Here is a 72,089-nt window from a genome sequence, read left to right on the forward strand (position 1 = left end):
CAGAAGAAGTTTGCGATGCAATTTAAGAAGGTATTTTATTTTCCTTGTATCCCTTGCATATCCAAATAACGCTACATGGTTTATAGTTTTTGAAGATGCAAGGCATTCTAAGGTGCTCAGTATCCTATAGAGCCTAGGTGTCAGGGTGAAGTGAGGCACGCAATTAACTGAAGCAATGGACACTCATAAATATAAAAATTTGAATGTCTTCCCAAATTTTGTCACATGTTATCCAATGAATATTTTACAAGCGGTAGAATTACAAGAAAACAACTCAACAGTTTACTAGTAAATGCAAATGTCTGTCATGTTTTTTAACCTTTAATTTAATCCGCAATTATATATTTGGTGTTAGAGTAGATGCCCTGTAAGCCAATTGTTGGCTAGGGAATTTATTGACTCAGTTGTAATAAACAATATTTATTTTAATATAATTTATTATTTTAATGGTTTCGTTTTACTTTATCTGTATACCCATGCAATCAGCATAGATAAAGTCCTTGATTATGCTTTAATAAAAATGAATCGTAATTCGATGTTGAACTCATTTGTAAACACTGAATATTCTAAATTCGTTCCTAGTCGATTCAGCCACCTAAAATAAGGATAAAGGTCGCTTGAGCTCGAGACTAGCATCTGTGATATTGTGTACTGCGTTTCTTGGTAAGGGCATAGAGATGTCCAAACATGCAGATGGATAGTCATATGATGATTATACCGAACAACCCTCCCTCGGAATTTCCAAGTGGTTATCATTCATCGAGATGATAAGTCCGTGGTTATAATTGTACACCATTAGTCCTTACGACCCGGGACAACACTGAGGCTCTATATTCTAGGGCTGTGCTTTGACTCGTTTACCGGCTCCAGGAGAGTCATCAGGTGGCGAGGTTGGGTACAGTTACGACACATATAGGAGCCAGTGCATTGTAGTCGGGGATTCACCGCTCACCTGCGGGTGTGGATATCCTATGTTATCTGATGAAATTATAGTGCGTGGAATCTTTGGCCAGAGTATGAGATGTACATTGGAGAAGGAGTTCTCCAATGGTATATGCGATGCCACTATTTATATTTATCACATAGTTATCGAATTATTATGCAACCCTCGATGAGCCAATGGTTGCAGATTCGATCGGGATATATGAGATGAAGGGACCGTACTGTACGCTAATCATTAATCGACTGGTTCTTGCAGGCACTATCAGTGATACCTAGGGAATCATGGGGCTATGCTACTAGACGCTCTTACCATGATTCGATGGGTTTAATCAGAAATATAATTTCTGACATTCTCATGATCAATTGTTGATACATAGGATGGGGCGGATTAGGGTAAGCCCGAATAAAGGATTATGTCCTGAATCACAAAGAGTTGTGAACCTACGGCTAGCTGTATCCCTGAACCATTGATGGTCACACAAAAACTGGATTATTTGTTCTCGTTGAGAGAATAAATTCAAGAAGTTGAATTTATATTATGATATAGTAAATTCATGGAGTTGAATTTATAATAATTAAATTTTGAGAAAATAAATTCAAGGAGTCGAATTTCTGAGATAGTAAATTCAAGAAGTTTAATTTATTAAATTTGGAGAGAACGAATTCAAGGAGTTGAATTTATAAAATTTAAGGATTTAATTTATTACACTCAAAAGTTGAGTTTATTCAATATTAAATTAAATATAGTGGGAAGTATGTTTAATATACTTGTAGGAGTACAAGTCCAACATACTAAATAATTAAAGTTCTTAATGGACTTTGATTAATTGATTAAACTAGTTGTACTAGCTCAATTAATTAATTAAGCCCATTAATGTTAATTATGGTTATTGGGTCATGGATTTTATTTTAAAATTTTGACCTAAAATCATAGTCTCCACTCATTTGGATTTTGCCATTTTTCGAGAATCACCAAAGTTGGATATATAATAAGAATCTTTTATTAACTTAATTAATCTAATTAATTAAGTAAAAGAATGATTAGTATGGAAAAAGAATTTTTCTCATTCCAAAAGAGATTGGCATGCATTCGGTGGTTTCTTTTGGGCATTGAAAAGGCATCCGAAAGATTATTGTCAAAGAGATACTTTCGGCTCTTCAAAGAAAAAAATTTTATGCTCTCAAAAGGTTTTTGAACCATTTTGTTTTTCCTTGCTCTCAAATACAAAATCTTCTACACTTTCTAGTGCAAGTTAGAAGAGGAACATATATTCCAGTCGTGGACCTGATTAGGAGATCGAAGAACTTTCGCAGGGATTTACAACAAGAGCTACGTCAGCTAATAACGGAGTAGTTGGTGTCAAGTGAAATTAATCACCAAAGGTATAATTTACTAAACAACCTATGTATGTTTAATTATTAAAACTATACGAGTGCTCAAACAAAATAAAATTTTAAAAGTTCGGGTGCGTTTTGGGCACGAGAAAACCGAGATCCAACATTTGAGACTCACTTATAGCTTTTAAAGTGCACCAAGGCACATGATTCATTGTTACAGCACACACCATGTTGCACGGCTATGCTTCATCTGCGATTAGACGTAGGACCTATGTTGGATCCCGGTTATCTACACGCCAAACGCAGCGGAAGTTTTAATTTTTTTTTTTTATTTATTTTGACAATCAAAATATATTTTGATTTGGGCGCTCGTATGATTTTAACAAAAACATTCATAGGGTGTTAGAATTATACCTTTAGTGAATTAAATCACTTGGCTCCAACTAATCCGGTATGAACGCATTAGCTCTTGATAAATCCCTACGAACTTTTTTCGATTCTTCTAATTAGATCCACGACTAGAAGATTTGTTCCTCTTCCAAATAGCACTAAAATATTTGGAAGAAGTTTCAACGTTGGAGATTAAAATCGAGAGACGGCTCAACTATCTTTTTCTTGAAAAGTTGGCAAAAGAATTTGGAGGATTTTGAATTGTGATTGCCGAGAATCACAATTAGAATTGTGATATGAGATTCTCGAAAATCCCAATTCTAATTGGAGGCTACCTTTTATTTTTATTTATATATTAAAAACAAAACTTTTAACCTAAATTTCACAATTATGGATTTAGATTCCTTAATTAAATCCAATGGGCTTTGTTAATTAAATGGACTAGTCAAACTAGTTTATTAATTATATTAAAGTCCATTAATAACTTTAATCATTTAATATGTTGGACTTGTAAAATTTATTATAAATTCAACATTTGAATTTATTATTAAAATTATAAATTCAACTCCTTGAATTTTATCACATCCAAAATTTAATATTTAATAAACCCAACTTTTGAGTTTAATAAATTAAATTATCAAATTTTATAAATTCAACTCCTTGAATTTATTCTCTCCAAATTTCATAAATTCAACTTCTTGAATTTACTATATTTTCTCAAAATTTAATTATCATAAATTCAACTCCTTGAATTTACTATATTATAATATAAATTCAACTCCTTGAATTTATTTTCTCAACGGGAACAAACGATCAAGTGCTTGTGTGACCCTCAATGGTTTAGGGATACAGCTAGCCGTGGGTTCACAACTCTTTGTGATTCAGGACATAATCCTTTATCCGGGCTTACCCTAGTTAGCCCCATTCTTTTCATCAACACCTTGATCAAGAATGTCAGAACTCATTTATGATTGCACCCATCGGATCATGGTAAGAGCGTCTAGTAGCATCGCCCCATGATCCCCTAGGTATCACTGATAGTGCCTGCAAGAACCAGTCGATTATGATTAACGTACAGTACGGTCCCTTCATCTCATATATCCCGATCGAATTTGCAACCATTGGTTCATCGAGGGTTGCATAATAATTCGATAACTATGTGATAACTATAATAATGGCATCACGTGTACTATTGGAGAACTCCTTCTCCAACGTACATCTCATACTCTGGCCAGAGATTCCATGCACTATTATTTCATCAGATCACATAGGATATCCACACCCGTAGGTGAGCGGTGAATCCCCGACTACAATGCACTGACTCCTATATGTATCGCAACTGTACCCAACCTCGCCACCTGATGACTCTCCTGGAGCCGGTAAACGAGACAAAGCACAGCCCTAGCATATAGAGCCTCAGTGTTGTCCCGGGTCGTAACGACTAATGGTGTACAATCATAACCACGGACTTATCCTCTCGATTAATGATAACCACTTGGAAAGTCCGAGGGAGGGTTGTTCGGTATAATCATCATATGACTACCCATCTGTATGTTTGGACATCTCTATGCCCCTTACCAAGAAACGCAGTACACAACATCACAGATGCTAGTCTCGAGCTCAAGCGACCTTTATCCATGTTTTAGGCGGCTGAATCGACTAGGAACGAATTTAGAATATGCAGTGTTTTTACAAATGAGTTTCAACATCGAATTACGATTCATTTGTATTAAAGCATAATCAAGGACTTTATCTATGCTGTTTGCATGGGTATACAGATAAAGTATAACGAAACCATTAAAAGTTAAATTATATTAAAATAAAGATTGTTTATTTCACTTGAGTCAATAAATTTCCTAGCCAACCGTTGGCTTGCAGGGCATCTACTCTAACAACCTACACCTCACTGCTCCTTTTGTCTAAGCACGAGTCTTGTGGGTTTTTAGTATTTAAAATTTAGCTGTAAACTGGTGGTTTTTATCTAAAAGGGAATTATTTTAATTTATGATGATAAATGACGTTTATGTGAGCAAATGATCTAATTTATTGCATAAATTTTGATTCTGATTCATTATTAAAAAACAAGCAATCTCAGTGCGGTCACATCTATTTATACATCAAGGAAAATTGTAGTTTTGACGCAAAAAGTACGTAAAGTTGGATGTTGATTTGTTAATGCACTGCCTTATCGACAACTCTTCAAAATATCTCTGAATTTGAAAAAGAATATGCCGATGGGAAGAAAGAAGTAATGGCAATAAATCTGTCAGGCCTTAAATTAGATCAGGTCATCCTAAAAAAGTTATTCATGAGTTTATTCAAAGTTGTGTTGCAGTAACTTAGCTTTTACTATTTCTTCCGTTCCTGATAAACGTCGGTTATATACAGATATCATGAGTTTCTGCGGAATTTTGTTTTTGAGTGATGCGAGCACAGAAACAGTACTATAGCATATTGAGATGATCTTAACATGTTCTTATGTAGAGATCGATGGTCTATAAGTCTTGTTTATTCCTTTAATTGCATTTTGTTTTGTTAATGCTACTATCTGCCTCGATCGATCAAGAAAATGCACATAATACAAATTTAATGAGTGTCTTATGATTCTCGTTTTGTTAGTAGTCAGATTCTTAACTTTCTAGATTTGATAGTTTTGATGCATTCACTACTTGCAACTTAACTTGTTTGAGAATTAGAGCTGTCCAAAATTCTAACGTCTCAAAAAATTAAAGGTCAACATGAACCACATGTTAGAGTAGATGTCCTGTAAGTCAACTATTGGATAGAGAATTTATTGACTCAGATTTAGTAAACACTCTTTATTTTAATATAATTCATTATTTCATGGTTTTTTATTTCTTTATCTGTATACCCATATTATCCAACATAGATAAAGACATTGATTATACTTTAATACAAACGAATCATAATTCGATGTTGAAACTCATTTGTAAACATTGTATGATCTAAATTCGTTCCTAGTCGATTCAGCCGCCTAAAACATGGAAAAAGTTCTCTTGAGCTCAAGACCAGCATCTGTGATGTTGTGTACCGCATTTCTTTGTAAGGGCATAGAGATGTCCAAACATGCAGACGTGTAATTATATCCTTACGACCCGGGACAACACTGAGGCTCTATTTGCTAGGGTTGTGCTTTGACTCGTTTACCGACTCCAAGAGAGTCATCAGATGGTGAGATTGGGTATAGTTGCGACACATGTAGGAGCCAGTGCATTGTAGTCTGGAATTCACCACTCACCTACGAGTATGGATACCCTAGTCCCTATGTGATATGATGAAATAATAGTGCGGGGAATCTCTGGCCAGAGTATGAAATGTACGTTAGAGAATGAGTTCTCCAATAGTATATGTGATGCCACTATTTATATGTATCACGTAGTTATCGAGTTCTTATGCAACTCTCGATGAACCAATGGTTGCAGATTCGATCGTGATATATGAGATGAAGGGACCGTACTGTACGTTAATCATAACCGACTGGTTCTTGCACGCACTATCAGTGATACCTAGGGAATCATGGTGCGATGCTACTAGACTCTCTTACCATGATTCGAGGGGTTTAATCAGAAATATGATTTCTGACATTCTCATGATCAATTGTTGATACATAGAATATGGCAAATTATGGTACGTCTGAATAAATGATTATGTCCTTAATCATAAAGAGGTGTGAAAACACGGCTAGCTGTATCCCTGAACCATTGAGGGTCACACAAGTACTGGATTATTTTGTTCACGTTGAGAGAATAAATTCAAGTAGTTGAATTTATATAAAATTATGATATAAGTAAATTCAAGGAGTTGAATTTATGATAATTAAATTTTGAGAAAAAAAATTCAAGAAGTTGAATTTATGAGATAGTAAATTCAAGAAATTGAATTTATGAATTTATAAAATTTTGAGAGAATAAATTCAAGGAATTGAATTTATAAAATTTGAAAATTTAAATTATTAAACTCAAAAGTTGAGTTTATTAAATATTAAATTTAGGAGGTGATATGTGTATTAGATTTAGGGTTAGAATTAATTAATTCATAATTTTCGAAAAACCCTAGCCTCCAAGCCAAGGGATTTTTTGAAAAACGCCTCTTCCCACTGTTCTTGTGTTCTTCCATCTCAACGAAAAATATCTTCTAAATTTCTAGTGCAATTTAGAAGATGAACAGTCAATCTAGTCGTGGAGTAGATTAGGAGATTTAAGAAAGAAGATTTGAAGAACGTACGTGGGATTTACAACAAGAGCTACGTTTGCTTATGAGTGAAATTTCACTAAAGGTAAAAACTAAACATCCTATGTATGTTTTGATCGTAATACCATACGAGTGCTCAAAACAAAGAAAATTTTAAATGTCAAAATAAAATAAAAATTTTAAAACTTTCGCTGCGTTTGGGCACGAGAAAACCGAGATCTAATACCACATGCATGTAAGTTATCAAATTTCTTATATATTTTAATTTATTTATTTTTAACGCATTATTGCCTAATTTTAAAATGAATATATATATGTTTAATTCTTGGTTCATTAAGATTCCATGATATAAGACTTTCAACAGTATTTTACACTCGAACGAGGAACGGAGACCGGGGACAATTAAGGAAAAATATTTTTATTAAATAATTATTTTTAATTATTTAGTATATGGTGTTCATAAGGGTGATTTTCGAAAATGAGCCTTGTTAAGGTATTTTTACTCGACAAGTCGTATTTTAAACCGATATTCAATTTTTAACAAAAGGTGGATGACTTTTTAAGGGTTCGGTCAATGTTTTTAAAAAGTACCTAAACAAAATATTTTATGGGAGTGTTTTTGGGCTTAATGGAACTATTTTAATATTTAATAGGCCTAAAATCCTACTTAATCTCACTATTTTTTATTAAGGGCCCATTATACTAATTATATTATACGCAACCTACCTTCAAAACACTAAACACTCCACCCCTTCAATTCGGCCGCCCCTTCTCCAACCTTCAGCTTCATATTTTTGAAAAGTTCAGCAGCAATCCCCTCGAATTCTCCCAGGGTTTTTCAAAGGATCTATTCCCCATCCCTCTGGTCCCCGTTCTAAGCGATTGTATCAGGTTTCGAGCGTAAAAACGCAAAGGCATGCCTATATCTCGTTTCTTTACATCACTCACATCAATATACGTTGTTTGTATGTTTTTGCATGAGAAGCATTCGATCTATCATGTAGTGTAAGTTTTATATGATTTTTGTCATGAAATACGCACATCCTTTGCATGTAACACACGTTTTGTTGTTCCTGTATAAGGGGATGCCGATTTGAGATGCTAGGGGTCTGAAAATCAAAGTGCTAGAGTCGAGAATCGGTTGAACCATGGTGAGAGCCGATCGAGTCTAGGGATTTTTATTTGGTGCTTGGGTTCGTTTGGGCCTTTGGAAGGGTATCGGCTGTAGAGGAGTTGAACCAAGCCACGGTGCAGTTCATAAGGGGTCTGAGACGTTGTCCAAAATTGCTCAATCTTGGCTGGTCACGAGCTAGGAGTCGTTAGAGGTGCAATAGTCGGGTAGGGTCGAGTGGTGGCTTTTCTCGGGTGAGTCACGTTCGGCTGATTGCATTGGCAGTAGGCGTGATTAAGGTCGGTCCAGTAGGGTGTCCTCGGCTTGATTTTGGTCCTAGGTAAGGTTGGTTCAAGGCCCCGTTGGTTTGGTCTAGGATCGAGATTTAGGAGGATAGGTGCACTAGGGTTAGGCTCGCTTTTGTGCATAAAAATCCAGCAACTTTAAGGTGCTGTTATAGAGTCTTAAGTGGTCTGGTCTAGGTGGTTTAAGGGCTTCTAGGGTATGGTTAAGGCTTGGTTTATGTTTGGAAATATTTGGTTGAGTTGCGGGTTAATTCGGATTAAAACCGAGACCCCGGTCCAAGTTTAAAACGAATTATAGAAGTTTTTGCATGGGCTCGAGTTTATATTTAGGAAATGAATATAAATTTGTTTTGAGGTGTTTTAAGGAGTTTGGTTGGATTCGGGTCGAAATTTTGAGATCCAGGGGATAAAATGGTCAATTAGGGTTTCCAGGGGCAAAATAATCATTTTTCACCTGAGTCAATTTAGCATTCTTGGCAGTGCCCTGATCAAAAAATTGCATGTTTTAAATGTATATGTTGCCACAAACATGATTTTTTATGGAAATATGAAAAATACGTTGTATGCTTGATTTTAAGAAAATTTACGTATATACATGATTTTTATAAGTGATGAATATGACGACATGTTTTGAAGGCTGGGAGTTGTTTGTGACTAATACGAACACGACAACGAACATGTAAGGCCAAAGCTCAGTTGTAATGCCCGAGAATTTTGTTATGGTAATCTGAAATGATTTGTTGATAAATTGATGTGATTATAGACGAAATGGATCGGACCGAAAAAGCCGGAAAGAAGATTGGAATTATGTGCGAGGATGAGCCCTCGCGCATATGCGCGACCCAGCCGGGCGCATATACGCGAGGTAGGCAGAGAACCTCGCGTATATGTGCAACAGGACCCGCGCATATGCGCGAGATTGGCAGAGAACCTCGCGCATATGCGCTGGGTGAGGGCGCGCATATGCGCGAGCTGTCGAGAGACACGCGCCAAGATATAATGTCTCGCGCATATGCGCCGAGGAGGGTCTCGCATATGTGCGAGACGTGCAATGCATACATGAAGCCACTTGCCCTTTACCATCCAATATAATGTGTATATGATTCATTTCTTTCAACCAGCAGCAAGGAAAGAAACAAAGAAAGCAAGGGAAAGCTTCAGAATCTTGAAATCATAGATTTGCGATTTTTGCAAAATCCAACCGTCTGATTTTTAATCCGATTTCAGTACTGTGTTCCTATCAACAAGAGCTTCAATTGGACGTAAGTTTTACAACGTTTTGTTATAATTTGAAAATATGATATTGAAGAAATCAGACATGATTCATATATGGTATTCTTATGATATTAGACATCATATAATCGAAACCGGATTTAAAAACAGATACCGTATGAAATTGTTATGATTTTCAGAATGGATTTGATTGAGATTTGATATCAGAATTGTATTGTTATTGATTATGAGTTGTGAGAATTGATATCTGATTGATATTGTATTGCTTGGTATATTGAGATTGTGCCGTTATGCCGTTGAAACAGAATTAGATTGAGTTTGATTATATCTGGTAATGAGTGGAATATACGTTGATATTTTATTCCTCGAATATGCCATTCCAGATTTATATCGAAGGTTTCGAAGACAGGTCAGAGCCGAACCCCAACGAAAGAAAGGTATAAATCAATGTTGAACCGGGAAGATACGACTCGAGTTTGATTTGACTTGAGTTTCCCAAAACCACATACTTTACTTTATTGCATTGATATTTGCAATTTATGAGATTGATATGCTTAGTCTATTGATTTATAGTAGAGCATATATTGAGTCATGGGCTGATGTGCCTAGTCATTGGCTGAGGTGCCAAGTCTCTGGCTGATGTGCCAAGACACTGGATGTTGGTTTATATCGATGTTTGCTTAGGAGCGAATCAGCTTCTATCGCTGAGATTCGGTATATTGTGCCAATGTTCAGGAACCGGAATCCCTAGATTAGAGATGAGTCGAGTCTAAGATGACGAGTCCAGAGTTTATTTATAGTTTTATATCGATTCATGTCTTTCAGATTTGATACATGTTATTGATATTTGTTTCAAGCTTTTATATCTGTTTATATGATTGCATGTATACATTGTTTATATTGGGATGTATTCTCACCGGAGTTATCCGTCTGTTGTTGTATTTGTATGTGTGCATAACAACAGGTGTGACAGGATCAGGGTCACGAGAGGATGAGAGATTCAAGATTAGCGTGGAGATCCGGACTTAGAATAAATTGATTTTCAGTACTTGATGTAGTGGCTGAACTTTAGTTTGAGATAAACATATGTTGTACAATACTTGTACTTTATTGTCGATTTGTATATCAGATGGATTTCATTATGTATTTAAAAAAAATTTAGACCCAGATTAATTAAATGATCCTAATAATGATTAAGAAAATGAATTAGGTTCGGGTCCCCACAGCAGGTGGTGTCAGAGCAGTAGGTTACTTTAGACTGAGATAGAAGATAGTGAGGGAGGTAGAATGAATTTTCTTCCTTGCTTTTGAGTGCTATCATGTTTTACTGCTTTGAAATACATGTTTACTTGATTATCTGATTTGATTGGAAACATGTGTTATTGAGAATGAATCAGAACTGATTCTTGATCAGCAGTAAGATGATCAGAGGAGGACTGAAACAGGTTTGTTGTATCTGGTTACTAACCCTTTTGATAATCAGATATGCCTCCTCGAAGAGTCCCAGAACAGGGTAGTACCTCAGCTAATCCGATGGATGTTACAGCAACACCGACGGAAACGTTACTGAAGAGATTTCAGTCATTCAAACCGCCGACTTTGAAGGGTACAGAGAATTCTGTTAAGTGCGAGATTTGGCTTGATGATATAGAGATGCTGTTTGATTCATTGGATTACACAGATGAACGCCGAGTCCACCAATTGCATGACGCTGCAAAGAAATGGTGGATCACGACCAAGAAAGCATTGGAGCATCGAGGTACGACTATTACTTGGAACATTTTTAAAATGAGTTTTATCAAAGATTCTTCCCAGTGTCAGACAGGAAAGACAAGGGGGCAGAGTTTGCAAATTTGAGACAGGGTCAATTGAATATAGAAGAGTATGTGGTCAAGTTCTCTACTTTGTTACGATTTGCTCCGCATGTTGCCGAGAATGACGAAGCTGTTGTTGATCAGTTCATCAATGGGCTGAATCCTGAGATCTTTACATTGGTGAAAACCGGGCGACAGAATAACTTTGCTGACACCCTGAATAGAGCAAAAGGAGCTGAAGCGGGCCTGATTAGGCAGAAAGGAGCTTCGTATGTTCCTCCAGTACCGAGACAGCAACAAACTTCTACTCCATCCCAGCAAGCCCTTCCCAGATTTGAGAGTGGCAGTAGCAGTGGTGGGAAGAAAGATTTCTTGAAAGCCCGAGGAAAACAGTTCAAGAAGTCAGGGAGCAGTTCATCTAGTTCCGGTGGTTCCCGACAGAGCGAGAGTAGTATAGGGGTCTATTGCAGAACTTGCGGAGGGAGACATCCCGCAGAGCAATGCCAAGGAATATTTGGTAGTTGCCACATCTGCAGACAGCAGGGACATTTTGCGAGAGTATGTCCACAAAGAAGTTCTCAAAGATCCCAAGAAGCAGAATCATCTGGATCAGTGGCTCAGACTGATAGACGATCATCAGCTGTTCACTCCTTCCAGCCACCACCGACTACTCCTCAGTCACAGCAGAGGCCAGGAGGAAGCCAGACGGTTAGCCAGCCTCCGAGACAGCAGGACAGAGTATTTGCTTTGACTGAAGAACAGGCACATGAAGCACCAAATGATGTTGTTGCAGGTAACTGTTCCTTATGTAGTTATCCTGCTTACGTATTTATTGATACGGGTGCGTCCCATACATTTATTTCTGAGCGATTTGCATTGATTCATGCGTTTCCTGTTGAGTCATTATCTGCTGTAGTATCTGCCTCTTCTCCTTTGGGGACATGTTTGATTTCAGTGAATTCTGTGAAACATTGTGTACTACAGTATGACGGTAATGAGATTGAGTTAGACTGTATTGTACTTGGATTGTTTGATTTTGATTGCATTATTGGTATCGATATGCTGACCAAGTACAGAGCTACCGTTGATTGTTTCCATAAGATTGTGAGATTCAGACCTGAGATGGCTGATGAATGAAAATTTTACGGTAAGGGTTATAGATCGAGAATTTCTTTGATATCTGCTATGTCTATGACTCGATTATTACAGAAAAGAGCAGAGGCCTTCCTTGTGTATTGAGTTGACGTACTGAAATCGAGCCCATCATTGGCGGATTTGCCAGTGGTATGTGAGTTTGCTGATGTTTTCCCAGATGAGATTCCGGGTTTGCCTCCGATTCGAGAGATAGACTTCAGCATTGAATTGGTACTAGGTACAGTTCCGATTTCTAGAGCTCCGTACAGAATGGCACCGATTGAATTGAAAGAGTTGAAAGAGCAGTTAGAAGATTTGCTGGCCAAGGGTTACATCAGACCGAGTGTTTCTCTTTGGGGTGCTCCAGTACTATTTGTAAGAAAGAAGGACGGGTCAATGAGACTTTGTATTGACTACCGACAACTGAACAAGGCTACGGTAAAGAACAAATACCCTTTGCCTCGTATTGATGATTTATTTGATCAGTTGCAGGGTTCTTCTGTTTATTCCAAGATCGACTTGAGATCTGGATATTATCAGCTGAGAGTCAGAGATTCTGATATCTCAAAGACAGCTTTCAGAACTAGGTATGGCCATTATGAGTTTATTGTCATGCCGTTTGGGTTGACTAATGCTCAAGCTGTATTTATGGGTCTGATGAACCGTGTGTTTCAGAAATACCTTGATGAATTTGTGATTATTTTCATTGATAAGATTTTGATTTATTCGAAGAATATGATTGATCATGCTGAGCATCTGATAACCGTATTGACAATTTTGAGGGCTGAGAAATTATATGCAAAACTGTCCAAATGTGAGTTTTGGCTGAGACAGGTGATATTTCTAGGGCATATTATATCTGGAAACGGTATTTCTGTTGATCCTAGCAAGGTTGAGGCCGTGATCAGTTGGCCTAGACCGACATCTGTGCCTGAGATACGTAGTTTTATGGGTTTAGCAGGCTATTACCGTCAATTCATTAAAGATTTTTCGAGTATTGCTAAGCCTATTACGCAGCTGACTCAGAAGAATGCTCCATTTGTTTGGTCAGAAGACTGTGAGTCCAGTTTTCTTGAATTGAAGAAGAGATTGACCAGTGCTCCTGTATTGACGATTCCATCAGGTACTGGTGATTTTGTTGTTTATTGTGATGCTTCTCACAGAGGATTGGGTTGTGTTTTGATGCAGCGAGGACATGTCATTGCTTATGCCTCGAGACACTTGAAGCCACATGAGTCTTGCTACCCAATTCATGATCTTGAATTGGCAGTCATTGTATTTGAACTGAAGATATGGCGACACTATCTATACAGTGAGAAGTTTGAGATTTATTCTGATCACAAGAGTCTGAAATATCTGTTTTCACAGTCCGAATTGAATATGAGACAACGAAGATGGCTTGATTTGCTGAAAGATTTTGATTGTGAAATCAAGTACTATCCAGGAAAATCCAATGCAGCAGCTGATACACTAAGTCGAAAAGTATGTTCTCTATCCTTATCGACGATTGGTGTTCCAAATTTGATTGAATACTGCTATTTGTCTGGATTAGTATTTGAAACAGATTGTAAGACATTGAGATTATATGCTGTTCAAGTCGAACCAGAGCTGATTTTGAGAATTAAAGCGGCTCAGAAAGTTGATCAGAATGTTCAGAACTCGATATCAATGTTCAAAGCAGGGCATTGGTCGGAGTATCAGGTACGTGATAGTGTACTGTATGTGAATAATCGTCTTGTTGTGCCAGATGTTTCAGATTTCAAACGACAGATATTGTCAGAAGCGCGCAGTAGTCGATTCAGTATTCATCCTGGTGGCAGAAAGATGTACAATGATTTGAAAAGATAGTTTTGGTGGAAACAAATGAAGGCAAATATTGTAGAGTTTGTATCAAAATGTCCGGACTTAGAATAGATTGATTTTGAGTACTTGATGTAGTGGCTGAACTTTAGTTTGAGATAAACATATGTTGTACAATACTTGTACTTTATTGTCGATTTGTATATCAGATGGATTTCATTATGTATTTAAAAAAAAATTTAGACCCAATTAATTAAATGATCCTAATAATGATTAAGAATATGAATTAGGTTCGGATCCCCACATCAATGGATGGATAAAACTGTCGTTAATCTCCCCACTGCTGGGTTTCACTGTTATACGTAGATGGATCCATCGATTAGAGCTGTTACGAAAGTCACAACTAATGATCTGAATTCAAAAAAAGAAAATGAACACGTATATGTTGATATGAAGAATCATGTTTTGGATACGTTACGCTTTGACACGATATGTTTAAGTTCATGCTTTTAAGATCATGAAATGTATCTTAATTACAGTACTTTTCACTGTTGCATGTTATGTATATGTACTTGTTATAACGTTGCAGGTATGTTGAGTCTTTAGACTCACTAATTGTGAATGATGCAGGTGAGCAAGATGATGTCGAGACTGGAGGCACTAGAGACTTAGTAGGCTGAGCTGGGGGTGCACGTGAAAACCCGAGTACCTTGCATTTCTTCCGCATATTATGATTATGAGACATGGTTTAAGAAATATTTTTAAATTATTTTGAATCTTGGTTTACGTTGTTGAGTTGTCAGACTTTTGGTATTTATGCTCGAATTTCTCTTTTAAAACGGAAGACTAATAGATTGATTACATTTTAAGATTTTGTGTATCTGTAGTTATTTTTTAGTCAGTGGTTGGAATTATGTGCGAGGATGAGCCCTCGCGCATATGCCCCACCCAGCCGGGTGCATATGCGCGAGGTAGGCAGAGAACCTCGCGCATATGCGCAACAGGACCCGCGCATATGCGCGAGATTGGCAGAGAACCTCGCGTATATGCGCCGGGTGAGGGCACTCATATGCGCGAGCTGCCGAGAGACACGCGCTATCCAATCAGTCTCAACTAAGGGTTAACAACTATAGAGCAAGTGTTTAAACCATATCTCTAGTCCAAGTCCGTAGCCACCACTCTAATCTCGATCTTTCTTCACCTCTGTGACCCTGAACCTGTCCCACCTGTTGCCATGCACACATACAAACACGACAACAGCCGGACAACTCCGGTGAGAATAAAATCCCAGTATAAACAATGTATCAATGCAATCATATAACACATATATAAAAGCATAAACAAACATTAACACATGTATCTAATCTGACTACATGAATCAATACCAATCTGTATTTAAATCAATGACTCGTTATCTCATCTCAACTTATTTCTAATCTAGGGATCCCGATCTAATTTAAACTTTGGCATGCTGTATCGAATGTCTACAATAGAAGTCGATCTACATCTAAGCTCATCGATACACCGTAAGTCTAGAGTCTTAGATGTTCTGTCAAAGACTCGGCGGTTCTGCCCTAGCTAGGCTGATCTGCCCTAGACTCGGACTCTTGCTATGCTATAAATTCAATAGACTAAACATATCAATCTGATAATTTGCAAATATCAATGCAATAAAATAAAGTATGTGATTTTGGGAAACTCAAGTCAAACCTAACTCGAGTTGTGCAATCCCGAATCAACATTTATTTATACCTTTTATTTTGTCGCTCTGATACAATCGAAGTCTCGACTCAAAGCCTGTCAATGTTCAATCTGGCAATGACAATATCAATATACTGTATCAATATTCTATTCAAATCAAAACATCCTCGTCTTATCAAATTCTGACGGTACAACAGTACAATCTTGCGATACCGGTGATACCACACCAGTATATACTAATTCCAATAACTTATAATCAACCACCGTACGAATCTGACATCACATCTCAGTCAATTTAACTCTGAAATTCCTAACAATTCCATAATCAATCTGTTTCTTAATCTGACTTCGATTCTATGATGTCTACTATATCAAGAACACTATATATGAATCGTATCTGATTCTGGACATAGCATAATTTCAAATCTTAACAAAACGTAACAAAGCTTACGTCCTGCTGTAGCTGTCGTTGCTAGGAACACGGTGCCGTACTCAGATTCAAATTTGGACAGACGGATTGATCGCAAATCGAAATGAACGTAATTCCCATGCCAAGGAAACGTGGCAATTTTTCAATTTGCATGTCTCGCGCATATGCGCGACATTACTGGCGCATATGCGCGGGACCTACTGGTCTCGGCCTTGGCAGCTCGCGCATATGTGCGACATTACTGGCGCATATGCACGATGTCTTTTGGACCTCACTTGCATAGGCTCGCGCATATGCGCAACATCTTCCGCGCATATGCGCGAGGTCTTCTGCCTGTTTGGCGCATGTGCGCGCATCCGGTAGCGCATGTGCGCCAATGCTACTGTCCTCGCACATCAATTTTCACACGCGATCTCATTTCGTGTCTCGGTTAGCCCTTTCATAATTATCTCGATTAAAAATCAATAATCGTATTTTAACACGGTATAGAATCTCGGGCATTACACAGATTGACTAAATCCACATGCTTTATTCCATACAGAATGACGTACCGACTTGACCAGATGGCAGAGATATATGTCAGAGAGGTAGTCAGATTGCATGGTATGCCGAAGTCGATCGTATCAGATCGTGATCCACGATTCACTTCACACTTTTGGCACAGTTTGCAGCAGGCTTTAGATACGACATTGCACCTGAGCACTGCATATCATCCTCAGACAGACGGACAGTCAGAGCGGACTATCAGACCTTAGAGAATATGCTAAGAGCTGCAGTGCTAGACTTTGGCACTAGTTGGCAAGATTCACTATCACTTTGTGAATTCTCGTACAACAACAGCTATCAGACGAGCATCAAGATGGCACCGTTTAAAGCGTTATATGGCAAGAAGTTCATATCTCCTCTGTATTGGGATGATATATCTGAGGTACCAGAACTTGGGCCTGATATGATTCGTGAAATGACTGAGAAGGTGAAGATAATTCAGAAGAGAATGAAGACGGCACAGGATAGACAAGCCAAGTATGAGAACATCAGACGTAGACCGTTAGTATTTGAACAGGGAGACAGAGTATTTTTGAAGATTTCTCCTTTCAGAGGCGTTGTTAGATTTGGCAAACGTGGAAAGTTGTCTCCTATATACATCGGTCCGTACGAAATTCTTGAGAAGATTAGCGATCGAGCATATCGACTTGCTCTTCCTCCTTCTTTATATGGGATACATGACGTTTTTCATGTATCGATGCTGCGTAGATACATGCCTGATGCTTCTCATGTCATTCAGCCTGACGAGGCCGAGCTTGACGATACACTGAGTTATTTTGAGCAACCATTACAGATTCTTGATCGAAAGGAAAAACAGCTCAGGACGAAGACTATTCCGCTAGTGAAAGTCCAGTGGAGTCGTCATGGCACTGAAGAAGCGACTTGGGAGACAGAATCAGAGATGAGACAGAAATATCCCGAGCTATTTTCATGACGTGAGTAATTATTCAGTTTTGATTATATTGCTTCTTTTACTTGTTTTGATTGATTGTCTGCGAGTTCGGGGACAAACTCATATCTAAGAGGGGGAGAAATGTAATGCCCGAGATTGTAGGCTGATAAAACGAAATTATGAAGTGTTGCATGAAGAGAGACCGCAACCGCGCCAAGAAGTAAACTGCACCTGCGGTAATGCGACAGTAGGGTTAGCGCACCCGCGGTCTCTGTTCTGGAATTTTGGATGGGATGCCGTGAGCTTAGCGCACCCGCGGTCTAAAGGGGAGCGCACCCGCGGTAAGACGTGTTGGATGAAAAATAAGACACTTGCCCTTGGACATGCAATATCATGTGTTGTCTTCCATTATTCATCTCTCCAGCAGGCAGAACCGAGAGAATTTCCCCTGTCAAGTTCAAGGTTCCTTCCATCCTATAATTGAGCTTGTGCAACATCTAATCATCCAAACTTCAATCCAAGCATAGATTCTTGCTCCTCTCATCAAGGGCTACCTAAGGATGTAAGTATTGTTGCATTTCAGCATGATTTGAAGTTGAGATGTTGGGGAAATCAGATTTTGATTCCTATTATATGTTCTTATGATGATTGGGAACTTGTATTCACAACCGGATCGAGAAACGAATACGTTATGCGGTTATTATTATTTTCAGCATGTATTGTGATTGAGAATATGCAGATTTCAGCATGGTACATTGTATTCTTGAGGATTTTGACTTGTTAAGATGGATATGTGAATTATTGTTATTGATTGACGTTATTTGAGTTGATCGGTATCGAGAAACTGCGACGTTCTGCCGTCGAAATGTATCGAGATTGAATATTGATTAGTATATGTATTGGCTTGAGTTGTAGATTGATATTGTATATCTCAACATTGCCATTTCAGATTGGTATAGACAAGCTTCGACAGATATAGACTTCGATCTCGACAAAGATTGTACGACAAGAAGGTATAATTCATGTTGATTCGGGAAGATACAACTCGAATTAGATTTGATTTGAGTTTCCCAAAATCACATACTAGATTGTTTATATTTTGATATGTTTGTGCTTTGTTTATAGATTTATATTCAAGCATTTAAGATAGGAGAGTTATTGGCAGATTTGCCAAATTTCTAGATGTTCGGTGGTATCGACGCATAGGAGGAGATGTACTCCGATTGTAGACATCCGATACAGACAGGACCGAAGTCTAAGAATAAGACGTACCGTCACGGCGATTGGGAGGGTAGGTGGCAGACTGTGACGTCTTATTCACACCGGGATCCCTAGAGTTAGATACGAGTCGAGTCCAAGGTATGAATTGATTTAAGTTACTTGTCTTATATTGTTTATGTTTCATAGACTATGGGACATGTGGTTATTGATTTTATTCATGATAGTATGCTTCATGATTTATATTGTGTATATGCATGTATACATGTTTTATACTGGGATTTGTTCTCACCGGAGTTTTCGGCTGTTGTTGTGTCTGTATGTGTGCATAACAACAGGGGGGACATGATCAGGGTCCAGAAGAACTTGACGAGATGAGAGATCGAGATAGCGTGGTGATTTCGGGCGTAGAAGATTACTAGTTACATATGATTTGTAGTTTGTATTGAACACTAGTTGTATGAATGTACTGAAACAAGACATGTATTTATGTTTGTTGAAATAAAATAGAGAAAGATCTTGTGCTTGATTTATATACACTTGATTTAATGTTAAAAGCAAAATTTTGACCCACATTTTCTAGCAAAGATCCAATTAATCCCAAAAAGAATTGAGTTAAAGCCCGGGTCCCCACAACAAGTATGTGGTTTAGGGAAACTCGAGTTAAATCTAACACAAGTCGATCTCCCAGTTAACATCGATTTATACCTTTCTCTTCTCGATCTGACGAAGTCGAAGTCTCAGTCTCAAATTCAAATCTGTCCATACCCAATCTGGCAATGACAATACCGAATAACCATAATATCAATAAACTTTCTCGAATCAATACTGGATATAATCAGAATGAAATCAATTCTATTTCAACGGCATAACTGCACAAGAACGATATACCCAGAAATATCATATCTATCAGATATCAATCCCAACATCTCATAATCAATGATAATACAAATCTAATATTAAATCTTAATCAATCCTGCATCGGATTAATATCAATCTACTGATTCGACAGCATAACGATGTAATCTCGCGATACCGGTCAACTCAAACATCAATAATCAATACAAGAACTCATAATCCTCATCATAAACACATCTACCATGCTGAAATCTGCATATACCCAACTCAAGACATGCTGAACATTATAATAATAGCATATGATGTTCGTTCTTCGATCCGGTTGCGAATATACGTTCATAATAATCACAAGAACACGTAATAGAAACCAAAATCTGATTTCCCCAACATCTCAACTTCATAACATGCTGAAATGTAATAATACTTACCTCCTTTCGAAGCTGGTGATGAGAAGAACACGAATCTAGTCTCAGATTGAAAATCGGGTGGTTAGATTCTTCACAACAAACAATCTAAGCTATGAAGAAACTTGAGGGACTATTCGTGGAGGTTCTCTCGGTGGAATCTGCTGAAAGAGTGAAGAGAATGAAGCCAAGTCTCTATATATCTCTTGCATGGGGAATAACACATGGTTCATTTTCCATTCTGCACGTTGCACCGCAGTGCGCTATTCATCGGACCACAGGTGCGCTGAGCATTCTGGATCACATCCAACAATTCAGAAGGAACGACCGCGGGTGCGCTATGTCTTGGGCCGCGGGTGTGCTGTCCTTACTGTCCCAACACCGCGGGTGCGGTAGCACTTCTGGCGCGGGTGCGGTGTGGGGTCTGTTCTCTACAATATACCCTACTGCCCTACAACCGCAGGCGCGGTAGAAATGTCGACGTGGGTGCGACCTATCTTCCATGTCACACTTCATAATTTTGTTTTACCAACCTAAGATTCTCGGGCATTACAACAATGGAATATGGTGCTATGTTTTCATCAATAAGATACTAACAATGTACATATAGCAATAATCAATGGGAAGTATTTGAAATCATAATATTACTCATTTATTACTTCAAGAACATGACAACTTACAGTCCAAGCGTAAGAACACTGGTTTTAGACGATGTTTCTTGTTCTTATGTTGTCAAACATATCAATAATTCAATTACTATGTCTATTCTAGGTGAAGTTTGCTCCTCTACATTTATAATAACCAAAAGAGATGAAAACTTACACCCTTATGAAGTTCTTGTGATGGAGAACTAAATTCTTACTTCAAAATGATGAAGGAAAGGAAGAACAAGGTCACTTGGAGAAAGAATTCTTGGTGTCTTTCGAGTTTTTGCTGTGAAGTGAGGTTGAGGAATGGTAAAGATGCTTTAAGAAGTCAAAACTTATCTTTTCATATGCAAGGCGGCGCTCGGACGGTCATTTTCTACCGCTCGAGCGCGGAACATTCTGTCCAAATACCAAAATTTTCATGCACCGACACTCGGACGGTCATTTTCTACCACTCGGGCGCCACCTGTTCTGCCTCTACTCACTGCTTCATCAAAGATCTCTCCAGAAACGTATTTTCCCCTCATAATTTGAAAAAGTAGTAAACATGAAAGTTGTAGCCTATGTCTTGGCTTGAATCTCCAACTGGTTTCATGTCATTTGGAGATCTGAGTAAAAAGTTATTCTGATTCTCCTAACATGTGTCAGTGAGGGAATGACGATACACACGACACACTTCGGGGCACTTTTGGCTTGTCTTCCACAATGATTTGGACAAAACCCAAAACATGAAAGTTGTAGCATTATACTTAGCTTTCTAATGGTGGTGGTCTCACACAATTTGGATCAATATTCAAATAATTATGCTAAAACCCGTAAAAACTGCCATATTTTCATCTCATTTCCTACCAACTTCATTACACTATTTCCACCTACACTTCTTCCTATCACTATTTAGACATATATTCATTCTCAATACACCATGAACAATATAAAAATCATGTTCAATCTCAATATTGATACCTTAATCATCACGTGAAATCTAATGAGCTAAATAACTATATAATAAACGACATAAACGCATTATTATCATTTGTATGAATAACCGGGCATTACATTAGTAGAGTCCAAATAATTAAATTAATTCAAGTGTTGAATTAATTAAATAATATTGGGCCTTGTAGAGCCCAATTAGAGATAATTATTAAACTAGTGGGCTTGAGTAAAATAAAGTAAGGTTTAATTAGTCTCAAATATGTTTGAGACATTTAAATAAAATTCCATGGGTCTTGTAATTGTTACAAGCCCAAATAGAATTTCATGCATGAGAGGTGAAGGGTTGGAGGCTACTTTTTCAACATCCAAGGCATGACATGCAAATGCTCAGTTTTACTTTTTCATACACAAGAAAAACACTCCTCCCTCTCTCCTAAAAAGATATGGCCGAAATTTTGAGGCTCCATTCCCTTCAAGTTTAGCTTCATCAATTGTTGATTGAAAGCATACTCTTCTCAAAGAAAATACCTTACATTTTCTAGTGCATGTGTGAGGTGGATTTAGCTTGTTCGTGGTAGGCTTGATTTTGAGCAAGGAGTGCTCAAGAGAGGCTTGTAGATCAATCTTGCCATTGAAGAGCTTAGTTGTTTTACAACTAAGTTAGAGCCATAATGAATCTTTTAAGAATGATAAGGTAATTTTCTAAAACACTCTATGAATCGCGTTTTGTGTTTATTGTATTTGCTATACACTATAGTTTAGGGTGCTCGTTTTTCTTGCTAGAAAATAATTTTTAAACTTCCGTTGCGCAAGCGGGCACCTTAACCGATCCTCTTTCAAATCTAACCCCAAGACAGCACCTTGAAACCACTAGGAGCCCCTAAACAATAAGGAACTGCAGCCCCTTGCACCAAAATTCAGAAAAATCGTGAACATCAATTATAGAATGCAAGAAACCACATGGAAACCGAAAATCTTTCATGGAAAAGCTTCGATCGAAAATTTTTATACATGAACCCAATCAACAGCATATAAAACATGTATGATGCGAGAAAAGATGATACAAAGCATGCCTGGTAAATATATATTTTGCAAGAAAACCGCAGAACGAGCGTCGGGAATCAAGCCAGGGAATTTTTCTTGAAGGAGAACTCCTTGGCCGAGTTAATCAGCTGCACTTCACGAGGAAAAATGCTGCTGAGGGAGGGTGTCGGCTGCTGAACATATTAGGTTTAGGTTTAGAGGTGTTTAGGTGGTAATTATATAGTAAAATAATAGATAATGGGCCCTAATTTGATAATTAAAAGTTTAAAAAAGATAATTTAGCCCAATAAGCTTAAAATTAGGCTCATTAAATCCAAACACACTCTCGAAAAATATTTCGTGTTGGAAAGTTTTTGAAAATAATAGTCGAACCCTCAAAAAGTCCCCCGATTCGATAAAATTTAACTACCGTTAAAAATTAAAATCATGCGTGTAAAAATACCCAATAAATCCCATTTTTGAAAAATAAACTTAAAAACATCTTAAATTAATTAATAAAAATTAATCGTGTAATAGAAATAATTTTCCTGAAAATTCACCGATATCCGTTCCTCGTTCGAGCGCAAAATGCATCTAGAAACTCTAATGTATGAACTTTTAAAATTTCATGAAATAAATCCTATCATGCATGAATTATGCATAAAAATAACTACACATAATTTAAAATAAAATCCTAGATTGCATGCATTCAGGTTACGTGATTTAAATTCATAGACCTTACACATATATTACTGTGAATACGTTATGTCAGGAGGTTATGAGTATTTCAACAGAGAAAATTCGGCAAAAATCCTGATTTGACTAGAAATCCAATATTCGTAATTTTTGATGGTTCAGTGGTGTTAATTCGATGTGGGTTTTAAATTCTGGAAATTATTTTGAAATGATTTTTGACGCAATTATCTCAATAATTTTGCAAAGTGATTATGGTCCAATGCTGATCTGGTCTACTACGAGAACTTAGTTTCTGACTATCGACTGGCCATGGAGGTAGCTGTCCATTCTGGACAAAAAAGAGGAGAAGATGCGACTCAAAATCAAACCCAAGCTGATGTTGATGCTGCTGATGAAGGGACTGTGAATTGAAAGGACCAAATGATACCATCTATCTGATATCTTTTATGTTTTGAACCTTGTTTTGCTTGCTTTTTCTTTTTATGTTCTGCTCTGTTAGGTTCTGCTTTCCCTGATGTGTTTCTGTTTTAATGAACTGTTAATGATATTTTGCAGGTGGTCTCCTGTGTTGCTAACACAACTAACAACACCCGTGCTAACTTGATTTTATTCAGGGGGAGAAAAATTAAGGGGAATTAACTGGAGTTTAACTTAGAAATTGAGTTTGATATCATTTCGTCCAGAAAGACAAAAAAGGGAGATTGAAGGGAAATATATTTTCGTATTAAATTTATTACCCAAGATTAATTTTTCCTTGTTGATATTGAATATTTAAATATGATTTTGTCTTTCTACATAATGTGATAATTATGCTAAGATTTTTGTGTTATGATATCTTTATTTAAAAAGGTTTTTTCTAATAAAACTCTTATTTTCCATATTGTGTAGGTTTCCGTGTTGATAAACCCTAGGGCTATAAATAAGATGATTCATCTCATGCAAGTGCGTGGACTTTTTTGCGCAGAAGCATATATACACTGTTGCACTTTTGCACGCCATGAGCTTTAGAGAAAATAATCTACAGGGTTTCTGTTGATCGAAGAGTGTTGAATTCACATGTTGCCGTGATTGTTGGAGACATCTGCAGACAACACCTGTGAAGGAGTTGGCTGAAGATTTGTTTTTGTTGTTCCAGTTTTTGGCTTCATGTTTTTTATTTCTTAATTATGTTTTAATGTTGTTCTTTGTTTTAGAAAGCATTTTATTTTCTCAACGTGTTGAGAAAATTGATTTTTGATTAAGATCAATAGTGTTGATTTTTGTGTAAACTCTTTGGTTTTCTAGTGATTATTTTTGTCCTGAGGCACCGCACATAAAATTCATTCTGGTCCATCTATTTATTTAAAGTTAATTTTTGTTACAAAGTTATATATTCTGCTGCATGTTTTCTGAAATGTCGTAACATTTCGCACAACACTTAATTATGATAAAACACAAATTTACTGTCACGTACGTACGTTTATACTCATCATTACTGTCAAACAAAATAGGTCTCAAACCTTACAAGGATTATTTTTTTAAGAAACATTAAGAGATAGGAATTGGACATATAGTGATGCTGATTGGGCATGATCAATTAATGATAAGAGATCTACATCTGGATATTGTACGTTTTCTATTGGAAAATCTGGTTGCTTGGGGAAGCAAAAATAAAATTTGGTTGCATGAAATAATGACGAGGCAGGATTCAAAGCAACGCACAAGGAATATGTGAAGTTATGTGGTTAAAATAAGTTTTAGAAAATATCATTGAATCTAGCTGTAAAGCTATATTGCGACCACAAATCAGTCATTAGCATTGCTCACAATCTGGTTTTACAAGATAGAACAAAACATCCAAAGGCTACCTTTTGAAGTTCAAGTGAACAAGTTGGACATAAACCACAGTTTTGTGCCAACTTGAAGGGGAATATTGATACATGTAGAAATCAAAGATCATAAGGGATTGATTTAAGTCCCGTTATACATGAGATTATATATTTCCTTATTTTGCTCCTTGCTTTCACTTTAAATAAATATGTATTGTGTTAAGCAAAGAAGAGAAATATAATGAAATAACGATTTCTCTTGTTCCAGTTTACTTTAGAATAAGAAAATTAGAAAGTTGGGGCATAATCTGAATATTCATATTTGAAGAATTATATAAATAAAAATTAATTCTTCCTGTCAAGTAATGTGGGATTTTGACTTCTTATCTTCATATTTTACTCAGCAGTCTCAATCTAACTGGACGAACTTCTGGCATGATAAGTTGTGAGAACTCACTTTCAACGTTACCGTGACTAATGATTCTCTAACTATACAATTCCATGACGAACACCATTGAACCATTCAAAATTTAGAAGAAAATTCTAACAATGGAGTGCTTTAAAGTTTTATCATTAACATTAATGAATACAGATTACACAGGTAAATTTTTTCCTCGACATAAAGGATTCATACGAGTTTGGTTAGTTCACTATTCTATATTTCATAACATTCATTCCCAGGGGCAGAATCAACTATTGACTTTCTTTTCCTAACTAACCATTGCCTCTGAATTTCTGTAGAGTCTAAATTTCTTAATAATTTAAAACTACAAGGTAACAGTCGATTTACAGGCAAATGGTGACCATCGAAACATGCTGCCATGGGAAAGGTAAGTTATGGCTGCCCACCACTAAGTTGACTCGTTAGTTACAGAACATTTGTCACTGTTAAACTTTCTATAGAATAGAACATAGGCAGCAGCTGACTTCACGTCTTCTTCATTGATCGGTGATATGTGACTGTCATCAAAATTGTACCACTTGTTTTCATCCAGAAGCTGCAGATAAAGTACAGAGATTAGAAGAATCATCCACACCCGATTCTTTAAGATGTAAAATAAAATCAGCTTCAGTGTGTCGAGTCTATACTTGACATACAATTAAGCATCTGAGGATGCTTCGTTTAACAGTAGAAAACACCCAAAGGAGTTGTGAAGTCAAATTAAAACCAATCCGTTAATTATTGTGCCAAGACACTATGAACATGGGAGTATAAACATAGAAGGAACATTGCAAACCTTAATGTGTGCAGTGTAATGCCCACTTCCCATGCTACCATAGTGATTTGTCAAGGCATAGAGTTCATAAATCTGTCTCTGAGTGTTGCTTTTACTTGCAACATAATTTGTCAAATCAAAGTAATGAATGGGAAAATTGACAAATGTGTCTAGCTTATGCTTCACAGATCGACTGTAAGAGAACCTTTTCAAATGAATGACAAGAACTTCAGGAAGCCTCCAAAGATCCAGCTTCTTACTAGCCTGGCGCCTCTCCTTACATTGAGGACAATACCTGCATCAAAACAAATGCAAACTTGCTACTCAAACACAATTTAGTCCATAATTTTGGGGTGTCTTGGAAGACACGATTTCAATCTTGAACAAACATGGAGATGTTTTTATAAAAATTTGCAGCCGTATGGCTGTTAAACAAATAACTAGTACATTAGAAGTGAAAGGGACATTGTAGTAAAGGAAATGATGAGGTTACCACATGTCCTCCGGGACCAATGGCTCTTCCCGTAGAAAAGATTCCAAGCAAGCATACAATGAGAGAGGTTCATTACGAGCTTTCTTGCCTAAATGTCCATATTTACAAACTTCTGGTAGGTTTTCTATTTGGCTAGTATCATAGCTTCCCAGAAGCTTCTGAGACCAGTCAAAAAAAACAAGTATTGACATAGAGGATGAGGACAACTTAACAACCTTATCATCACCCACAGTTAAATTAATGCAAGCATTGTTTTCATCAACAAACTGCAAAGGAAGTTTCAGTAAGGTCACTGGTTTCGAACTGCTGCCATTTCCTTTTCTTAGATCAGCAGTATTAGCATCTGCACAAGCTTCTGAAATACTGGCGGAATGAGATTCATCAAAAGTTGTCACTGATGCATTTCTAGAAGTAACAGCACCTAGATTTGTTGTTCTTAACATAGGTGAGAGCATTGTATGAACTATCAACTGTATATCACTTCTAGTAATTGTATCATCACACGAGATTGGTGAAACAAGAGGTGTTCCATAAGGTTTCCATCCCGGACCCCTATAACATAGAGATCAAAGAAGCAATATCAAAGAGATGTAAAAGTAATGCTGGATTCTAGGAGAATAATATGCATGAAGAAATTCTTCAATGCAGACTCTATATTGTGTTTCACATACTGTTCTTCCCGCCTGTGAATCAATTGTAGGAATTTTGTGTTCTTCAACACTTTTGAGATCTTGTAGGCAGTAAGGTGATCATCATCTTTTATGGAAGATAATGATATCAATGGATCCTCCAGGAACCGGTAAATCAAATGGCCTCTTATCTAGAACAATGCAACAAAAAAATATTCAGGAAAAAAAATCCATGAAGAAACATGAGATTACCACAGAATTTATACTTTGCCAATGTAACGCCCCGAAAATTTAAAGGTCCACGCGAACCACATGCATGCAATTATTAAATTCTCTTGTATTTTAATTAAATATTTTAATTGCATAAATCAATTATGTGGCGCATATTTGCATGTTTAAAATATATTTTTCTCCATGTTGCATTAAAATGTATTTTTAAAAGTTATTCGAGTTGCGATCGAGGAACGGAGACCGAGAGCTGAAAAATAGAAAATATTTTTATTAAATAATTGTTTTTAATTATTTAAAATATGGGTGATGCTTTTTATTATTTTTGAAAATAAGGGATTTTGAGGTGATTTTACAAGGGACATAATTTTTATCGGTGTTGGATTTTCAACAAAATACGAACGTTTTGGCAACCCGGCTATTAAATTCACAAACTATTTTTACAAAAACTATTTTAATATTTTAATTAAATTCTAATTAAGCATTAATGGACCTAAATTTATGCTTAATGGGCCTAAGCTTAATTAAGGAATTATTAACTATAAAATAAGCTAAACCCACACCAAACCCTCACTTATCACACGCCACTTTCATAATTCAGCACACCAATTCCCCCAAATCATAATACACGATACACACATAGAATATTTTGAAGAGAAAAGTTCGAAATTTCAAGGAGGATTCAGCCTAGGTTTCTTGTCGCCGTTCTTCGCAATCGTCAACGTAAATTCGTGCGTAAATTACGCAAAGGCACGCCTTAATCTCCTTTTTCTCATCTTTCACACCATATTATTTGTTTGATACATGATTGTATGCAAAAAATGATACAACTTTTATATTTTCGTTTTTATGGCTATACATGCACAAAACTAGTGTTTTCATCTTTTAAAACTCCTCATAATGATGCACAAAGGGGCTGCCATGGTAGGGGTACTTGAAGAGATGTTTTTTCACATGTTTAAGGGTCCCTAAGTGTATGTTTAAGGGCTGAAAAAAATAGGGAAGGAATAAAAACTAAAATAGACTCCTCCTTAAGGGAAAGGACTCTTCGACTAGGAGTCTTTGAGGGTTACGGCTGCTAGCTGCGGTTAGAGAGGGTCCAGTAGACTTAAGTGGGCTGCATAGGAGGGATGGGTAGAGGCTGGACATGGTGGATAAGGGCTGGAGGCGAAGCTAGCCTAGGTTCGAATCATATTAGGAACAGGACTCTTGTGCAGAAAAATTCAGTAGCTTCCTAGGCTTGTTTAAGGGACTTAAAGGGCTGGAATTTGGTTGTATATGGTTTAGTTAGGTGTTATTAAGCTTTGGTCCAAGTTTGGTAAAGTTTGGTTAAGTTTCGAGTCCATACGAGTCAAAACTGGGAAGTACGTCTAAGTTTAAGAACGAATAGGGAAACGCCTAGTTTTAAACTTTATAAAATTGTGAAAAATTATATTTAAGCTTAAATAATTATTAAAAGCCTAATTTTATATTAAGAATTGGTTTAATTCGGGATTAAAACGCAGTAATACGTCTTATATAAAGATTAATTTAAAAGTCCTCGATTTAAACTAAATAAAAATATGAAAAAAATCATGTAGGCTTATATAATTATTTGGAACATGTTATAGTCAATGAAATTAAGAAAATGTCAAAAACGGGAAATTTTACATCCAAGGGTAAAACGGTCATTTTACACCAAAAAATTAGTAAATGTCATGGCAGTGCCCTAAATGCTATTTTTATGATATTATGATTATTTTTAAAGGTTTATGAAATGTTCATGATTAAATTATGATTTTTAAATGTCTAAGTGATTTTTATGATTTAAGGAAGACATTTAAAAGACATGTTGCATGGCTTGGTTTCAAAAACAAAATGTTATGTTATGCATGATTTTTATAAAGTGATGAGAATGTAAATGTTGAAGGAAGTGAAGTGATTGTGACTAATTCGTTAATGATGGCGATGTCGTGAGGGTGATGGTCCCAGTGGGAGCCCGACGATCGTGTTTCCATTATTACGAATATGAGGTTATGAGGTTATGAGGTTTGAGGTAAGAATGGGAATATCGTGAGGGAAGAAGGCCCCAGAGGGAGCCCATTTATGGGAGAAGGCCCCAGAGGGAGCCCCGACGATCGTATTTCTATTCAATCATGATAGGCCAGGGCACAGTTGACCGGTGAGAGTGTTGCTAGGTATCCCCCGCCACCCAGTACTGTGGTTACATGTAGATGGATCCATCGACTTTTGAGGTTTGAGGAAAGTCACAATTAACGATCTGAATTCAACAAAGGAAAAAGAAAAGGAAAAGGAAAAATGTTTATGATCATGAAAAAATGTTTTATGTCATGTCATGTTGAGGAAAAAGGAAAAGGTTAAGGTTTATGTTATACATGTCATGAAAATGTTTATGCTTAGGGTTGATGCATCATTATGAAAATGTTTCTATTTAAAATTCATGCATCATAAAAGATTTACGAAAATGTTCATGTTTGAAGTTTATGCATCTTCATGAAAACGATATTTTAAGTACAAATATTTTTCACTGTTATATGTTGACTGTATTACGTATTACTTGCTATAAAGATGATGGTGTGTTGAGTCTTTAGACTCACTAGGTGAGGTTGAGGGTGAGCTTGACGGATGATTTGACTCCACTGAAGACGCACACAACCCGAGGACCAGCGCTTCTACTTTTTCCGCATTTACAATTTATGATTCATGATTTTAAGTTAAAGATTTTTAAGACTATTTATTTATGCTTTTGAGAGATTTTTGAGAGGTTTAGTATAGGCTATACTTTTCAAATTTATTGCTTTTTAGGTTTGATAACATGCGACGATTTCATTTTTATGACATTTTCACTTGATTTTTAAAATGCTAGTTGGATGATGTTTTATTTTAAAGGGTAAAATATTTATTTATATGAGGGTTATGTATATGGCCGAAAATTGAGTGTTAAAAAAAAAATTTCTAGTACTTTTAAAGCAATAAAAAAGGCAGACGTTTCAGCCAACCTCTGCAAGCAAGAGCTTCTCATTGATTTGCAAGGAACAAGCATTACTCAGTGCTTGAATCAAATCTCGGCAACGTCCCTGCTTTGGAACAGTAACAGACCACGCTGCTGGCAAAGCACTTCCGTCACAAGTAAAAACAGTTACTGTCATATTACGAGTGGTTGCGGGCTGAAGTGGCAGGGATAGATACATGAAAGGATCAAATGTAACTGAAACTTTACTACATAAAGGACAGACTAGAGTTGACTTGAATTGACCCTGCACAACAAAAGTGAGCAAGTAATTCTAATGCCATAATATTTTTAAAAATAAACACAAGAGACCAGAATCTATAATGAGGTGACAAATGAAAACGCTGGTAAAAAGTTCGTCACAGAAAATTACAGGATACAAAGACCAGAAGCAACAATGATCAAAAGGAACCATCATTTTCTAGCAACAAATTGTGTTATAAGGATCTGAACATACCAAAAGCAGGGGCATCAACTAGGCATTGACAAACCCCACAAACAGTACAGCCACGAGGTTGAAGAAGTAATTGACCAGTAATACGATTACTTACTTGGCACACATCCACAATGATCGAATCATTTCGAGCAATATGATTTGCCCAATACTCATCAGCAACTTCTTCATCAGGCCGGCCATCTGCATCTTTTGATTTTATATATGGCTTATGTTTGACACGATTCAGATCTTCATGAAGTCCATCTAACAAAAATGCAAGAAGTTCCTGCACAAAAAAGACAGCAATATACTGGTTGACTGATGGTGTTCATCAATATCAGTATAAATTCATTAAAGCTTTACATAAGGCACCGAACCTGTGAATCATGTTGACTGCATCCACTAAACTGTGGTGCAAAGCGAGCAAGCTTTGCTTTAAATGGCCTGGGCGCAACAGGTGCTCGCCCTGGTGCCCACAATTTTCTAAGTAAATCACCAAATGCTAAAGCAAGCTCACCCTGCAAAATATATCAAGATTCACAAAAAAGTGCATGTCAGAAGAAATCAATCAGAACACAGAATAATGCTAGAAACACGGTTCCATACACAGATTAACACTAGCTGACAAATCCTTGTATTGGTAGGTAAAGTGTAAACACCGTCAACATCACAAAAAGTCCATTTAAATGCACCCAAGATGTCGAGATTTAAGATACCATGAATTAGTATTCATTATTAAAAAATTAGTTAAAAAATGGATCTTGAGTGGATAACTTACGTATGAGCTTTGTCACAAATGTATAGCAGAATTTGGATTCACTCCTTTAAAACTCAAATATTTATTTTAAAAAAAACTAAATGATTTCAACCGAATGTCTTACATATTTCGAATAAAGCTTCGAAAATATGAGCATGTGTACTAATTCTTATCATTGCTTCTGAAACTTACAACCATGCCCAGAGGATTCTGTCTGTTGATTTCTTGATGGTAATTTTCACGAAAATACCGCGCGAATTCTGGTGTATGAACAAGACACTGTATTGCACTATTCATAAAACAAGTGTTTCCAAGATTCAACAGTCCAGTGAGACCGCAAGAAGACCCCCTTGTACTAACCCCACTTGGTCCATATGCCTTCTCCGTATTTAAATTTTGAGCTTGGGACAATTCTGCATTGCCATTTGTTGATGTGTATTTACTTGAAGACACAGCTTCGGAAATTGGTACACTTGACTGTGAAGGTACAACAGCCACATTTCCGTTATCGACGGATCCGTTTTCCCGAATGGAATTCATGCCATCATCAATATTACTATTTACAACCTCCACCAAAATCTGTTTCGGTCATGAGGAAAAAAATCAAACATCAGAATATTGTGCCTATGTTACACTAAAAGACCACAGGCATCTATCAATCAGGTAAAGTTCACAGCAAATAAAGAAATGGTAGACAAACATGATCATCAAGTCAACTTTGAATATAATGTTAAATTATTCAAGTTCCTATAATCCGGAAAAAAGAACCAAAAGACAGATAACTAAGTTGAACAAAGGGAAACCAAAAAAATTCATTTGTCAAGGCATACAATACATGCAAAGATACAAAATTTTTTTTCCTCTCTGAAAGATACAAAATTATATTATAAGGAAAGGGGAAACATTAGCAAATCAGGCACAAGCACCTTAAGGGCAATATAAAAATGCTGAGAATTCATAAAAAAACAAATCAGACACAAAAAGTGTTTTACCAAGACATACCAAGGCACTCAGCAATTAAAAAAAAAAAAACTACTGGGAAAGCAGAAGAAAAAAATGCTTATAATTTTTAACTGAGCTAAACTAGTGCATCAAGAAAGACATTCTCGAAACTTCTACGATTCATCAGCAAGTATAAAGAACTACTATAGTAATATTTCTTTTGATAAATTAACATTGCATTCAGTCAAAATATTCTAAAGATTTAACAATAGTCTATTTTTTGCCCGCAAAAGAAATTTTACATTCATAGAAAGGGAGAAACATACAGAAATCAGGCACAGAAATCACAAAGGGCAATATAAAAATCCTGCGAACTCACAAAAAGTAAATCAGACACAAAAAGTATTTTACCAAGGTACTTGGTTTTTCTTTTCTTCGTTTAAAAAAAATACTGGAAAAACAGAAGAAAATAAAGGCCTATAATTTTTAATCGATCTTAACTCATGCATCAAGAAAGACATTCTCGAAACTTCTACAATTCATCAGGAAGTACAAAGAATGTCCACTGTAATATTTCTTTCAATAAAATAACATTGCATTCAGTAAAAATATTCTTAAAATTTGGTGATAGTGAAACTTTGCGTTCATAGACAACAAGAATATGAAGAAAAAAAGTTGACAACCAATAAATTTGCAAAAATACCTTCAGAATAAAAACCCAAAACTCCACCCCAGAACCCAAATGTCATGCATGCCTACATCGACCAACAAGGACAATGAAAAGAACGGTAATCCGCTTCAAAGACTGCTTCAACAAAAGAACATAATATGCACACATTGTGTCAAAATTTAAAATTGGTAAACATATCAATTAACCAATAATAGGCGATCTGCAAGAAACTTCGTGCAGAGTTGAAAACAAGAGTTTCATTCAAAAGATATTTGACGTCGCTTCTCGAAACACTATGATTTATGCCAAACAAAATTATGACATGAGCAGACATCTGAGCATAGATTTTTAAATGGGACATGTGAATATGATAGTTCAGCTTAAGGTCCAACAAAAAGCACTCTCACATAAACATGATTTTGGCAGATATAGCAGTTACACAGAATAGGAGGTGAAACATAAACACCCACATCCTGATCCATCTGGATATTTGCATCATCGAGCGTCTTTTCCATGTCACTCATCAATGTGTGCTTTCTGAGACTGAAGTAATCCAAATGTACACCTGAGCAAGGAAATTAATACGAGTAAATTTATCATCATAAGTTTAAGAAAACAAAGACAATCGAAAACAACGTAACAACATAAAGGGACAATATCTTACTTGCTTCGAGTTAAGATCAAAAGTCTCATAAGCTCTTTGGTGAAGTTTGCCAATTGTTTCCTGCCAGATGAAACTCAGTGCAACAGATACTAAAAAATAGGCAGCCATTGGGGAAGACTAATACATAAATTGTCTTATTCCCTTTGAGAGCAGGGAATACAACTGCTATACCTTTTTGCTTATTCTTATGACAGAACTGGCACCTTTTGGCATCAAATGCAACTGAAGCCGTAGAGGATACACTTCTACAGACAATTCTGTTTGTGAAAGGCCAGTGCTGATAACTTTTCGGGCCAATACAGGACCACCTCCATACCTAAAGTCAGCAAAGGCCAATATTAAATCCCTTTTATATTAATCCGTTAATCTAACCATGGTTTACAATTGAACCTAATACAACTCACTCACATTATAATGACATCAGAGCATACATTTAATTATATTTTATGGCAAACAAATCTAGCTGACTTTTACATGCTTTATATCCACAATGAAAGAAAACTTAGTTATTTCCACTTCTGGATTATATATTATATACATAATGAGCCCTAATCTTGAAGGGATGTTCCTCTGAAGTAGTATACAATTAAATTTATTTCTAACGCTCTTCAATTCAACAGCTCGAGAGAAACCATAAATCACTTGAAATTGGAGAAGTTTAATTTCAGTTTACCAGTAAAACAGTAGCGGACTTTGTAGACATAAGTCTCTTATAAATATTACATAAGAATCTGGCCAGTTTTACATAGCCTGTAAAAATAATGAATCGGGCATAAAGAATTACCAAAAGAAGAAACAAGCAGACAGCATCTTTTCAGATCAAGGCTCTCCAATCAATTGGTCACGCTTAAGAAGAAGCCAAAGAAAATCAATAAATTATCAGTGGATAAGTTCTCTTTTACCATTTTACCCTTCTCTCTTTCTTGCTCTCTTCGACTTCTATTCAAAGAGGAACTGAGAAAATCAAGACCATTGCATAGGTCAAGATACCGAAATTTAAAATTAAGCAAACCAACCTAGAATCTTAAAATGTTAACATATTTCAGAGAATCCTTATCAAATGACATGACTGAAAAAATTGCTTTTTGGAGAAATAATTCCTTTTTAATTATCAGTCATGTTGCATCATAAACTGGACATGCTAAACTTAGGACAAACAAAATTGAACATTAAAACTTGAAATGATTAACACTCCAAGTTCATGTAGTTTCTCAACACACTTTTTCCAACAATATGCAGCCAAAAGAAATTAATGTTCACAGTCTAACGATAATTTGAACCTATATAAGCCTGTAGACCGGCACTTTTACTAAGAATAGAACCTACATGTTGCTTGTCTCTTAAGACAAGATGCATCGAAGTTGAGAAAAATGAGAGACCAAGAGAAATGGGACAAGTGAGAAACCACAAACGAGATACATTGCCACGCAAAATGAACTGATTGTAAAAGATGACTCAAACAACTGATATTTTTTCAAGAAAACGAGACAAATTGCTAACAGTTTTCTGCGGTCTTTGGTGAAATGATCTTTCTTCTTTTTGCTTCTTTTCTTTAGGACACCTTTTTCACTTTGTGAATCTTATTGAGTGAGAAAACTAAAATAGTTTAAGTGATAGACTACTGGCAACACTGCAATAATGATGATTTAAAGTTTGTGAGTGTAATGACCCAAATCCTTATTTTGAATAAAGTACAAATTAAGAGATAACTAAAGAATTGTTAATTAAGTATTATTAAGGAATTGATAATTCGAGATCGAGCTATTGCAATCCACCATATTTAAAATAGACAGCCCGATCTACTTCAGACTACATTATTCCGAGAAATCCAACTAGACAAATGAGATTCTAACACGTGGCTGATAAGATTGATTCGGATTTTCTGAACTAGTCCGGATGCAACCTATAAATAGAAGTTGATTTCTTTTATTACACCGGAGATTCATCTCAGGATTTTCTCAGGCCGCCATCATTGACACATCTGACATGTAAGAATGTGCAGTTCGAATGCCACGTGATTGTGAAAATAGTTATAATGAACTGTGTCAACGTTTGACAACTGCACCAGTTTTAGCTCTGCCATCTGGATTAGGAGGGTACATTGTGTACACTGATGCATCACTTCAAGGACTTTGGTGTGTTTTAACTCAGGATGGTCATGTGATTGCATATGCATCCATACAGTTGAAGAAGCATGAAGAGAAATATCCAGTTCATGATCTGGAATTGGCAGCGATTGTGTTTGCTTTCAAAATCTGCCGACATTATCTCTACGGAGAGAAATTTGAGATTTTTACAGATCACAAGAGTTTGAAGTATATCTTCACTCAAGCACTGTTGAATATGCGCCAATGAAGATGGATGGATTTGTTAAAGGATTATGATTGCGAAATCAAGTATCATCCAGGATCAGCGAATCTTACAGCAGATGCTCTTAGTTGCAAGGGGAGATTATCTGCACTTCAGACAAGTTTCATATCAAGTGTAATCCAAGATTGTTGTTATCTGGGATTTCACTTCCGTCATAAGAAATGAATGGAACACATTCGAGTAACGAGCATTTTATCTGAACCGACGTTGTATGCCAAAATTAGAGAAGCTCAGTTTTCTGACCCGAAAGTGGAAAAGTTAGCAAGGCTAGCTAACGGAGACAACACATCTGGCTTTGCGTTTCAAACAGATGGAACCTTGTGTCTGTCTGTCAGGAAGAATCGTAGTTCCAGAAGATTCTAAATTAAGAGACGAGATTTTATCTCAGGCCGACAGGAGTAAGTTGAGTATCCACCCTGAAGCATGAAAATGTATAAGGATTTGAAGACCAAGTTTTGGTGGAAAGGTATGAAGAAAAGTGTTTACCAGTTTGTAGTCAAGTGTTTGGTTTGTCAGCAAGTGAACCTGAACATCGACGACCAGGAGGATTACTTCAGAATCTTCCTATCCCTGAGTTGAAGTGGGAGGCATGTGACGATAGATTTTGTCACCCACTTGTCATTGTTTTCTAAGAATTGTGATGCCATTTGGGTTGTTGTGGACCGACTGACTAAGTCAGCACATTTCATTCCGTATAGTCGGGAATATAGTTGCAATCGCATGGCAAGACTATACATCCAAGAGATTCTTAAATATCATGGTGTGCCAACAAGTATAGTCAGTGACAGAGACCCACGCTTTACCTCAAGATTCTGGGGAAGTTCTCAAGAAGCGTTGGGAACGACATTGAGTCTGAGTACTGCCTATCATCCAGAGACCGATGGTCAGTCTGAGAGGACTATTCAGACACTCAAGGACATGTTGTGTGCTTGTGCTCTGGATTTTGGACCAGCATGGCATGATCATCTGCCGCTTGTGGAGTTTGCATATAACAATAGCTAACACGGCAGCATTGGTATGGCTCCGTTCGAAGCATTTTATGGTAGACGTTGTCGTACTCCAATGTTTTGGGACGAAGTAGGAGAACGACAAGTGCAAGGACCTGAATTAGTGCAACAAGCTATTGACCAAGTGAAATTGATCAAGAAGAGAATTAAAACTGCACAAGATCGTCAATCGAGTTATGCGAATACCAAGCGTAGACCTCTACAGTTTCAGTCAGGGGAAAAAAAAATTTCTTAAAGTTTCACTATTCCGCAGGGTGATGAGATTTGGACTCAAGGGAAAATTAGCCCCAAGATTTATCGGACCTTTTGAGATCTTGGAATGTGTTGGAAATTTGGCATATCGATTGGCTTTGCCGCCGTATCTGTCCATCATTCATAATGTCTTTCATGTATCGTTGCTACGATGGTATGTGGCAGATGAATCGCACGTTCTTGGTCCGACAGATGTTCAACTTGAAGAAGACTTGACTTATGTCGAGCTGTCGCTTTTAATCCTGGGTAGGAAAGAGAAAAACCTAATAAACAAGACCATTCCACTTGTTCTAGTGCAATGGCAATGCCGAGGTACTGCAGAGGCGACTTGGGAGTTAGAGAGTCGTATGCGCTCAGAGTATCCACATTTGTTTTGAGTTGTATCTTTGTAATCATGAGTTGTATTTTATTCAGTTTTATTGTACTTCATTTCTGATTTCGATGACGAAATCTTTGCAAAGAGGGGAGGATGTAATGACCCGAATCCTTATTTTGAATCAAGTACAAATTAAGAGATAATTAAAGAGTTGTTAATTAAGTATTATTAAGGAATTGATAATTCGAGATCAAGCTGTTGGGATCCACCGAATTTAAAATGGACAACCCGATCAACTTCAGATTACATTATCCCGAGAAAATCTAACTAGACAAATGAGATTCTGACACGTGGCAGATAAGATTAATTCGGATTTTCTGAACTAGTCCGGATGCAACCTATAAATGGAAGCTGATTTCTTTTGTTTCCTACACCGCATTCTTCAGAAAGAGTTCTAGCCTTATACCTTAGGTTTTCTATCCAGTTTCTAAGGCACTTTGGTGTCGGGAAGTTTCGGAGCTAGTGTCGACTCAAGGAGGGGTCGGTGAACTGAGATCGAAACATCATCAGCGGGCTGACGACGGACGCAGGTATAATCCTAAAGCCTTAAATAGTGATTTAAGGATCATTAGGGAGAACTTTGTAGCATGTTTGATAATTCAGGATCTGGTTTGATAGTGATTTTATTATGTTGGTATTGTCTAGGTTCAAAGCTTTCTGTCAGATTGTTTTAGTGAGGTACGTGATGTATTCACAGAGATATCCAAGCATAGCATACACACTTATATGCTACATATTTATCTGTTGCATGATACATGTTTTACTGGTTTGGCATATTATGCATGACATATCATGTTGAGCCTGATATCTTTTTAGATATATCTCGTTTGTTAAGGCCGCTCAGCCCTATTCTGTATTGTGGACGATGGGGCATCGAGAGCTACAGTGTCCGACGAGACCCGCAGGCTCTGATGACCTGGACATTGTAGGTCCACGTCTTGATGTGAGTGTGGGAGCCAAAACATGCACACGGCAGATCAGAGACTACACACTCAGGCGTCTCTAGACTGAGCATGAGATTCTTGTCTTGATCCTCCGAGCATATTGCATTTCGCATGCATCATATCAGTCTGTATAACCATACATTCTCGTATTGGGCGATTGTCGTTCACGTCCTTGTTTTCATCTTGGACACCCCATTCCATGGGGCAGGTCTTAGGTTGGACGGTTCGGACGGACAGGATAGTGGCTAGAGCATTTGGGTTTTCGGTGGTGATCCAGTGGAGGTTTTATGTGGTTTATCGTTTTCTTGTTCAGAATTATGTTTTCAATATGGTTGTATTAATGTTTAAAACTGTTGTTATTGTTCTGTTTTCGTTTGGGTTATAAGATGGTTAAGTATTTGGTTTCCGCTGTTTAATTGTTGTTATTAAATTTAATGTTGCATGTTTATTAGTCTCTTTAGTAGTGGCTCGGGTAAGGGCGCTACAGTGAGACTCTGGTATCAAGGTCCTACACCCTTCTTTCCATACTCAAAATCATCATGACCATGATGGCAATTGAATAGTTAAAGATATTGGGAAAATTGGCATTTTTATAATTTTTCAAATAAGTTAATAGACCTTCAAGCAGGTATTCAGTGTAATTGCACAAAAGGAAATCCAGCTTTGAGATAGAAACTTATAGAGAGCTACAAATACTGAACATTATGGGCACAGCTGGACAAGTACCTTAAAGGAAAAACATTTAGTTCATTGCTAATTGGAAACATTGAGAAACACAAGTTTGGAAGTCGATTGCAAACCACGAGTTTGGATTGGGACAATATCTTATCCTTTGAATGTATGCTTTTATCATTTCGAAAGAAATTTGTTTCTTGGTAGAACCATAACAAATACATGTCAACAACCCACATTTTCAGAAATTGAAGTTGGTGGTCATGGGTTTATTCCACCAAACTTTAGTGTTTACACACATGTAACCACAAGGAAACCTTTCAAGAGGTCTTATGATAAAGACATTTGTCCAGAACACCAAAATAGGGCCAATTTACTGAGAAAGAGATTTACTTTTGATAAGTATCTGTTTTCTCGCATATATATTCAGGTAATTGTTTTAAATATATGAACAAAATATCATAGACGTGTGTGAACATATGTATGTATAACATGTTATGGAATGTCAGAATAAGTTAAAGTAATGATTACTCACCACATAGACAATTGATTCCAGACTTCTTGGGGAAGCAATATATAGTCGGTACCTTCAACTAAGGTATCATGAAGCTCAATGTCCATATCAGAATCCTTAGACACAGTTTCATCTACTAAGTCCGAATTGTTAATGCAAGATGGCCTCTTTAACGCACTCGAGCCAACTGACTCATGATTCTCAGAAGAAGATCCATCATTGACGATACTTGACTGGTTTTGGTTCACATATTCAAGCCAATCATGCCACCATCTACCAGTTTCCAAAATTAAACAAGTCAAAGAAACATATTATTTTACCCAAAAGAAAAGAATGTCTGATCGGACTAAGCCTAATGAATGGAAATAACAAAATGGAACTTGTGAATTTTTTTATACCAAAATAGGAAAACACACAAGGGGCAAATAATTCCAAAGATCGAAAAAGATGCAGCGTGGTAAAAAAAGGAATTTTCAGGTCATTCAGTTGAGTTTCTGCTACCTCAATATAATTAATAAAAAGGGAGACTCTGCTAGGTGCTTCAACTTTGTTAATAAGACCATAAACTAGATAGAAGTGGCCTCCCTGACTGATTTGACCAGGAAAAAAAACCCATTCACACACTTTGTTAACAAGCCTTTTAGGGGAAACTGTAGCAAACTTGTGGATATCCATCAAGCCCATTCAGTGACATTTATTGGTTGGATACAAGAGTCGAGACGATAATTTTGATGGATTTCCATTTCTGATAGTTGTCCACATCTAACTCGGACATTCTAAATGCATTCAACGTGATTATTATTACTGCAAAGTTTAGGGAAATGCATAACACAATCATGATTCGCTGTCGCAGGCATGAAACGGCCGAAACGGAGACAGTAGCTGAAGCAACAAGGTTCCTTGGCTTAAATGGTGAATGACATTAACACTGTTTTCTGAAGGAATATCACCGACTTCTCGGCCGTTGCGGAATAGAACAGCCATCATTGCTGTTCCAGAACGGTCTTTGAATTTTTTTTCAAAATTTTCAATTTTTTAATTATATTTTTTTCCCATTAGATATTGTTCAAAATTTATAGGTCTTTGGTTGTTATTTAAAAAAAAAAACTGTGACAGTTATTGTGACCGTTCCGAGAATGCACGCGGAACCATGGATACAATCCATTTAGATGATGACCGTTGACGACTACCACAACCGTTTCGGGCGAACCTTGGATACAATCCATTTAATTGATGAGTCTGGAGTCCCATTGAAACTGATTTTAGATGTTCCTATATTTAAGTAACTTAGCATATCCGACGTCTAAATCCACAATGTGTAGATAGAAGCAAAGTAAAAACCATCTCCATTCCTTTCAGTTTGCGGATATTTGTAAAGCCAACCGTAATAGAAGTTCAAAACCACTAAAATGAACTCCGTATTGAAAGGCAAACATCAGCTAAGCACACTGATGAAGTGGAAAACCGCAAACAAAAAACTTACACTATTAAGCACTCTTAAACCCAAAGTATTTTTTTCTGAGAAGAAGCGAAGTTAAAAGGTTAAAACGCATATTCAAAGACATCATAGACTAGTAACGAAAACTAATCAATGAAAAAGACATAATGAAAACAAATAGCAAGGTTTATCGAATATTCATACACTAAATAGTTTCAGAGTAATACCTTTGAGTGATTAAATAAAAATTATCGCCAGATTTTGTTTGTGCTTCGGCGGCGACAGTCATATCTCTAATGCTTTGTTTCTCTCCCTCGGGCGTCAGCTTTTCCGCCACCTCCGCCATTTCTCAACCTTTTTCTCTACGCAGAGAAATTGAACAAAAATTTCAACCAAAAGTCCTTTTTCTCGTGAAGAAGGGGCCCTGAAATTAAACTCGAGTATTTTCAGCGATGAATTAAATCCCGGAGCGTAACCAGTGTGGAGGAGTGAAGTCAGTTTTCTCTTCCAGTGGTGAGGAAAGGGTTTTGGTTTATTTCCCTTCTTTTCTTCTTCTTGTTTAAATGCTTTGGCTTTATATTATAAAACAAAATAAAAATAATATAAAATTGTAAACTTTTCTAAAAAAAAATATTATTTATTTGAATTTTATGCATATTTGCAGTGTGGATGATTGTTTAGAACTAGTATGTTGTGGTGATTTTTTGCTTTGGCATGCCTATTATTTGGATTCATTTATCTGAGAAAATGTGAAGAAGGAAGAGGTTCACCGTTTAAACATATTGAATATTGGAACTGATGTGACCACAATGGTTGATGTCATTTATAACTTCTCTTCTTCAATGTCTTTTGTGGTTTAAACATGTGCACACATTCTCCAGACTTTATATAGAACATCGACATGAAATTTCAACATTATCCACACTAGTCTAATCAATTGGCGTATTTTCTTGATACACAGACTTTTCGCTGGTCGAATAGTGTATTTGACGATTTCTGTGGGGACCCGAACGCTAATCATGTTCTTAATCGTCATTGGGACTATTTAATCAATTATAATAAACAGGGTCTAATTTTTTTTTTCAAATTGCGGAACGTAATGGAATAAAACTTATATACATCTCAGTATAAAATGAAGTACAAGTCCTGTACCGTCTACAAATCAGTAAAAACTAAGGTTCAACATCTAATTATCAAGTGTCAAAACCCAATATACATCAAAGCCCGAAGTCTCCACTCTATCACGATCTCTCCTCATCTCCTAGACCCTGATCCTGTCCCACCTGTTGTCATGTACACATACAAACAAGACAACAGCCGGAGAATTCCGGTTAGAAATACATCCCAGTATAAATCAACGAACATGCAATCATTTAATCAATAAAAAAAAGCATGTAACAGATAACAGTAATATATATCAAAGTCTGAAAACATAATCAATATAAAATTGTTAATCGTACTCGTGACTCCACGACTCAGACTAGACTCAATCCTAGTCTAGGGATCCCGATTTCCAGATGTGGTATTCCTATATCGACCAACAGTAATAGAAGAAACTCCGATTCTATCCACGTCGATATAACCAAACATCCAGTGTCTTGACCTAACCGTCACAGACTTTGGCGTTTTCACCAATTTCCTATCTTGTGACATCGTGCAATGTGCCCGTTGACGATCTCACCACTATCAGGTGCTTCTGTCACAAGATCACTCGTCTAATACTCGTCGAATACACGCTTCCTATAAATCAATAGAACAAGCATATCAAATCAAATCAATAAACACAATCATAATAATAAGTATGTGATTTAGGGAAACTCAAGTATATCAAACTATACTCAAGTCGATCTCCCGGTACCACATTGACTTATACCTTTCGTCTGTAGTCTTGGGCTGAAGCAATATCAGTTCTAAACTCAAGACTGTCTCTGTAAATCTGAAACGACATATCGAGAATCATAATATCAATGTTTTCTATTCTCAATTCAATACTGACTCTGATTAATCTGGATTTAAGTCAAATCAACAGCATAACGGCACAATCTCAGTATCCCCGTCAATACCAAATCAACAGACATCAATTACAAATCATAACTCATATCCAATACAATCTGTAATTCATTCATAATCGAAATCTGTCCGATTTCAAATCAATATAATCAGAAAATCATAACAATTCCATAATCAGTATGTTTCTCAATCTACTTCGATTCTACGATGTCTAACATGTCAAGAACATCATATATGAATCATATCAAATTCCTACAACATCATATTTTCAAGTGATGATAGAACTCAGTAAAACTTACGTCTAGTTGTAGCCTGCGTTGATAGGAACACAGTACTGAAGTCGGATTCTAATTCGGACGGACGGATTTCTCACAAACTGAATTCTAAATCATGAATTGGAAATCTTCTTCGAAGCTCTCGTTTTCCTCTTGTTTTTCATTCTGAAGATTTGAGCAAGAAGGTGATATATATTGCATGATTTTGACTAGGTGGCTCATCCCTTGAAGCAACACGTCTCGCGCATATGCGCGACATCACTCGGCGCATATGCACGAGACCATATGTCTCGGCGCGTAGCTCGCACAGCCCCTCGCGCATATGCGCGCCCTTACTCGGCGCATATGCGCGAGGCCCTTGTTCATTTTGCCCAACTCTCGGGTACCCTCGCGCATGTGCGCGGATACACGTCGCGCATGTGCGCGAGGTTCTCTGGACATCTCGCGCATGTGCGCGCTCCCCGTCACACATGCGCGCACACCCACCGCGCATATGCGCGAGACCCTCTGCCCGTTTCGCGCATGTGCGCGTCTCATGTCGCGCATGTGCGCGATAGGAGTGGCTGTAACATCCATGGGAGGATTCGAAGTACTACGCTGTTCTGGTATTCTTCTCGGAGGCATATCTGATAATCAAAAGGGTTAGCAACCAAATACACAAATATGTTTCAGTCCTCCTCCGATCATCTTACTGCTGATCCAGAATCGGTGCCCATTCATTCTCAATAACACATGTTTTCACATCAAGTCAGATAAACAGATAAACATGCATTATAAAGCAGTAAATCATGCTAGCAATCAAAAGCAGAAAGAACACACCTTCTACCCCGCTCCCTAGTTCCTATCTCAAATTAAAGGATCTATCGCTCTGATACCACCTGTTGTGGGGACTCGGACGCTAATCATGTTCTTAATCGTCATTGGGACTATTTAATCAATTATAATAAACAGGGTCTAAATTTTTTTTAAAATTGCGGAACGTAATGGAATAAAACTTATATACATCTCAGTATAAAATGAAATACAAGTCCTGTACCGTCTACAAATCAGTAAAAACTAAGGTTCAACATGTAATTATCAAGGGTCAAAACCCTATATGCATCAAAGTCCGAAGTCTCCACTCTATCACGATCTCTCCTCATCTCCTGGACCCTGATCCTGTCCCACCTGTTGTCATGTACACATACAAACAAGACAACAACCGGAGAATTCCGGTGAGAAATACATCCCAGTATAAATCAACGAACATGCAATCATATAATCAATAAAAAAAATGTAACAGATAACAGTAATATATATCAAAGTCTGAAAACATAATCAATATAAAACTGTCAATCGTACTCGTGACTCCACGACTCAGACTAGACTCAATCCTAGTCTAGGTATCTTGGTTTCCAGATGTGGTATTCCTATATCGACCAACTGTAATAGAAGAAACTCCGATTCTATCAACGTCGATATAACCAAACATCCAGTGTCTTGACCTAATCGTCACAGACTTTGGCGTTTTCACCAATTTCCTATCTTGTGACATCGTGCAATGTGTCTGTGGCGATCCCACCACTATCAGGCGCTTCTGTCACAAGATCACTCGTCTAATACTCGTCGAATACATGCTTCCTATAAATCAATAGAACAAGCATATCAAATCAAATCAATAAACACAATCATAATAATAAGTATGTGATTTAGGAAAACTCAAGTATATCAAACTATACTCGAGTCGATCTCCCGGTACCACATTGACTTATACCTTTCGTCTGTAGTCTTGGGCTGAAGCAATATCAGTTCTAAACTCAAGACTGTCTCTGTAAATCTGAAACGACATATCGAGAATCATAATATCAATGTTTTCTATTCTCAATTCAATACTGACTCTGATTAATCTGGATTTAAGTCAAATCAACAGCATAACGGCACAATCTCAGTATCCCCGTCAATACCAAATCAACAGACATCAATTACAAATCATAACTCATATCCAATACAATCTGTAATTCATTCATAATCCAAATCTGTCCAATTTCAAATCAATATAATCAGAAAATCATAACAATTCCATAATCAGTATGTTTCTCAATCTGACTTCGATTCTACGATGTCTAACATGTCAAGAACATCATATATGAATCATATCAAATTCCTACAACATCATATTTTCAAGTGATGATAGAACTCAGTAAAACTTACGTCCAGTTGTAGCCTGCGTTGATAGGAACACAGTACTGAAGTCGGATTCTAATTCGGACGGACGGATTTCTCACAAACTGAATTCTAAATCATGAATTGGAAATCTTCTTCGAAGCTCTCGATTTCCTCTTCTTTTTCATTCTGAAGATTTGGGCAAGAAGGTGATATATATTGCATGATTTCGACTAGGTGGCTCATCCCTTGAAGCAACACGTCTCGCGCATATGCGCGACATCACTCGGCGCATATGCGCGAGACCATATGTCTCGGCGCGTAGCTCGCACAGCCCCTCGCGCATATGCGTGCCCTTACTCGGCGCATATGCGCGAGGCCCTTGTTCATTTTGCCCAACTCTCGGGTACCCTCGCGCATGTGCGCGGATACACGTCGCGCATGTGCGCGAGGTTCTCTGGACATCTCGCGCATGTGCGCGCTCCCCGTCGCGCATGTGCGCCCACTTCTCTGGAGTTGACTTTGAACCCTCGCACAGCTCGCGCATATGTGCGCACACCGACCGCGCATATGCGCGAGACCCTCTGCCCGTTTCGCGCAAGTGCGCGTCTCATGTCGCGCATGTGCGCGAAAGGCACTGTCCTCGCACTTACATCTTTTCATGCTGAATCAAATCGTGTCCCGATTAATCCTCTCATAATCATATCAAATTATAAATTAATAATTACAGATTACTAGGATTAAATTTTCGGGCATTACAATTTCTGTCCTTTAAATTTAGGTAATTCTGTAAAACTATTTTGACCTAATGTTAATGTTGTCTGACTTTAAAAAATATATAGTAATTAAAGGTTGATTTTTTTATTTATCCAAATTTGTTTCTTTACATGATAAAATTGAGAAAAATAGCATAATATCTATTATACTTATTGTGGGCCTCGAATCTGACACAACTTAATCCAGCCGCACTACGATTTTGTATGCATGTCGGATAATGATGACTGGACAAAAAGTAGCAACAACTATCATTATTTGGAACAAATCTTTTTTTAAATTTGTGACCGTTACAAATTGAAGTCTATGAATAGAAATGCATATTAGTTGAGCAGAGGAGAGGACGAACCTACAGAACAAAAGATTACATGGATAGACATCTGATTCAAGATTTCAAGCTTACAAGAAAAATTGATCATACACTCAAGCAAATTTTACATGGTTGTATTTGATCATTATGTATCATCAAGTGCTAGGATAATTCTTTGTAATTCATTGTATTCGAGAACAGTTTGTATACTACTTATTCATTCAGTTGAGTAGACTAGGAGTTTCAGTTTTCGAAGTGTTAAGTCCAAACTGAATTGAGTTTTTTCAAATTACTTGTAAAGATCAAAACCTTCTAGTGTGAGTCTTCTAAAAAGGAAGAAGGGCTGGCGTAGGAGCTTGAGTTCTCCGAATATCCAGAAACAAATTCGTATGCATTTTACCACTCGATTTACATAGTCAAACCATTATTTGAACTGTTCTAGTATGTCAGTTTGGCTTTTTTCTGCACATATTTTGTTAGCCAAATGAAAATGATAATCGAGAATACCACGTTTAGTTTCTAACCATACTGAATTATTATGCAAAAAAGAAATTTTAGGAAATGTTTATTCAACCCCTCTTCTAAACACTCCAACAAATTATAACGGCCCGAAAATTCGTGTTTGAATATTTGCGGAAAAATTAAAAAAAAAAAATTCTTTGTAAAGTAAGTAAAATGCCTCATTCATAAAATAGACCGTTAAATAAAGTTTAAATGTTAAAAATAGCAGCGGAAGAAATTATTTGTTTGCAAAAGAACAATTTAAGAGTAATCCAACAACGGATAAAATGTTTGAGCATAAAAATGGTAAATGCTAAAATGAGGTCCTCGGGTTCCACTACTGCCGACCCAAGCTAGCTCACTGGTCCCCGCCCTCGGCCCCGACATCGTCAGAACCTACAACAATCAAGTCTAGTGAGTCTAAAGACTCAACATGCATATATCGTAAATAACGAGTAAATATAGTAAAAATTTCATGGGAGTAAAAATATCATGTCAAGAGGCACAATGTGAAAATAACATATCATGAGCGATTATAATACGTGCATAACTGAACTGAAAGTCGTAGTGAAAATATTTGCTCCTTGGAGCCCTGTACTGAAATAGCCTGTAATAAATTTTCTGTTGAGATTATGGTCTATGCAAGTGGCCCCTGCACTGAAACTGACCGGTAACTGGCGACTGGATAATAAAATGCTCCCATGACCGGTAACTGGAGACCGGGTAAAATAGTAAACGTCTGATCAGACTATGCCACAGTATACCGGGTGGTACAAACTGAACTGACCGGTAACTGACGACCGGACCAGTAACTGGCGACCGGATTTAGCAATAATCCCATGATAGTGAAACGACCACAAGCAATATCGCATAATCTCAAAAATGAACATTGTATATTTTTATGCACGTAATATAATTAAATGGCACAATTAAATATCCTGTAATAATTTACTGCTTGGATTGGATCGCTCCCAGGCTCGCTGCAACCTAAATATGCCATGAAAAATATGCAATAGATGTATGGGACCAAACTATGCAATAACATTCGAAAATGTGACAATTACACCGAACGACTTCGTATTTAATCATGACTCCGAACCAACCCGAGCCAACACTGAAACATCATATAGTCATGATTAAAATATGTTTAAAATGATGAATTAATGCTCCTCAAATGATGCAAGTCGAATTTTAGGTGAATGGAGGCCAAAACATGAAACGCTCTTTCGAGAGTCAATTTGGCACATCGCACCGTAAATTCTTGTACGACCTCAAAAATGATCCGAATCATGAACGGCCAAAAACATGACCTTCCTAACTCAATGAGGCACTGTCAAGTCCAAGGCCATGGGCTAAAAGCCAACCGAGAACTCGAACAAGCCACCGAACCGTCACAGCAAGTTGCTGTCCAAAAATACAGCAGTTGTGCTTTGGTTTCTTGCGTCGGTTGCGAGGCTAATGGCCATTGGGGCTTGAACCACCAACCAAAACATCTTACCAACATCCCAAGGAAAGATTTGAACCATGGCTAAGGGCCCTAGGCCAGCCACAATTCGCATCACACCATAACTCCATCGAAAGTCACACCCGAGATCACCCTTGCATGCGTGTGGTGTCTTGCTTCGTTTGTTGTCTCGTGTCATTCCAGTGGCCATTTGATTGACGATGGCACAATCTAGACATCTAGGGGCCTGGTATGAACCGTGGTTAGGGGCCATAGGCCAACCAAGATCCACACCATTCCCTAAAAACCAAAAGTTACACTTGCTGAATTCGAAAGGGGCGAAGGGCTGTTCTTGTTGTTTGATTTAAAAACCGATTCAACCATGGACCAAGCCTCAAAAGGGCGACTTGGTCACGTCTTAGACATCACTAGGAGATGTTCTAACCATGGCTATAGCCCTTAGGGCAGCCAAGATCAGATCCATCAACCTTTGACATCAAACAAGAAAATCGAATGCAAATGGTGACATGATTGGGGAGTTGCTGTCATCTCGATTTCCAGCAAGCATGGGGGCTGAAATAATGGACCAAAGTGGTCCTTATCCGTCCTAGAACATGTCTAGATGTAGCCTTGGGAGCCTGGAACCGAACCAATACCTGAAACCCACAAAACAAAGCAACCCGTGAAGAGCATCATGAAACCGAAAAATTCTGCATGTTTTATTTCAAAATGTTCTTGACATATTTCGGTTTTTGCATGAAATGATGATCATGTAATATAAAAATAATGATAGTAGGACTTGATTGAAGAGTGAAGGAAGAATATATGCATGCCTGGTTTCGTTTTGAACGAAAAACGAAAGAATGAGACGATCCGGCGCGGAGGAGGTGGAGCGTTTTCTTATCTTGCTTCTTGCTCGATTTTTCTCTCTTGTTTCTAGCTATGAGGGTCACGATTTTTCTACTCTATAAGCTCTGAATTTCGGTCATGGGGGGAGGGAGAATGATGGTTAGGAGAGTGAGGGAGATCCAATAATAAATGGATCCAAATGGTATGACCAAGTCTCCCTCTTTTGAATTTTGAATTTGCTTGTTATCAAATGATTTTTGGAGGGATACAAGGGTGGAGTGTGGCCGATTTTTGCATGTCCAACAAGGCTAGGATAAGATTGATCATTAATTAAATGGTGCTAGAAAAAAATGAAGAGATTATCCTACTAATTAAATACAAAGAAAGGGTCAAAAGTGTTGAGTTGGCAAGGTAATGCTTAGTCATCTAAGGGGGCCGAAAATTCATCTAATAAATGGAAGGAAATATTGTTTAGTTGATAAATTTTAATACCTTAAGAGCCTTACCTATACCTAATTAATTTAGTGAACTAACCCCTTAATTATGAAACTTAAATGAATTTATTTTCTACTCACCTCATGTAACTTAAATAATTCCTTAAACTTCTTTATTAACTTAAATTAACTTACTTGCTAGCTAAAATAAATTCTGGAAATGATTTCTAAATCTTAAATTTTATCTCTAAACTCCAACTCCAGTCCGGCCTCACTGAATTAACTGAAATGATAAAAATCAAACTACTATGATAAAATAATTAAATTAAGGAAAAGCATTTAAATACTCATGAAATAAAACTATTTTAATTTAAATACTAGAATTATGCATGGCTTATACGTAGTCTAAGTTACGGGTTCTACACAAATCATATCAAATGATATCAGAGAGAGACTATTCTCGTTTATGAACACTTTCTAAAACTTCGTTGAACAAGATCCCAATGTTCTCCAGAGAAGAATTTGATAATTGGAAGATAAAGATGCAAGCTCATTTAGTTGCACAAAACGATGATATGTGGTACATAATTACTAGTAGACCATGTTGTGGATTGATTATGGGTGCCCGGAAAGCGCAACGGAAGTTTTAAAATAGCATTTACAAGAGAAAAAATGGAGCACTCCTCACTAGTGTGCAATACAAAAACACAAACATATATAGTGTGTTTTAGGATTTTACCTATCAATCACAAGGATTGATGATGGTTCCAACTAAGTTGTTAAACAACTTAGCTCTTCAATTGATAGACAAATCTACAAGCTTCTCTTGAGCACACCTTGCTCAAAATCAAGCCCACCACCTATTAGAGTAGGTGCCCGTCGAGCCAGGTGTTGGTCGAGGGTTCATGTTGAAACTCTATGTATTAACAATCTTTATTTTAATAATATTTGAAATTATTGTTTTGGCACATCTTTATTTGCATACACATGCTTGTTGCATAGATAAAGTCCTTGATTATATAAATAGTAGAAAGATTATGAGATCCTCATATGATGAGTATCATGAAACTCATATTTGCAATACTGTATATTCTAAACAGTTCCTAGTCGATTCAGCCGCCGTTAAAAAGGATAAAGGCCGCTCGAGTTTGAGACTAGTATCTACAATGTGAGTACCATGTTTCATTGATAGGGGACATTGTGATGTCCGAGCATGCAGATACGTGCTCCTTGTAGAGTGCACTGAACAACCCTCCATAAAAGACTGTCCAAGTGATTCTCACTTATCGAGTGGAAACGTCTTAGTTTATGGTTGTACATCATTAGTCCTTATGAGGGGGTACAACATTGTGACTCTATATGCTAGCATTGCACTTTGACTTGTTTACCGACTCATATGGGGTCATCAGGTTGCAAGGTTGGGTGTTCTATCGAAACATATAGAAGTCTATGCATTGTAGTCGGGGATTCACGACTTACCTTCGGGTATGGATATCCTATGTGATCTCATGTGTATGTATTTTGAAATCTCTTATCAGAGGTGTTGGTGGTAATTAAGAAATTGGTTACTTATATTACACCATCGATGCAACTACGACATGACACATAATATCGATTATTTGACATCTCTCGATATACCAATAGTTGTCGAATTGGTCGGGATATATGAAATGAAGGGACCGTATTGTACGCTAACCATAATAGAATGGTTCTTGCAGGCACTATCATTTGATACATAGGGAATCATGTAAGCGATGCTGCTAGGCGTTTAACATGATTGGTTTGGTACTATCGGACTTGAGTTTTGACAATCTTATTATCAAGGAGTTGATAAGTAAGAATGGAGCAACTGGGGTATGCTCATATAAGGACATGTTTAGTCTCGAATCACATTGAGATGTGAACCTACGAAGTTGTATCATTGAACCATTGAGGGTCACACAAGTGCTAACTTTCTAGATCCCGTTGAGAAGGAAAATAGTTTAATGTGTTGAACGACTATAAAGGAGTTTATAAGCACAAAGAAAAATAGAAGTATGACTTCTATAAGAGGATTATGAGGAATGTAACTTTAATTAGTATAAGTGTTCCTAAATTAAAAGAAGGCTCAAATAAATAATGTATTTAAAAATTGTGATTTTCATAAACATTATTATGGACAAAATTAAATTAATTCAAGTGTTGAATTAATTAAAAACTAATGGACCTAGTTGTAACGTACTGTACTTTTAAACTATTTAAAATTTGAGGAAAAATAAACTTTTCTTAAATACAAAATAAACTTTCAAATTTGCATTAAAATAAATTGCTCGTCTCAAAACATTTGCAATTAAAACAACCAAAACAAAGTTTTCCAAAAGTAATAATCGTTTAAACTGTTAGAGTAGATGCCCTGTGTGGGGACTCAGACGCTAATTCATTTCTTAATCATCTTTGGGAATAATTAGATCAATTAAATAAACAGGGTCTAAATTTTTTTTTTAAATACAAAAGCGGAAACATATGAAATAAATCTTGTTTCATTTACAAGATCAGTATCCAGATCTAAGTACAAGTCCTATACAAAAGTAAAGCACAACGACTACGGTTCATTCACTACATGTCAGGTAATGAAACAGATATACTTCTGGGTCCGAATCTTCACGCTAAACTATTCCTCTCTCGTCCTCATCTTGACCCTGGTGCTGTCCCACCTGTTGTCATGCACACATAGTAACAAGACAACAGCCGGATAACTCCGGTGAGAATTATATTCTCAGTATAAACCATGTATACATGCATTTCATATAATCAATATAAAGCATGAAATAGATATGAGTAATATGTATCAAATCTGAAAACATAGTCAATGTGAAACTGTCAATCAGACTCGTGACTCTACTTCTCAGACTAGACTCATTCCTAGTCTAGGGATCCCGGTTTCCAGACGTTGGCATTCCATATCGAATATCAATAATAGAAGAAACTCTGATTCTATTCAACATCGATATAACCAAACATCCGGTGTCTTGACCTATCCGTCACAGACTTTGGCATCTCCTGCCAATCACTATTCGGTGACAATGTGCAATGGGTCAGTGACGGTTGCATCACTATCAGGCCCGTCTGTCACAAGACCAATCGTCTAATACATGCTTTCTATAAATCAATAGAACAAGCAAATCAATCTAAATCAATGCACACAATAACAATAAGTATGTGGTTTAGGGAAACTCAAGTATTTCACACTCGAGTCATTCTCCCGGTTCGACATTGACTTATACCTTTATCTTCTCGGTCTGACGAAGTCGAAGTCTCGAATTCCTCTCTGTCCATATTCAATCTGGTAATGACAATATCAAATATACGGTGTCAATGTACAACTCAATTCAAGACATGTTCTGATCAATACTCAAATCATGACATAATTTGATCAATGTCAACGATATAACGATATAATCTCAATCAATACTGAATCTGCTCAATGTCAATCTATTGATGCTTCGACGGCATAACAATACAATCTTGATACTCCCGTCAATCTCAACATCACAGATATAATAACACGACTCATAATCAATATCAGTACAACCCATAATCTCAACAATAATAGATCATAATCTCAAATCTGTACAAGCTCGCAATATCGGCAATACAACATCAGTATATATACGAATCACAATTCATCTGATCCAATTCTGAATAATATCAATCTACCCAGCAATACAGTATCAATCAGATATCAATCCCAACATCTCATAATCGATAACAACACAATTTTGATATCAAATCGGTCTAATCACAATCAAATCAACTCTGAAAATTCATAACAATTACATAAACAGTCTGTTCTTCGATCCGGTTTTGATTATACAATGTCTGATATCGTAAGAACAACATATATGGATCATATCTGATTCTGGCAGTATCATAATTTCAAATCATCACAAAACATAAGAAAACTTACGCCCAATTGACGCTCTCGTCTATAGAAACACGGTACCGCAATCGGATTGAAAATACGACGGACGGATTTTGCAGAAACCACAAATCTACGAATGAAAAGGCATAAGGATTTCAGAAGCTTTCTCCTCGTTTCTTTCTTCTGATTTCTGAAAGGATTACAATATATATACATCCAACTTGCATGTAAAGCTACGTGTCCCATTTTCCACCCATTTCTGTTGGCGCTCGGGCGGTCGAGAATTACCGCTCGGGCGCCGAACCTTCTGTCCGGGTACTCGGCTTACCATCCACTGGCGCTTGGGCGGTCAAAAACTACGGCTCGGGCGCCAGACGTTCTGTCCAATTTCTCACCTTATTGAACATTGGCGCTCGGGCGGTCAAAAACTACCGCTCGGGCGCCAATAGTTCTGCCCCAAGAATTGTGTCATTCATATGCTTGGCCCAATCTGGTCTCGGAATGATCCGTCTATAATCATATCAGTTCAAAATCAATAATCTCAGATTAACAGAATCAAAATCTCGGGCATTACACCCTGCAAGCCAACGGTTGGCTAGGGAATTTATTGACTCAAGTATAATAAACAATCTTTATTTTAATATAATTTAACTTTTTATGGTCTTGTTATACTTTATCTGTATACCCATGCAAACAGCATAGATAAAGTCTTTGATTATGCTTTAATACAAATGAATCGTAATTCGATGTTGAAACTCATTTGTAAATACTGCATATTCTAAATTCGTTCCTAGTCGATTCAGCCGACTAAAACAGGGATAAAGGTCGCTTGAGCTCGAGACTAGCATCTGTGATGTTGTGTAATGCGTTTCTTGGTAAGGGTATGAAGATGTCCAAACATGCAGATGGATAGTCATATGATGATTATACCGAACAACCCTCCCTCGGACTTTTCAAGTGGTTATCATTCATCGAGAGGATAAGTTTGAGGTTATGATTGTACACCATTAGTCCTTACGACCCGGGAGAACACTGAGGCTCTATATGCTAGGGCTGTGCTTTGACTCGTTTACCAGCTCCAGGAGAGTCATCAGGTGGCGAGGTTGGGTACAGTTGCGACACATATAGGAGCAGTGCATTGTAGTCGGGGATTCACCGCTCACCTACGGGTGTGGATATCCTGTGTGATCTGATGAAATAATAGTGCATGGAATCTCTGGCCAGAGTATGAGATGTATGTTGGAGAAGGAGTTCTCCAATAGTACACGCGATGCCACTATTATAGCTATCACATAGTTATCGAATTAATATGCAACCCTCGATGAACCAATGGTTGCAGATTCGATCGGGATATATGAGATGAAGGGACCATACTGTACATTAATCATAATCGACTGGTTCTTGCAGGCACTATCAGTGATACCTAGGGGATCATGGGGCGATGCTACTAGACGCTCTTACCATGATCCGATGGGTGCAATCAGAAATGAGTTCTGGCATTCTTGATCAAGGCGTTGATGAAAAGAATGGGGCTAACTAGGGTAAGCCCGAACAAAGGATTATGTCCTGAATCACAAAGAGTTGTGAACCCACGGCTAGCTGTATCCCTGAACCATTGAAGGTCACAGAAGCATTGGATCGTTTGTTCCCATTGAGAGAATAAATTCAAGGAGTTGAATTTATATTATGATATAGTAAATTCAAGGAGTTGAATTTATGATAATTAAATTTTGAGAAAATAAATTCAAGGAGTTGAATTTATGATATAATACATTCAAGAAGTTGAATGTATGAAATTTGGAGAGAATAAATTCAAATGGTTGAATTTATAAAATTTGAGAATTTAATTTATTAAACTCAAAAGTTGGGTTTATTAAATATTAAATTTTGGAGGTGATAAAATTCAAGGAATTGAATTTATAATTTTAATAATAAATTCAAATGTTGAATTTATTAAGGATTTAATTTATTAAGCTCAATAGTTGAGTTATTAAATAATAAATTAAATATAATGGGAAGTGTGTTTAATAGGCTTGTAGGAGTACAAGTCCAACATACTAAATAATTAAAGTTTTAATGGACTTTGATTAATTAAACTAGTTAGACTAGTCCATTTAATTAATCAAGCCCATTAATGTTATTTAACAGGCCCATGTATTATTTTATGGTAATTAGGTTATGGAGGCTTTATTTAAGTAGGAGACTTAAACCCTAGCCTCCATAACACACCATAATTTCGAAAAGCTCTCTTCCTCTCCTCTCTAAATTTCGGCCACTCCCTTTTGGGGAATAGTTTGAGCCGTCTCTCAAACCTTGATCTCCAACGCAAAACTTCTCCCAATTTTCTAGTGCAAACTGGAAGAGGAACAGATCATCTAGTCGCGGACCTGATTAGAAGAAAAGAAAGGAGTCTCTTGAAGAAAGTTCGTAGGGATTCACCAAGAGCTAATCCGTTAATACCCGGATTAGTTGGAGCCACGTGATTAATTCACAAAGGTATAATTATTAAACATCCTATGAATGTTTATGATAAAATCATACGAGCGCCCAAAGCAAAACATATTTTGATTGTCAAAATAAATAAAAATTTTAAAACTTCCGCTGCATTTGGGCGTGTAGAAAACCTAGATCCAACATAAACATCATAAACCACTTCATGAAATTAGAGTATTAAAATCGTCATGCATAAAATTTTAAAACATAGGCGGTCCTCGGGTTTAGCCCCTTGCGCAGTCCAAGCCGGCTCATTGGTCCCCACCCCTCGTCTCCTCAAAGTCATCCTCACCTGCATCGATCAAGTCTAGTGAGTCTAAAGACTCAACATGTATAAACTGGAGATAGCAGGTACTACATAATAAAACTACATGCATCTTTAAAGTAGGGCTTACATACTTGAAACTTGAACATAATAGCATAAACATACTTGAAACTTGAACGTAGTAGCATAAACATAGACATGCCATAATCATAAAACTTTTCATAAACATGCTTGTTTCATACATACTTGAACATAATAAACTTCATCATTTTGCGTAGAGATATGTTTGAAAGCACGTGAACCATACATAAATGTGCCTGATCAGAGTAAACCAAAGTACTGTGCTGACAGGAAAAATCCATTGCCACATACATGAGATCCCCGGTCATGCTTTACCGGGTGGATTGGTCCCTGGTCATGCTTTACCGCTTTCCAATCCTTATTTAAACCCAGTCATGCTTTACCGGGATGGAGAGGTCCTCGGCCACGTTCACCTACTTCCAAACCCGTTCATAATTTGGTCACAAGACATTTAGCATACCTCAAAAACTTAAAATATTTTCTTTTACACGTCGAACATACTTACGTGGCGTTGAGGGATTCGTTGGATCTCACTTGGGGCCACTACTGCACATACTAACATGAGTTCGAATACTTATCTTGTATACATTAGACGTATAGTCATGCTCACACCCAAAAATGACAAAACATTCTAAATCTCTCGAGAATTGACCTTGTTTAATCATCGTACTAAATCATAACATCAAACCCCAAAACAATCCCTAAAAAAAAATTTAATTTTTTTTAAAAGGACACAGACCCTTGTGAGGGTCCATGTCAGGGTTTGTATTGGTTCTGGAAATTCACATTTTGAAGGAAAAAGAGCACGGACTCCGTGTCCGGGTCCGGGAAGGGGTCCGGGTAGCCTCTGAACTTGCAAACTCGCGAAAATTCACCAAGTTATTGATTCATTCTTCCAATCCAAGCCTAGGGACCATGAACCAACACCTCGAGACTCATCATAGTATGCTATTACATTGATTCAAACCCGTAAAAACACCCCAAACGTCCCCAAGCAACGACAAGCAACTTCAATACAACAATAACCCATAATTCAAAATCATTTTGCTTCCTACGATTTCTATTACATCCCAAGCCATTCCCGACCCAAACGAACGACCAAATAACACCTAAATACATCCCATAACATATCTAAATGCAGTAGCACAAGCCCGGTGGTACCCAACAAAGCCTGCAACCCAAAAACTTCAAGAATGCATTTTAAAAAAAAATGTAGTTTGAGCAGTCCCATGAAAACAATCATAACTCACTCATTTCTTATCAAAATATTTCGAATTTACTGTCAAATTGAAGGTATTGAAAAGTTCTACGATTTATATGTTGAAAGTGTTTCCAGAAAATCGAGCGAAAAATCGCAGTATTAAAAATGACAGCAAATTTTGAGTTTTCAGATCTAAATTCCTTTCAAAACCGATCCAACAAATTTTTGCTCAAATTTTTTACAACATACATGGATTTTTATGCATAAAAAACATAAAAACATATAATATAACAAGATCGATGCAGAAACAAAAGATTATACATGTCTTTTGATATTTAAAGTTATCGAAACGACGACACCGAAGCGGGAAGGATGCGAGAGACGATCCGGAATGACCGTGGCAAGATTTTCTTGAAGAAAACTCACGAAAATTGCTGAAAATTTTCAGAGGAAAGGGGCGGCTGCACTTGGCAATAAGAACCTAGGTTTCTTCAAAAAAATATGAAATGAAATGTGTATGTGTGTGTTGGACAGTTTTTGTGTGTGTAAATGTGGGTGTGTGCGTGAGTTTAGTGGTTAATTAGGGGTAGAGTTCTTAATTAATAATTTAAAAATGTTAAATAATAGTTAATCCACACTAACTTCTACAAATCCCCTAATTAAAATAAAATGCACAAGTGCTACATCTTTAAAAGTTTAAAAATCATAAAATCAACTAATAATTAAATTAGGCTTTTAAAATGCTAATAATTAACTAAATCTTTTAAAATTTCCCAATCCTAACTAAATATAAAATACTATATTTTAAAATTGCCAAAAATCGTCCTCGGTCTCTTTTTCTAGATCCCGCATCGAATAATCGCCTGAAACAAGAAATTCAAGGAAATATTTTAACGTGCATCACATAAACATAAATAATTTAAAATAATACAATTTCATAAAACATGCATCGCTAAAATCATTTTAAAATTAAATAAATAACATTAAATAAGTGCACGAGTTTTACGTGTACTGAATTTGGGCTCTACAGTTCCTCCCCCTCTTAAATAAATTTCGTCCTCGAAATTAAGTCCTACCAAACAGTTCCGGGTAGCGATTTCTCATCTCTGCCTCGGTCTCCCAAGTGGCTTCCTCCACTGACTGATTCAGCCACTGGACTTTGACAAACTTGGTTATTTTGTTCTGAATTCTCCGCTTTTGTCTGTCTAGGATTTGGACAGGTCTTTCCTCATACGACAGATATGGAGCAAGCTGCAACGGCTCATAGCTCAAAACATGCAAAGGATTAGCTAGGTACTTCCTCAACATCGAGACGTGGAACACATTGTGTACACCGGCCATATCCGGTGGTAGGACAACACGATAAGCTAGTGTCCCAACTCTGTCAAGAATTTCGAACGGTCTAATAAACCTCGGATTAAACTTGCCTCTCTTCCCAAATCTCATAACACCCTTCATAGATGCTATCTTTACGAAAACGTGATCACCTATGGCAAACTCCAGATCTCTTCTTCTCTTGTCAGCATAACTCTTTTGGCGACTCTGGGCGGTCTTCATCCTGTCTCGGATGTTGACCACCACATCTGCAGTTTGTTGAACAATCTCTGGACCAAGTTCTGATATCTCACCGACTTCATCCCAATGAATCGGCGATCGGCACTTCCTTCATACAATGCCTCTTAGGGAGCCATACCTATAGATGATTGGAAGCTGTTGTTGTTTGTAAACTCCACAAAAGATAGCTTCGATTCCCAATTCCCATGGAAATCAGTCACACAAGCTCTCAACAAATCCTTCAAAATCTGAATCACTCGCTCAGACTGGCCATCTGTCTGAGGGTGGAAAGCTGTACTGAATAGCAACTTCGTCCCCATGGCTGCGTGCAAACTCTTCAAAAAAGACGATGTAAAAATCGGGTCCCTGTAAGACACAATAGAAACTGGTGCAATCGAACTATCTCCCTGATATAGAGCTCTGCATACTGCGTCATGGAGAAAGTCGTTTTCACTGGCAAGAAGTGTGCCGACTTAGTAAGTCGATCCACTATAACCCAAATGGCATTGGATCCTCTGACTGACCTCGGCAAACCAACAACGAAGTCCATGCTGATATTCTCCCACTTCCACTCAAGGATAGGGAGTGGCTTATGCATTCTTGCTGGCCTCTGATGCTCTGCCTTCATCTGCTGACAAGTGAGGCATTCAGACACAAATCGGCGGATGTCTCTCTTCATACCTGGACGCCAATACAGAATCTGTAAATCCTTGTACATCTTGGTACCTCTTGGATGAATGGAATACGGAGATGCATGTGCCTCTGTCAGAATATCCTCTCTGATCGAATCAACACTTGACACCCACATCCTTCCTCTGTACCTCACAATACCATCGGACACTGTGTAGAGTACACTGCCCTTGGCTTCATCCTTCAATCTCCATTTCTGCAACTGCTCATCTGAAGACTGACCTCTAGGGATTTGGTCAAACAAGGAAGATTAGACTGTCAGATTAGACATCTTAGGAGCTCTGCCCTTAGGATAAACCTCTAACTCAAAACTCTGAATCTCTGACTGAAGAGATCTCTGTACTGACAGCTGTGCTACGACTGCAACTTTTCTGCTCAAAGCATCTGCCAAAATATTAGCTTTTCCCGAATGGTAGCTAATCTCACAATCGTAGTCTTTCACTAACTCTAACCACCATCTTTCTCTCATATTCAGCTCTTTCTGCGTAAAGAAATACTTGAGACTCTTGTGATCGGTAAATATCTGGCATTTCTTGCCGTACAAATAGTGTCTCCATATTTTCAACACAAAGACAACGGCAGCTAACTCAAGATCACGAGTCTGGTAGTTCTTCTCATGCACTTTCAACAGTCTGGAGGCATAAGCTATAACCCGACCATGCTGCATCCTTTACCTTCAGCTGATGATACCCTGATCGAAGATCTATCTTAGAGAACACTGTAGCTCCCTGCAACTGATCAAACAAATCCTCGATCCTTGAAAGTGGGTATTTATTCTTGATCGTTACCTTGTTCAGTTCTCGGTAATCGATACACAGCCTCATGCTCCCATCTTTCTTCTTTACAAAGAGCACTGGTGCGCCCCATGGTGAGAAACTAGGGCGAATGAATTCCTTGTCAAGAAGCTCCTGAATCTGCTGTTTGAGCTTTAAAATCTCAGCTGGAGCTAGTCGGTACGGTGCCTTAGAAATTGGCACAGTGCCTGACACAAGATCAATAGCGAACTTCACCTCTCTCTTTAGTGGAAGGCCTGTGACGTCATCTGGAAAAATGTCAGGAAAATCTCTGACCACTGGCACATCAGATATCGAAGAAGTGGGTACGTCAGGTGCAGAAATAATACTGGCCAAGAAAGCCTGACACCCCTTGTGAATAAGTCTTCGTGCCTGCATGCAAGAGATCATGCGAGGGAAACTTCTCCATCTATCTGGTTCAAAAAGAAACTGGTCCATGCCCATCGGCCTTACCAACAATGACCTTTTTTGAAAGTCAATAAGAACTCTGTTCTTTGTCAGCCAGTCCATTCCCAAGATAATATCAAATTCTGGCATCGGCAACACGATTAAATTGGCATACACTAGGTGGCCTTGCAGCTCGAGATCGATGTCTCTGACCATGCTAGTAGCTGATAATTCTTCCCCTGATGGGACTGTCACTGAATAGCTCACATCGAGTCCAATAGACTTGACGTCCAGATGATTAGTGAACGTCTCCGAAATAAAAGAGTGAGTGGCCCTTGAATCTATCAAGATCTTCGTGGCTACTCTCTTTATGAAAATATTTCCAGTCAACATGGTCGTATCTGGGTTCGCCTCCTATGCTTGCATGGCGAAAACTCTCCCCTGAGTCGGTTGCCTCCACTTTGGGCATTCTTTCAGCATATGATCGCTAGCTCCGCATTTGAAGCATTTGCCCGATCCAAATAAACACTGTCCCGGATGCTTGCGGTTGCACTTCATTCACACTGGGCACTCACCGGGTCTCTGAGAAGCCTTCTGTTGAGGAATAGGACCCTTGCCTTTCGATGGTCCCTGAAAGGGTCTCTTCCCCTGCTGTCCTCGGAAAGGCCTCTTAAACTGAGGTTGCTACTGCTGCTGCTGCTGAGGTGCCTGATAGGGCCTCTTGCCATGTCTATCGACCTCAATGTCCCTCTGGTCCTGTTCTGCTGCCAAAGCTCTCAACACGGAAACTGCATAAGTCGTAGGACCAGCAACCCGAACATCACGGTGCAAGATCGGTCGCAACCCATCCATAAAATGCCTCAGCTTCTCCCGGGCATCATTTGCAATCAGGGGAACAATGTGACACCCCCTCTCAAACTTCCTGACGAAGTCTGCCATGCTGCTGTCTCCCTGTCGCAGTGACATGAACTTCCTGGTCAGGCGGGAGCGTACTTCTTCAGTGAAGTACTTGGAGTAGAAAACCTCCTTGAACCCATTCCACGTCAGTGTTTGTAAGTTCACTGACACTGACGCGCTTTCACACCAAAGTCTAGCTTCTCCAGTCAACAAGAACGTGGCGCATCTAACCCTGTCTACATCTTGCAGCTAAATAAATGCAAATATTACCTCGACTGACTTAATCCATCTTTCAGATATCATCGGGTCAGTAGTCCCTGAGAACTCCTTCGGATCCATCCTCCTAAACCTCTCATAGACTGCCTCCGGTCTAGGCCTCGCCCCTGTGTCTACTGCAGTCTGGTTCCCCCCAAATTGTGGGAAGAACTGGGTCATCTCGGCAAGCATCTGAGATGGCATATCTGGGGGTGGACGAGGAGGAGTGACCCTCTCCCCATCCTGGGCTTCTTTATTCTCATCATCTGCTTCACGTACAATCATACGTCTGGGAGGCATACTGTTCCAACATTTACCCAACACGTAAACCCAACATGCATGAACATAATACTAATATCATAAGATGCACGTAAATTGAACTCAAACATGCACATGTTGAAATCATGATTGGATACATATTACATGAATAAATTTAAAACATTAAAACTTACAGACTTGAGGTGTGACTTCGTGAGCTTCTCGCAACTAGCAGTAGGCATAACCCTTTATAAGAACACCGCTCAGATACCAACTGTAACGTACCTCTCTTTTAAACTATTTAAAATTTTGCGGAAAAATAAATTTTTCTTAAATACAAACTAAACTTTCAAATTTTCATTAAAATAACTTGCTCGTCTCAAAACATTTACAATAAAAACAACCAAAATCAAGTTTGTCAAAAGTAATAATCGTTTAAACATCATAAACCACTTTATGAAATCAAAGTATTAAAATCGTCATGCATAAAATCTTAAAACATGGGCGGTCCTCGGGTTTAGCCCCCTGCGCAGTCCAAGCCGGCTCATTGGTCCCCACTCCTCGTCTCCTCAAAGTCATCCTCATCTGCATCGATCAAGTCTAGTGAGTCTAAAGACTCAACATGTATAAACTGGAGATAGCAAGTACTACATAATAAAACCACATGCATCTTTAAAGTAGGGCTTACATACTTGGAACTTGAACGTAATACCATAAACATACTTGAAACTTGAACGTAGTAGCATAAACGTAGACGTGTCATCATCATAAAACATATCATAAACATGCTTGCTTCATACATACTTGAACATACAAAAACTTCATCATTTTGCGTAGAGATATGTTTCAAAGCAAGTGACCCATACATAAATGTGCCTGATCAGAGTAAACCAAAGTACTGGGCTGACAGAAAAAATCCATTGCCACATACATGAGATCCCCGGACATGCTTTACCTGGTGGATTGGTCCATGGTCATGCTTTACCGCTTTTCAATCCTGATCTAAACCCGGTCACGATTTACCGGGGTGGAGAGGTCCTCGGCCACATTCACCAACTTCCAAACCTGTTCATAATTTAGTCACAAGACATGTAGCATACCTCAAACTTAAAATATTTTCTTTTGCACGTCGAACATACTTATGTGGCGTTGAGGGATTCGTTGGATCTCGCTTGGGACCACTACTGCACATACTAACATGAGTTCGAATACCTATCTTGCATACCATAGACGTATAGTCATGCTCACATCCAAAAATGACAAGACGTTCTAAATCTCTCGAGAATTGATCTCGTTTAATCATCGTGCTAAATCAACACTTCAAACCCCAAAACAATCCCTAAAAAAATTTTAATTTTTTTTTAAAATGACATGGACCCCGTGTAAGGGTCTGTGTAGGTTCTGGAAATTCACATTTTTAATGAAAAAGGGCACAGACTCCGTGTCTGGGTAGCCTCTGAACTTGCAAACTCGCGAAAATTCACCAAGTTATTGATTCATTTTTCCAATCCAAGCCTAGGGACCATGAACCAACACCTCGAGACTCATCATAGGATGCTATTACATTGATTCAAACCCGTAGAAAACACCCCAAACGTCCCCAAGCATCGACAAGAAACTTCAATACAACAATAACCCATAATTCGAAATCATTTCGCTTCCTACGATTTCTATTATATCCCAAGCCATTCCCGACCCAAACGAACCACCAAATAACACCTAAATACATCCCATATCATATCTAAATGCAGCAGCACAAGCCCGGCGGTGCCCAACAAAGCCTGCAACCCAAAAACTTCAAGAACACATTTTTAAAAAAAACGCAGTTTGAGCAGTCCCACAAAAACGATCATAACTCACTCATTTCTTATCCAAATATTTGAATTTACTGTCAAATCGAAGGTATTGAAAAGTTCTACGATTTATATGTTGAAAGTGTTTCCAGAAAATCGATCGAAAAAATCGCAGTATTAAAAATGACAGCAAATTTCGAGTTTTCAGATCTAAATTCAGTTTCAAAATCGATCCAACAAATTTTTGCTCAAACTTTTTACAACATACATGAATTTTTACGCATAAAAAAACATTAGAACATATAATATAACAAGATCGATGCAGAAACAAAAGATTAGACATGTCTTTTGATATTTAAAGTTACTGAAACGACGACACCGAAGCGGGAAAGATGCGAGAGACGATCCGGAGCGACCGTGGCAAGATTTTCTTGAAGAAAATTCACGAAAATTGTTGAAAATTTTCAGAGGAAAGGGGCGGCTGCTCTTGGCAATAAGAACCCTAGGTTTCTTCAAAAAAATATGAAATGAAATGTGTATGTGTGTGTTGTGTGTTGGACGATTTTTGTGTGTGTAAATGTGGGTGTGTGCGTGAGTTTAGTGGTTAATTAGGGGTAGAGTGCTTAATTAATAATTTAAAAATGTTAAATAAAAGTTAATCCACACTAACTTTTACAAATCCCCAAATTAAAATAAAATGCACAAGTTCTACATCTTTAAAAGTTTAAAATCATAAAATCACCTAATAATTAAATTAGGCTTTTAAAATGCTAAAAATTAACTTAATCTTTTAAAATTCCCCAATCCTAACTAAAAATAAAATACCATATTTTAAAATTGCCAAAAATCGTTGCCGATCTCTTTTTTTGATCCCGCATCGAATAATCGCCTGAAACATGAAACTCAAGGAAACATTTTAACGTGCATCATATAAACATAAATAATTTAAAATAATACAATTTCATTAAACATGCATTGCAAAAATTATTTTAAAATTAAATAAATATTTAACCATTAAATAAGTGCATGAGTTTTACGTATACTGAATTTGAGCTCTACAGTAGTAGAGTCGAAATAATTAATTTAATTCAAGTGTTGAATTAATTAAATAACATTGAATCTTGTAGAGCCCAATAGGAAATAAATATTCAACTAGTGAGCTTGAGTAAAATCAAGTAAAGTTTAAATAGTCTCAAATGTGTTTGAGATATTTAAATAAAAGTCCATGAGCCTTATAATTGTTACAAGCCAAAATAAATTTGCATGCTTGGGAGGTGAAGGGTTGGAGGAAACTTTTTCAACAAACTAGACATGACATGTGTAATGCCCTAGATTTCATATCATGTTAAGCGAAGATTATCGAATTTGAACTAATGTGATTATAGTCGGGCCATTACGAGACCAAATTGGGCCAACCATATGAATTACACAACTTGTGGACAGAGAGTCTGGCGCCCGAGCGGTAGTTTTTGACCGCCCGAGCGCCAGTGTTCATCCCATATATGTTGCAGGCAGAAGAAGTGGCGCCCGGGCGGTAAAGATCAACCGCCCGAGCGCCAAGGTGCAATTTGGAAATGCTTGGACAGAGAATGCCGCGCCCGAGCGGTAGTTTAGCACCTGCTCGAGCGCCGACCCAAGTTCAAGAAAAATAAACCACGCTGCTTTACATGCAAACTGGATATATATATATGTCATTGAATTCGTTCAGAATTCAGAAAATAAGAAAAGGAACGAGAGCTTCCGGGGGAATTACGTTCAATTCAATTTGCGATTAATCCGTCTGTCCAAATTTGAATCCGACTTCCGTACTGTGATCCTATCAACGCAGGCTACAACTGGACGTAAGTTTTGTTACGTTTTGTTATGTCTTGAAATTATGATGTTGTCAGAATCGAATATGATTCAAATATGGTGTTCTTGACATAATAGACATCATAGAATCGAAGTCAGATTAAGAAACAGATTGATTATGGAATTGTTATGAATTTCAGAGTTAAATTGACTGAGATGTGATGTCAGATTTGCACTGTGGTTGATTATAAGTTATTGGAATTAGTATATACTGGTGTGGTATCACCGGTATCGCAGGATTGTACTGTTGTACCGTCAGAATTTGATAAGACAGGGATGTTTTGATTTGAATAGAATATTGATACAGTATATTGATATTGTCATTGCCAGATTGAGCATTGACAGGCTTTGAGTCGAAACTTCGATTGTATCAGAGCGACAGAACGAAAGGTATAAATAAATGTTTGATTCGGGATTGCACAACTCGAGTTAGGTTTGACTTGAGTTTCCCAAAATCACATACTTTATTTTATTGCATTGATATTTGAAAATTATCAGATTGATATGTTTAGTCTATTGAATTCATAGCAGAGCAAGAGTCTGAGTCTAGGGTAGATCAGCCTAGGTAGGGCAGAACCGCCGAGTCTTTGATAGAACAGCTAAGACTCTAGACTTACGGTGTATCGATGAGCTTAGATGTAGATCGACTTCTATTGTAGACATTCGATACAGCATGCCAAAATCTAAAATTAGATCGGGATCCCTAGATTAGAAATAAGTTGAGATGAGATAACGAGTCATTGATTTAAATACAGATTGGTATTGATTCATGGAGTCAGATTAGACACATGTGTTAATGTTTGTTTATGCTTTTATATATGTGTTATATGATTGCATAGATACATTGTTTATACTGGGATTTTATTCTCACCGGAGTTATCCGGCTGTTGTCGTGTTTGTATGTGTGCATGGCAACAGGTGGGACAGGTTCGGGGTCACAAAGGTGAAGAAAGATCGAGATTAGAGTGGTGGCTACGGACTTGGACAAGAGATAGGGTTTAAACACTTGCGATATAGTTGTTAACCCTTAGTTGAGGTTGATTGTATATAGTGCAAGACATGTACTTTTAATACTGAGATGTATATATGTTTTATTTCACTACGTTCCGCATTTTAAAAAAAAATTTTAGACCCTGTTTATTATAATTGATTACATTAGTCCCAATGACGATTAAGAAGATGATTAGCGTCCGGGTCCCCACAACAGGTGGTATCAGAGCGATAGATCTTTTAGACTGAGATAGAAGAGGCTAGTGAGCGGGGTAGATTAAGGTTTTCTTTCCTGCTTTTGAATGCTAGCATGTCTTACTGCTTTAATACATGTTACTTCCTTATCTGATTTGATATAGTAATATGTTTTATTGAGAATGGATCAGCACCGATTCTAGATCAGCAGTAAGATGATCAGAGGAGGACTGAAGTTGGTTGTTGTATTTGAGTTACTAATTCTGTTGATAACCAGATATGCCTCTCAGACGAATCCCAGAACAGGGTAGTACATCAAATCCTCCAATGGATGTAACACCGACTCCAATGGAAACGTTACTGAAAAGATTTCAGTCATTTCACCCGCCAACTTTGAAAGGAACAGAGAACTCTGTGGAGTGCGAGAGTTGGCTTGACGATATTGAAATGCTGTTTGATTCATTGGAGTATACAGATGAGCGGCGAATTCGATTGATTGGACACCAGTTACACGATGTTGCAAAGAACTGGTGGATTACGATAAAGAGGGCTTTGGAGCATAGAGGTACGACTATCACCTGGAATGTCTTTAGAACTGAATTTTATCAACGATTCTTTCCAGTGTCGTACAGAAAAGACAAGGGGGCGGAGTTTGCTAATCTAAGGCAGGGACCGATGAACATAGAAGAGTACGTGTCCAAGTTCTCCACCTTGTTGAAATTTGCTCCACATGTTGCTGACTGCGAGGAAGCTACTGCTGATTAGTTCAACAATGGCTTGAACCCAGAGATTTTTACATTGGCGAACACAGGGCGATCGAATAACTTTACTGACGCCCTGAACCGAGCCAAAGGAGCAGAAGCCGGTCTGATGAGACAGAAATGGGCTTCATTTGTGCCTCCGGCACCGAAACCACAGCAACCACCTCCCAGATTTGAGGGTGGCAGCAGCAGTGGAGGGAAGAAGGAATTTTTGAAAGCCAGAGGAAAGCAATTTAAGAAATCTGGCAGCAGTTCCTCTAGCTCCGGTGGTTCCCGACAGAGCCAAAGTTATACTGGAGTTTATTGTAAGACTTGCGAAGGAAGACATGCAACTGAGCAATGCCAGGGAGTAACTGGTAGTTGCAACATCTGTAAACAGCCGGGACACTTTGCTAAATTGTGTCCACAGAGAGGGTCCCAAAGATCTCAGGGAGCCGAGTCATCGGGATCAGCAGCACAGACTGAGAGACGATCAGCTGCTGTTCATACATTCCAGCCAGCGCCAGCTCAGTCACAACAGAGGCCAGGAGGTAGCCAGACTGTTAGCCAGCCTCCTAGACAGCAGGCCGGAGTATTCGCTTTGACAGAGGAGCAGGCCCAGGAAGCACCAGATGACGTTGTGGCAGGTAACTGTTCTTTATGTGGTTACCCTGCTTATGTATTGATTGATACCGGTGCTTCACATACTTTTATTTCTGAACGATTTGCATTAAGTCATGCATTGCCTGTAGAGTCTTTAGCTACTGTAGTGTCTGTCTCTTCTCCTTTAGGGACATGTTTGATATCCGTAAATTCTGTAAAACATTGTGTACTACAGTATGACCGGAACGAGATTGAATTAGATTGCATCGTACTTGGGTTGTCAGATTTTGATTGTATTATCGGTATTGATATGCTGACCAAGTACAGAGCTACAGTTGATTGTTTCCACAAGATAATGAGATTCAGACCAGATATGACTAAAGAGTGGAAATTTTACGGTAAGGGTTCTAGATCGAGAATTCCTTTAGTATCCGTATTATCTATGACTCGATTGTTACAGAAAGGAGCAGAGAGATTCCTTGTATATTCAGTAGATTTACTGAAGTCGAGTCCATCATTGGCTGATTTGCCAGTGGTACGTGAGTTTGCTGACGTCTTCCCAGATGAGATCCCGGGATTACCTCCAGTTAGAGAGATAGACTTTAGCATTGAATTGATGCCAGGTACAGTGCCAATTTCTAGAGCTCCGTACAGAATGGCACCAATTGAATTGAAAGAATTGAAGGATCAGCTGGAAGACTTACTGGCCAAGGGGTACATCAGACCGAGTGTTTCTCCTTGGGGTGCTCCAGTACTATTTGTAAGAAAGAAAGACGGTTCCATGAGACTCTGCATCGACTATCGGCAACTGAACAAGGCAACGATAAAGAATAAATATCCTTTGCCTCGTATTGATGATTTGTTTGACCAGTTGCAGGGTTCTTCAGTATATTCCAAAATTGATTTAAGATCGGGATATCATCAGCAGAGAGTCAAAGATTCTGATATCTCGAAAACAGCATTCAGAACCAGGTATGGACATTATGAGTTTATTGTCATGCCATTTGGTTTGACGAATGCTCCAGCTGTGTTTATGGGACTGATGAACCGTATATTCCAGAAATATCTCGATGAATTTGTGATTATATTCATTGATGATATTTTGATTTATTCAAAGAATATGAATGAGCATGCTGAGCATTTAAGAACTGTGTTGCGAATTTTAAGGGCTGAGAAATTATATGCTAAACTGTCGAAATGCAAGTTTTGGTTGAGACATGTAGTATTTCTGGGGAATATTATATCCGGAGATGGGATATCAGTGGATCCCAGCAAAGTTGAGGCCATGATTTCTTGGCCAAGACCGACGTCAGTGCCCTAAATTCGCAGTTTTATGGGTTTAGCGGGATATTACCGTCATTTCATTAAAGATTTCTCTAGTATAGCTAAACCAATTACTCAGCTGACTCAGAAGAATGCTCCATTTGTTTGGTCTGAAGAATGCGAGACCAGTTTTCTGGAGTTGAAAAAAGAGATTGACCAGTGCTCCAGTGTTGACTATCCCATCCGGTACTGGTGATTTTGTGGTTTATTGCGACGCCTCTCACAGAGGGTTGGGATGTGTTCTGATGCAGCGAGGGCATGTTATTGCTTATGCCTCAAGACAGCTTAAACCACATGAGACCCGTTATCCAATTCATGATCTTGAATTGGCAGCCATTGTCTTTGCATTAAAGATATGGCGACACTATCTTTACGGTGAGAAGTTCGAGATATATTCTGATCATAAAAGTTTGAAATATCTGTTTTCACAATCTGAATTGAATATGAGGCAACGAAGATGGCTTGATTTGCTTAAGGATTTTTATTGTGAAATCAAATACTATCCAGGAAAGTCTAATGCAGCAGCTGATGCACTAAGTCGAAAGGTATGTTCTTTATCCTTGTCGACGATCGGTGTTTCAAATTTGATAGAAGACTGCTGTTTGTCTGGATTAGCATTTGAAACAGATAATAGACCGTTGAGACTTTATACGGTGCAAGTGGAACCCGAGCTGATCTTAAGGATTAAGGTAGCTCAGAAAGTTGATCAGAATGTACAGAAATCAGTATCGATGATCAGAACAGGACATCGATCGGAATATCAGGTACGTGATAACGTCTTGTATGTAAATAATCATTTGGTTGTGCCAAATGTTTCAGATATGAGACGACATATATTGTCAGAAGCGCACAACAGTCGATTCAGTATTCATCTTGGTGGCAGAAAGATGTATAATGATTTGAAAAGACAGTTCTGGTGGAAACAAATGAAGACTGACATTGCCGAATTTGTTTCCAAATGTCTGAATTGCCAGCAGGTGAAAGCAGAAAGAAAGAAACCAGGAGGTTTATTATAGAGTTTG

At 37.7% G+C, this 72,089-nt stretch overlaps 1 protein-coding gene and 2 long non-coding RNA genes across 3 annotated transcripts; 1 reads left to right on the plus strand and 2 right to left on the minus strand.

The window, feature by feature from the left end:
• Positions 1 to 25,993: 25,993 nt before the first annotated feature.
• LOC142531395 (ubiquitin carboxyl-terminal hydrolase 5-like) lies at positions 25,994 to 42,605 on the minus strand. Its single transcript, XM_075637506.1, has 13 exons — positions 42,285 to 42,605; positions 40,641 to 40,892; positions 34,656 to 34,800; positions 34,474 to 34,544; positions 34,291 to 34,375; positions 32,401 to 32,787; positions 31,829 to 31,969; positions 31,567 to 31,737; positions 31,005 to 31,262; positions 27,799 to 27,968; positions 27,149 to 27,700; positions 26,677 to 26,950; positions 25,994 to 26,436 (listed from the first exon to the last, which is right to left on the minus strand). The coding sequence occupies exons 1-13, from the start codon at positions 42,401 to 42,403 to the stop codon at positions 26,290 to 26,292; spliced, it is 2,772 nt and encodes a 923-aa protein (XP_075493621.1). The 5' UTR covers positions 42,404 to 42,605; the 3' UTR covers positions 25,994 to 26,289.
• LOC142531408 (uncharacterized) lies at positions 37,463 to 39,915 on the plus strand. The gene is made up of 3 exons (XR_012816279.1): positions 37,463 to 39,019; positions 39,135 to 39,167; positions 39,642 to 39,915. It is a non-coding gene; the product is annotated as an uncharacterized LOC142531408 (long non-coding RNA).
• LOC142531401 (uncharacterized) lies at positions 38,862 to 39,620 on the minus strand. The gene is made up of 2 exons (XR_012816278.1): positions 39,069 to 39,620; positions 38,862 to 39,027 (listed from the first exon to the last, which is right to left on the minus strand). It is a non-coding gene; the product is annotated as an uncharacterized LOC142531401 (long non-coding RNA).
• Positions 42,606 to 72,089: the final 29,484 nt, after the last annotated feature.

This window comes from Primulina tabacum, chromosome 2, assembly GCF_025594145.1.
Source record: "Primulina tabacum isolate GXHZ01 chromosome 2, ASM2559414v2, whole genome shotgun sequence".
Taxonomy (NCBI): domain Eukaryota; kingdom Viridiplantae; phylum Streptophyta; class Magnoliopsida; order Lamiales; family Gesneriaceae; genus Primulina; species Primulina tabacum.

Coding starts and splice junctions, on each gene's coding strand:
- LOC142531395 (XM_075637506.1), bottom strand. CDS start 42,403: ATGGCGGAGGTGGCGGAAAAGCTGACGCCCGAGGGAGAGAAACAAAGC. Junction 34,801..40,640: donor TGGAATCAATTGTCTATGTG/GTGAGTAATCAT, acceptor TGCTGACTTTAG/GTATGGAGGTGGTCCTGTAT. Junction 26,951..27,148: donor TTGGTCCCGGAGGACATGTG/GTAACCTCATCA, acceptor GTTTTGATGCAG/GTATTGTCCTCAATGTAAGG.